Source organism: Gorilla gorilla, chromosome 16, assembly GCF_029281585.2.
Source record: "Gorilla gorilla gorilla isolate KB3781 chromosome 16, NHGRI_mGorGor1-v2.1_pri, whole genome shotgun sequence".
Classification (NCBI taxonomy): domain Eukaryota; kingdom Metazoa; phylum Chordata; class Mammalia; order Primates; family Hominidae; genus Gorilla; species Gorilla gorilla.
In genome coordinates, this window is record NC_073240.2 from 22,734,302 (window position 1) to 22,799,928 (window position 65,627).

Below are 65,627 nucleotides of genomic sequence, written 5' to 3' on the forward strand. Positions count from 1 at the left end.
TCTTATCTAGTTAAGTACTATTCTTTTCTAACAGGAATTTGCTATTTCAAATATATTTTCTGAGATGTCTATATATTTTGAGATGACATACAAACTTGAGTCAATGACATAGAATTTTACAAATCACACAGCTTATTCTGCGGCCATTTCTTTTGACATTTTCTCTAAACTACTAAAGAGGCATTAATGATCCATAAATTATATTACCTACATTTACAGCATTTAAAATGTGTTCGGCATGAAATATTAGCTACAGGGTAAGCTAAATAAATTAAACATGGAATAAAGATTTATCCTTAAATATAAATTACAAGAAAACTTTGATATTAGTTTTTCACAAGTGAAGCATTCTTATAAAATGTCATAACTTTTTTGGGGAAACTCTGGGAAAAATGGAGAAACTCTGAGGGGTTTTAAGTATCTTTCCTGAAGCTACAGACTCCATAACCTGTCTTTACAGGGAACTCCTGCAGCTCAGACAGAAATGAGTGGCTGAGATTCCTGGTTGCATAGCAGAGCTTCTCATCCAAACCCTTTCCCTTTTTAGTGTCTGTGTATCAGTATAAAAGTTCTATAAACTGTAGTTACTTATTTTAATCCCAAAGCACAGTAACAACATATTTCATCCAAGGGTTGGCAGTTTCTGTGAGTGTTTTGTCTAATTCTCCAAAACTCTATCTACAGGATTCCAAAGAGCCTAAAAAGTAAAATATTTTAAAAAGGGGAAAGGGAGAAAGGGAAAGAAAATAAAATTAATAGCCCATTCTGTCACTGTTATTAAACACCAGAATACCTTTCTGTTAATCTAATTAAAATTAGTGACATCATTTAACATTTATGTCTTCAACAAAAGTTTGGAATCCTGAAAAACACATTTAATTTCCTAATAAATATATTTGAATTGAATTGAAATCCTTACGTATTACTTTAAATAAAGAACACAAGATGATTTATGATGTAGAAAATTCTATCCCTCATTGTCCAAAATCTAACAGTTAAATTGAACTTGTTAAATAATATTTTTGGCCAGGCATGTGGCTTACACCTAGAATCCCAATACTTTGGGAGGCAAAGGCAGGTGGATTGCTTGAGCTCAGTAGTTGCAGACCAGGCTCGGCAACATGGTGAAACCCAATCTTTCCAAAAAAAAAAAAAAAAAAATTTAGCCAGGCGTAGTGGCTTGCCTGCCTGTAGTCCCAGCTACTCAGGAGGATGAGGTGGGAGGATCACCGGAGCCTGGGGAAGCTGGGGCTGCAGTGAGCCATGATTGTGCCACTGCACTCCAGCTTGGGCAACAGAATGAGACCCTGTCTCAAAGAAAGAAAGAAAGACAGATAAGAAAGAAAGAGAAAGAAAGAAGAAAGAAAGAAAGGAAGGAAAGAAAGAAAGAAAGAGAAAGAAAGAAAGAAAGAAAGAAAGAAAGAAAGAAAGAAAGAAAGAAAGAAAGAAAAAGAAAGGAAGGAAGGAAAATTAATAGTTTTGCTGCCAATAATCTTTATGGAATTTTGCTTTAATGAAATAGATTTAACTAAGTAGTGACATGATCTGCTTAAGTGTATTGACCCTAGCAATCAGAGGCCTCCGTATCCCCACAATGACTTAACAGTTACATTTGACAAGCCTTGATTCTCCTAACCTACACAGAGCATAGTCAGAATTTCAGAATTCCAGCTTTCCCTATGCTATTTGGGCACATTGCTTAACTTATCTAAGACTCGATATTTATACTCTTAAGATACTACTAATAATAATACCTAGTTTTTATGATATAATGTGCATCAAAAGCATTATACTTTCAGGCAGATGGCAATTTCTCAATAAAAATTTGCTAATGTTTTAGTACAAACAGGAAAATTGGATTATGATATTTATGACACTGTTGATTCTCCTTCTAGAAACATTTGTTTCTAAAACTTGTTTTCAAATTAAAGCACTATTTTGTATTCAGATTGAAAATACTATATGTTCAGATTTTTTAAAAAACAGTATTGCATGAATGTTTTCATTAAAATATTCCTAAATGAGCTTGAGCAAGGAGGACAGGGGAGATAAGTAAAATAAGGCTTTGTGGCATAGGAGACATTTGGTGGAAATCTTTCAGCTCAACTAAGATTTGAAAAAAAAGAGAATTTTTATAAAAAATGTAAAGGCAGGATTTACCCTGATGAGCTTGTGGAGAAAATACAGAGTCTAACATAATTCAAGAGACTAATTAGTCAAAGTAGTTTGGAAGGAATATCTTGAAGAGAGACAACATAAAATGAAGATCAGGTATGTAGTTATTTTAATAATCTATCCATGAGATAAAAAGCATTGGGTTTTATTTTATTTGTCAAAAAGGGACAATAGTTCCAAGAACCATTCTTTGTTCAGCCTAAAGAGGTTTTTACATTTTGAACCAGCGACATATTGTGCTAAGTAGAATAATATCCAAATTTGTGTCTATATCAACAATTTTGTTCTCAATTAGAAACACTTTATTCACACAACTGATGATTATCTGCATTTGATTTAGTGCTGAACTGTCAAAGGGGGACTAACAAAAACAAAATATTAGAGTTGCAAGCAGTGTAAGTGGAAAATAATGATCATATTGAATTCACCATTACTGAAATAAGAAAACAAAGCAAAAAATAAATAAGAAAAAAATTGACTACATGAACATTTGCTTCTCTCCTAAGAATCAAAACCCTTAATTTGCTGTGGCAAAAAAGCATCTGGGTCCATGAAACCATGCAAAAGTCTACTGTTTCTGGGAGATAAGAAGAAGCAAAACACATCAGCTTTCAGAGAAGGTTAAGAAACCTCTCATACCCTACCCTACCCCACCTGACACCAGGCAAAGGATCACTGCTTCTGGGAGAGGGATGCAAGAAAAATACTCCTCCATCAGGAGAGGAACAAGGATTGTTTTGGGGCCCAGGATTTTGCACTAATGCAGAGTAGTGCTACTGTGGTTAAGGTTTGGAAAGTCTCCATCCAGTGACCACAGACAAAGGTACATTGTTCCTATGGAAGGAGAAATAAAAGAGTTTGTTCTTATTGTGGGGTTGAAAACTTGCAATGATATAAATCAGAGGTTTTCTACTGCTGAGGTGGGAGGAGGGTAAGGTATTATTTCTTCTGCAAAAAACAACACAGGTAAGTGACAGTTTGACTCCCACTAGAATAAGAGTCAAGAAGTGCTAAAAATACCCCTCCTCTGAGTGTTCAATGATGAAACTGGCTCAAAAATAACATGAATCATCCCTCTGTCCCCAACCTGAATTTTTTGCCTAGTCACACACACACACACACACACACACACACACACACACACACACACACACACGCAAAATGATGTTCTACAGTTAGAGAGGAACAAGAAAGTGGAGAGAGACCCTCTCTATAACATAGGTTGTAAGGACTACCGAAAGCTAACTGTGGAACAGGATCACTGGCATATGCTCTCCAGAGTCTAAGGCCCCACACAAGGCACATCATATAGCAGCCTACTGCTGGAGAAATCTGAGTTACATTGGTCACTGAATGTTTCAGACACCGCAGCAAAAAGCAACCTTTGTTCCTGCCCACGCTAATAGCATGACATAAAAATGAAACAGAAATATAAAACAATCTCGACATAAATAATTATCTCATGATCTACTGTTTTTCTACATCAGATGATTTGCATTTTTTAGAAATTGGGAGACACATAAAAGCAAGTTAGAAATTTGAGTTACGAGTTATAATATTTTCAAAGGATAAAAAGTCAACAGAATCAAATTCAGAGATAATTCAGATGTTGGAACTAAATGCAAGTAATTTAAAATAATAATGATCAAAATGTTAAAGGATCTAGTTAAAAAAAGACAACATGTATGGAAAAATGAGGAATTTCAGCAAAGATGGGAACAGTATAAGGCAAAATCTAGAAATAAGTGAAAGCATGAGAACAGAGATGAAGAATTACATCAGCAAGCTGATTAGCAGACTGGTCATCAGAGTTAAAGAAAGAAGCAGTAAATTTTATACTAGGTCAATACAAATCATTTGAATGGTAGCACAAAGGGAGGAAAGAGAAAAACCAAATAAACCAATAAACCAAGCAAATAAAATACTCCAGTCAATCCAAGAATTCTCTGGTAATATGAAATTAACTAAAATACAATTAATTGGAATTACAGAAGGAGAGTAAAAACAGACTGTGAGAGAAGACAAATTTGAAAAAGATGACTAAGGCGACCAAATAACCTCAAAATATCCAAGAAAGATTAATACAAAATTTAAAGAACGCTAGAATAATCACACTAGTCAAACTGCTGAAAACCAATGATTAGCATAAATCTTGAATTCAGTCACAGAAAAAATAGGAACACTGTGTAGAGAGATAAACAGAAACAAACATTATAATGAACTGCTTGTCAGTAACTCTACAAGTCAGAAACAAATGATACAAAATTCTTAAATAACTGAAGAAAAGTCAACCCCCAATCTTATATCCATTAACTGTAATACAGCAAAAATAACAATTAAATGACATTTGCAGATTAACACTGGAAGAGTCCCTTGCTAACAGGTATGCACTAAAATAAATGTCAAAATCATTTCTTGAGGCAAAAGGAATACGGAAGCAGGTGAAAGTTGAAACTACAACAAATAAATAAATAATGCCAGAGAACATATAAGGATATATAACCCAATTATTTTACATTGCTCTAAAGATAATTGATTGTCTAATTTTTTAAAAAAAGAGTAACTTTATATTATGGAATTCATAATATTTGAGACTATAATGCATGACATAAATAGTATAAAGGAGAGAGGAAACAGAAATATACATTTTAAGGTTTTTATACCATAGTTGGTATAGTACAAATTATAGGTTACTGTAATAAGCTAGAATAGGTATTGAAATCTCTAGAGAAACCATGAACATTTTTTTAAAATGGTATGTGCATTAATGTTTTCATAGAACTTCCAGATTTTGTTTTTATTCATTTAATTTTATTTATTTATTTTTTTTGAGATGGAGTCTTGCCCTGTTGCCCAGGCTGCAGTGCAATGGTGTGATCTCAGCTCACTGCAACCACCTCCGCCTCCCAGGTTCCAATGATTCTCCTGCCTCAGCCTCCTGAGTAGCTGGGATTACAGGAGCCCACCACCATGCCCAGCTAATTTTTGTATTTTTAGTAGAGACGGGGTTTCACCATGTTGGCCAGGCTTGTCTCAAACTCCTGGCCTCATGATCGGCCCACCTCAGCTTCCCAAAGTGCTGGGATTACAGACTTGAGACACCGTGCCAGGCCCCAGCTTTTAGTTTTTAAGGTAGTTGTTGTGTTATTACATGTGAAGTAAGGTTATTCTTAAATATCCATGTTTTGAGAATTAATGATAATGACAAATTAATTTATCTCAATCTAAATGACATTTTAGTATTAAATGTTTAAATATTTTTATAATTTTTCCTTTTTAACAGAAGTCATTCTAACTGGTGTGAGATAGTATTTCACTGATGTTTTGTTTTGCATTTCTCTGATGATTAGTGATGGTATGCATGTGTTAATATGCTTGCTGGCCACATATGTGTTCTTCTGAAAACTGTCTGTTCACGTTCTTTGCCCATTTTTTAATGGGGTTATTTATTTTTTGCTCATTGATGTGCATAAGTCTCTTATGGCTTCTGGATAATAGGCCTTTGCTGTATGCATAGTGTGTGAATATTTTCTTCCATTCTGTAGGCTGTCTGTTCAATCCCTTGAGAGTTTCTCATGCTGTGCAGAAGAAGCTCTTTAGTTTAATTAAATCATATTTGTCAATTTTCATTTTTCTGGCAATTGCTTTTGAGGACTTACCCATAAATTCATTACCAAGTGCAATGTCCAGATGAATATTTCCTAGGTTTTCTTCCAGGATTTTTATAGGCAGAGGATGTAATCTCATGTCAATGGGTCTTAATAATTAAATGACTCCATACTGAGAATCATTACTGTAAAAAATCGATTTTGTTATAATGATGGAAATTTAAACATATAAAAGTAAAAACAGATGCCACCTCTTTGCTAGAACTCTACAAGGCAAATTACTATAACAGAGGCAGAGGAAACACGATATATATATATTTATATATATATATCCATATATATATATCTCTCCAAAATATAATTTGCAGTGAAATAAATGAAAGCACATTATAAATAAACTTACCTGATTTTACAAACTAACCTGTAAAGGGATTTGTACTAATTTTTCCATTGCCTGCATTGCCCTTTCTTCTAGATCCAATTTATACTTTTGTACTTCACCAATGTGTCTTCACCAATGTGTACTTTCCATACGTTTTTTAAGATTTAATATTACTTCTTCCAACATCTTTTTAGCCTCCTCTAGTTTTTTACATCCCTGTTGTATTTTTCATACATAACAACTCCTGTTGAATACCTTGATTGTTTTGAGTCAAACAGACATGTTTTGAAGATACAGCTTCCAGCTCTGCTGTAAGATCATCAAACTACATTAATAAAATAATATAGCTTGAAAATGAAGTAGGCTGAGAATAATCTCATACAAAACCAATAACAAATTTTGAAATACATTTACTTGCAATAAAATGTTATCTATAATGTAGATTCTTTAAATGTTAACCCTTAAATTACTCAGAAATTCAAGAACAAAGTAAAAGCCACCATAAGTCAGATATATTCTTTACTATCATCATCTTTGCCACAGAACTTTTGCACTTGATCTTTTATTTTTCTGATAAGTTGTGTCTGTTCCTCCTTAAATGGCTCTACGTTAACTCTTATTAGAAAGTTTCAAACCCCTTTCTCTCATCATCATGCCCCAAAATTTGTCAAAAAATGTTTCAGAGATATAATATTGAGTTATTTAGGCCAAAGTCAATAAATGGCTCTTAGAATAAGACTTTGAAAATAATGTAATACTCTATGCTAGGCATGGTGGCTCATGCCTGTAATCCCAGCACTATAGGAGGCTGTGGCAGAAAGATTACTTGAGGCCAGGAATTTGAAACCAGCCAGAGCAACATAGTGATAACATAATCTCGACAAAATTTTTTTTTTTTTTAATTAGCCAGGCATGGTGACTTATGCTTGTAGATCCAACTAGTTGGGAGACTAAGGCACAAGGATGGCTTGGACTCAGAGTTCAGGGCTGCAGTGAATTATGACCAAGCCACTCCACTTCTGCCTGGATGACAGACAGAGACCATATCTCAAAAAAACACAAAATAATCCTATAAATAAGGATTCTAATGTCATAAGCCTTTCCCTAGGCTGTAAATGTTTTATGCTAATTTGAATTGCATTTTTAAAAGTAATGACTCTTGGGGTAGAGGCCATAGAATACAGCACCCAGATATAAATCCACATATTTGCCTTACAAGAAATAAATCCACATTCTTGCCTTTCAAGAGCTCCTGAAGGAAGCACTAAACATGGAAAGGGACAAACAGTATGAGCCACTGCAAAAACATACCAAATTGTAACGACCATCGACACTATAAAGAAACTGCATTAACTAATGGAAAAAATAAACAGCTAACAACATCATGACAGGATAAATTTCACATGTAACAATATTAACCTTAAATGTAACTGGGCTAAATGCCCCAGTAAAAAGACACAGACTGGCAAGTTGGAAAAAGACTCAAGACCCATTGGTGTGCTGTATTCAGGAGACCCATCTCACATGCAAAGACACACACAGGCTCAAAATAAAGGGATAGAGGAATATTTACCAAGCAAATGAAAAGCAAAAAAAAAAAAAAAAAAAAAAAAAAAAAAAAAGCAGGGGTTGCAATCCTAGTCTCTGATAAAACAGACTTTAAATGGAAAAGATCAAAAGAGACAAAGAAGGGCATTACAAAGCAGTGCCATCTGCTTTTCCTCAGGACTCTGCTCCATCAGCCATCAGGTGGTAGCCATTCAGGCTGTTGGAACCTGGCCATCCATGCTTCTTTGAGTGGGTGAGGTTAAAGGCTGGTCCAACTGCACCAGGAGCATGCTTGCAGAGGTGGCTGCTTGCTCTTTGAGCCAGCTTGGCCTTGCCTGGCATGCACAGGCCCCAGCTACTGACATGCTGCTCTGAGTGAGCTTGTCCTGCCTGGGGCCAAATTCTAAGTCTGGCCAAGGCCACAGAAGGGCGAGTCCCCTGGGTGGTAATCCTTTTTTCTGCACTTGAACATAAAGTCCTCCTCAAGACGGCCTGTGGTCTGCCTCTTCGCAACCAAGAAGCCTGCAGTGCCATATAAGCTCAGAGGCATGGACTAGAGCCCCAAAGGCAGTGAACACCCTGCTCCTGAGCCTGCTGCTCATTTCCTCTGTGTGGCTCCATTTGTAGCACAGTTGTTGTACTGAGGCTTGTGTATGCTGGGCAAGGACAAGCTGGCTCAAAGAGCAACCAGCCACTTCTGCAAGGGTGTGCCAGGAGCAAGTAGACCAGCCACCAACCTCACTCGCTGCCTGCCAGACACGGCACATCAGTTCTTCTACCCTAGAGGTAGGGCCCCAGTGCCATCTGCTTTTGCTGAGGCCTCTGCTCCATCAGCCATCAGGAGACAGCCACATAGGCTGTGGGAACCTGCCTATCCTTGCTTCCTTGAGTAGCCGAGGTTGGTGGCTGCTCCACCTGCTCTCGGTGCACCCCTGCAAAGGTGGCTGGTTGCTCTTTGAGCCAGCTTGGCCTTGCCTGGCATGCAGAGGCCCCAGCTACTGACATGCTCCTCTGAGTGAGCTTGTCCTGCCTTGGCCCAAATTCTAAGTCTGCTCAGGTCCACAGAAGGCAGAGTCCCCTGGGTGGTAATGCTGGCTGCTTTCTGCATTTGAACACAAAGCCCTCCTCAAGATGACCTGTGGTCTGCCTCTTGGCAATGAAGAAGCCTGCAGTGCCCTATGAGCCCTGAGGCATGGACTGGAGCCCCAAGGGCAGTGCACACCGTGCTCCTGATCCTGCTGCTCATTTCCTCTCTGTGGCTCCATTTGTAGCACAGTTGTTGCACTGAGGCTTGTGCATGCCGAACAAAGCCAAGCTGGCTCAAAGAGGAACCAGCCATCTCCGCAAGGGTGTGCCAGGAGCCGGTGGAGCAGACACTAAACTCACTCGCTGCTGGTTGGGGCACATCAGTTCTTCTTCCATAGAGGTTAGGCCGCAGTGCCATCTTCTTTTCCTCAGGCCTCTGCTCCATCAGTCTCCAGGTGGCAGCCACTCAGACTGTTGGAACCTGGCCATCTGTGCTTCCTTGTGTGGGTCAGTTTGATGGCTGCTACATCTGCTCCAGGCACACCCCTGCAGAGGTGGCTGGTTGCTCTTTGAGACAGCTTGGCCTTGCCTGGCATGCACAGGCTCCAGCTACTGACACGCTGCTCTGAGTGAGCTTGTCCTGCATTAGGCCAAATTCTAAGTCCAGTCAGGGCCACAGAAGGCAGAGTCCCCTGGGTGGTAATCCTGGCTGCTTTCTGCACTTGAACATAAAGTCCTCCTCAAGATGGCCTGTGGTCTGCCTCTTTGCAACCAAGAAGCCCACAGAGCCATACTAGCCCTGAGGCATTGACTGGAGCCCTAAACGCAGCACACACCCTGCTCCTGAGCCTGCTGCTCTGTTTTCTCTGTGTGGCTCCATTTGTAGCACACTTGTTGTACTGAGGCTTGTGCATGCTGGGTAAGGCCAAGCTGGCTCAAAGAGCAACCAGCCACCTCTGCAAGGGTGTGCCAGGAGCAGGTGGACCAGCCACCAACCTCACTCACAGCCGGTCGGTGTACATCACTTCTTCTACCCAACAGGTAGAGCCCCAGTGCCATCTGCTTTTCCTCAGGCCTCTGCTCCATCAGCCATCAGGATGCAGCCATGCAGGCTGTGGGAACCTGGCCATACCTTCTTCCTTGAGTGGGTGAGGTTGGTGGCTGCTCCACCTGCTCCAGGTGCACCCTTGCAGAGGTGGCTGGTTGCTCTTTGAGCCACCTTGGTCTTGCCTGGCATGCACAGGCCCCAGCTACTGACACACTGCTCCGAGTGAGCTTGTCCTGCCTGGGGCCAAATTCTAGGTCTGGCCAGGGCCACAGAAGGCAGAGCCCCTGGGTGGTAATACTGGCTGCTTTCTGCATTTGAACATAAAGTCCTCCTCAAGATGGCCTGTGGTCTGCATCTTGGCAACGAAGAACCCCGCAGTGCCACACGAGCCCTGAGGCATGGACTGGAGCCCCAAAGGCAGTGCACACCCTGCTCCTGAGCCTGCTGCTCATTTCCTCTATGTGGCTCCATATGTAGCACAGTTGTCGCACTGAGGCTTGTGCATGCCGGGCAAGGCCAAGCTGGCTCAAAGAGTAACCAGCCACCTCTGCAAGGGTGTGCCAGGAGCAAGTGGACCAGCCACCAACTTCACTCGCTGCCAGTCAGAGTACATCACTTCTTCTACCCTAGATGTAGGGTCCCAGTGCCATCTGCTTTTCCTCAGGCCTCTGCTCCATCAGCCATCAGGAGGCAGCCACTCAGGTTGTTGGAATCTGGCCATCCCTGCTTCCTTGAGTGGGTGATGTTGGTGGCTGCTCCACCTGCTACAGGCACACCCTTGCAGAGGTGGCTGCTTGCTCTTTGAGCCAGCTTGGCCTTGTCTTTCATGCACAACCTCCAGCTACTGACATGCTGCTCCGAGTGAGCTTGTCCTGCGTTAGGCGAAATTCTAAATCCGGTCAGGGCCACAGAAGGCAGAGTCCCCTGGGTGATAATCCTGGCTGCTTTCTGCACTTGAACATAAAATCCTCCTGAAGATGTCCTGTGGTTTGCCTCTTTGCAATCAAGAAGCCCACAGTGCCAAATGAGCCCTGAGGCATGGACTGGAGCCCCAAAGGCAGTGCACACCCTGCTCCTGAGCCTGTTGCTCATTTCCTCTATATGGCTCCATTTGTGGGACCATTGTTGTACTGAGGCTTGTGCATGCTGGGCAAGGCCAAGCTGGCTCAAAGAGCAACCAGCCACCTCTGCAAGGGTGTGCCAGGAGCAGGTGGACCAGCCACCAACCTCACTCGCAGCCAGTCGGGGTACATCAGTTCTTCTACCCTAGAGGTAGAGCCCCAGTGCCATCTGCTTTTCCTCAGGCCTCTACTCCATCAGCCATCAGGAGGCAGCCACTTAGGCTGTGGGAATCTGGCCATCCCTGCTTCCCTCAAGTAGCTGAGGTTGCTGGCTGCTCCACCTGCTCCTGGAGCACCCTTGCAGAGGTGGCTGGTTGCTCTTTGAGACAGCTTGGCCACGCCTTTCATGCACAAGCTTCAGCTACTGACACGCTGCTCTGAGTGTGCTTGTCCTGAGTTAGGCCAAATTCTAAGTCCGGTCAGGGCCACAGAAGGCAGAGTCCCCTGGGTGGTAATCCTGGCTGCTTTCTGCACTTGAACATAAAGTCCTCCTCAAGATGGCCTGTGGTCTGCCTCTTTGCAACCAAGAAGCCCACAGAGCCATACTAGCCCTGAGGCATTGACTGGAGCCCCAAACGCAGCACACACCCTGCTCCTGAGCCTGCTGCTCTGTTTTCTCTGTGTGGCTCCATTTGTAGCACAGCTGTTGCACTGAGGCTTGTGCATGCTGGGTAAGGCCAAGCTGGCTCAAAGAGCAACCAGCCACCTCTGCAAGGGTGTGCCAGGAGCAGGTGGACCAGCCACCAACCTCACTCACAGCCGGTCAGTGTACATCACTTCTTCTACCCAACAGGTAGAGCCCCAGTGCCATCTGCTTTTCCTCAGGCCTCTGCTCCATCAGCCATCAGGATGCAGCCATGCAGGCTGTGGGAACCTGGCCATACCTTCTTCCTTGAGTGGGTGAGGTTGGTGGCTGCTCCACCTGCTCCAGGTGCACCCTTGCAGAGGTGGCTGGTTGCTCTTTGAGCCACCTTGGTCTTGCCTGGCATGCACAGGCCCCAGCTACTGACACACTGCTCCGAGTGAGTGTGTCATGCCTGGGGCCAAATTCTAAGTCTGGCCAGGGTCACAGAAGGCAGAGCCCCTGGGTGGTAATACTGGCTGCTTTCTGCATTTGAACATAAAGTCCTCCTCAAGATGGCCTGTGGTCTGCATCTTGGCAACGAAGAACCCCGCAGTGCCACACGAGCCCTGAGGCATGGACTGGAGCCCCAAAGGCAGCGCACACCCTGCTCCTGAGCCTGCTGCTCATTTCCTCTATGTGGCTCCATATGTAGCACAGTTGTCGCACTGAGGCTTGTGCATGCCGGGCAAGGCCAAGCTGGCTCAAAGAGTAACCAGCCACCTCTGCAAGGGTGTGCCAGGAGCAAGTGGACCAGCCACCAACCTCACTCGCTGCCAGTCAGGAGTACATCACTTCTTCTACCCTAGATGTAGGGTCCCAGTGCCATCTGCTTTTCCTCAGGCCTCTGCTCCATCAGCCATCAGGAGGCGGCCACTCAGGTTGTTGGAATCTGGCCATCCCTGCTTCCTTGAGTGGGTGATGTTGGTGGCTGCTCCACCTGCTACAGGCACACCCTTGCAGAGGTGGCTGCTTGCTCTTTGAGCCAGCTTGGCCTTGTCTTTCATGCACAACCTCCAGCTACTGACATGCTGCTCCGAGTGAGCTTGTCCTGCGTTAGGCGAAATTCTAAATCCGGTCAGGGCCACAGAAGGCAGAGTCCCCTGGGTGATAATCCTGGCTGCTTTCTGCACTTGAACATAAAATCCTCCTGAAGATGTCCTGTGGTTTGCCTCTTTGCAATCAAGAAGCCCACAGTGCCAAATGAGCCCTGAGGCATGGACTGGAGCCCCAAAGGCAGTGCACACCCTGCTCCTGAGCCTGTTGCTCATTTCCTCTATATGGCTCCATTTGTGGGACCATTGTTGTACTGAGGCTTGTGCATGCTGGGCAAGGCCAAGCTGGCTCAAAGAGCAACCAGCCACCTCTGCAAGGGTGTGCCAGGAGCAGGTGGACCAGCCACCAACCTCACTCGCAGCCAGTCGGGGTACATCAGTTCTTCTACCCTAGAGGTAGAGCCCCAGTGCCATCTGCTTTTCCTCAGGCCTCTACTCCATCAGCCATCAGGAGGCAGCCACTTAGGCTGTGGGAATCTGGCCATCCCTGCTTCCCTCAAGTAGCTGAGGTTGCTGGCTGCTCCACCTGCTCCTGGAGCACCCTTGCAGAGGTGGCTGGTTGCTCTTTGAGACAGCTTGGCCACGCCTTTCATGCACAAGCTTCAGCTACTGACACGCTGCTCTGAGTGTGCTTGTCCTGAGTTAGGCCAAATTCTAAGTCCGGTCAGGGCCACAGAAGGCAGAGTCCCCTGGGTGGTAATCCTGGCTGCTTTCTGCACTTGAACATAAAGTCCTCCTCAAGATGGCCTGTGGTCTGCCTCTTTGCAACCAAGAAGCCCACAGAGCCATACTAGCCCTGAGGCATTGACTGGAGCCCCAAACGCAGCACACACCCTGCTCCTGAGCCTGCTGCTCTGTTTTCTCTGTGTGGCTCCATTTGTAGCACAGCTGTTGCACTGAGGCTTGTGCATGCTGGGTAAGGCCAAGCTGGCTCAAAGAGCAACCAGCCGCCTCTGCAAGGGTGTGCCAGGAGCAGGTGGACCAGCCACCAACCTCACTCACAGCCGGTCGGTGTACATCACTTCTTCTACCCAACAGGTAGAGCCCCAGTGCCATCTGCTTTTCCTCAGGCCTCTGCTCCATCAGCCATCAGGATGCAGCCATGCAGGCTGTGGGAACCTGGCCATACCTTCTTCCTTGAGTGGGTGAGGTTGGTGGCTGCTCCACCTGCTCCAGGTGCACCCTTGCAGAGGTGGCTGGTTGCTCTTTGAGCCACCTTGGTCTTGCCTGGCATGCACAGGCCCCAGCTACTGACACACTGCTCCGAGTGAGTGTGTCATGCCTGGGGCCAAATTCTAAGTCTGGCCAGGGTCACAAAAGGCTGAGTCCCCTAGGTTGTAATCCTGGCTGCTTTCTGCACTTGAACATAAAGTCCTCCACAAGATGGCCTGTGATCTGCCTCTTGGCAACCAAGAAGCCCACAGTGCCATATGAGCCCTGAGGCATGGACTGGAGCCCCAAAGGCAGTGTACACCCTGCTCCTGAGCCTGCTGGTCATTTTCTGTGTGGCTCCATTTGTAGCACAGTTGTTGCACTGAGGCTTGTGAATGCCAAGCAAGGCCAAGCTGGCTCAAAGAGCAACCAGCCACCTCTGCAAGGATCCACCTGGAGCAGGTGGACCAGCCACCAACCTCACCCACTTAAGGAAGCAGGGAATGTGTGTTTGTACCATGCATTTCACTACAAGTACATTTCTCCTGAGTTTGGTGGCCTAGGTTTTCTTCTAGGTTTTTTATGGTTTTAGGTCTTTAGTTTAACTCTTCAATCCATCATAAGTTAATTTTTGTATAAAGTGTAAGGAAGTGGCCCAGTTTCAGTTTTCTGCATATGGCTAGCCAGTTTTCCTAACACCATTTATTGAATAAGGAATCCTTTCCCCATTGCTTGTTTTTGTCAGGTTTGTCAAAGATCAGATGGTTTTAGGTGTGTGGTGTCATTTCTGAGGCCTCTGTTCTGTTCCATTTGTCTATATATCTGGTTTGGTACCAGTACCATGCTGTTTTGGTTACTGTAGCCTTGTAGAATAGTTTGAAGTCAGGTACTGTGATGCCTCCAGCTTTGTTCTTTTTGCTTAGATTGTCTTGGCTACGCGAGCTCTTTTTTGGCTCCATATGAAATTTAAAGTAGTGTTTCTAATTGTGGGAAGAAAATCAATGGTAGCTTGATGGAGATAGCACTGATTCTATAAATTACTTTGGGAGATATGGCATTCAGGCACAGAAATGTCCTTGTGTTAGGCAATACCATTCAGGACATAGGCATAGGCGAAGACTTCATCACTAGAACACCAAAAGTGATGGCAACAAAAGCCAAAATTGACAAATGGGATCTAATTAAACTAAAGAGTGTCTGCACAGCAAAAGAAACTATCATCAGAGTGAACAGGCAACCCTCAGAATGGGAGAAAATTGTTGCAATCTATTCATCTGACAAAGGGCTAATATGCAGAATCTATAAAAACTTAAACAAATTTACAAGAAAAAAACAAACAACCCCATCAAAAAGTGGGCAAAGGATATGAACAGACACTTCCCAAAGGAGACATTTATGCAGCCAATGAACATGTGAAGCAAAGCACTGGTCATTAGAGAAATGGAATTCAAAACCATAATGAGATACAATCTTACACCACTTGGAATGGCCATCATTAAAAAATCAGGAAACAACAGAAGCTGGAGAGGATGTGGAGAAATAGGAATGCTTTTACACTGTTGGTGGGACTATAAATCAGTTCAACCATCGTGGAAGACAGTGTGATGATTCCTCAAGGATCTACAACTAGAAATACCATTTGACCCAGCAATCCCATTACAGTGTATATACTCAAAAAAATATAAATCATTCCAATATAAAGACACATGCACACGTATGCTTATTGCGGCAGTGTTCACAACAGGAAAGATTTGGAACCAACCCAAATGCCCACCAACGATAGACTGGATAAAGAAAATGTGGCATATATACACCATGGAATACTATGCAGTCATAAAAAAGGATGAGTTCATATCCTTTGCAGGGACATGGATGAAGCTGGAAACTGTCATTCTCAGCAAACTAACACAAGAACAGAAAACCAAACACCACATGATCTCACTCATAAGTAGGACCTGAACAATGAGAACACATGGACACAGGAAGGGAAACATCACACACAAGGGCCTGTCAGGGTGGGAGGCTAGAAAAGGGATGGCATTAGATCATGGGTTGGTGCATGCAGCAAGCCACCATAGCATGTGTATACGTATGTAACAAACCTGCATGTTCTGCACATGTACCCCAGAACTTAAAGTATAATTTAAAAAAAAGAAATTTGCTTTTAATTAAGCTTTTCAACATAGAACTTGTAAAGAAAATACTTCTGAATCTTTTACTACCACATCATAGCTGGGACAAACTGCTGATATTTTAAAAGTAACACAAATATCAAACAGAAAGAACTAGACTTAGGAACCAAACTCAGGTTTCTGTAGTGAACAGGGCAGAATCTTAACTTTGGGTCACCACCACTACTCCCTCAGTTTGGCCTTGGCTAGCAAAAGAGGCAACCACTTATGTAAAAAATAAAAATAAAAAAGTTAAAAAAAGTCATTTCTGCTAACTGGAATTTTTTTTTTTTTTTTTTTTTTTTTTTGCAGCCACATGAGTTTTAGCCAATTCAGAAGCCTTGTTCCCCACAATTTGGAGCATTCTTTGGATTTCACCAAGTCAGGAAGAGATGGGAGAAAAGTGAAACAACAACAACAAAACCCCAAACATAAACAAACAAAAAGAGTTAAGCAAACAAACAAATGCACAATTCATATGATTACTGAGTGTTCTAATGGTAACGAGAAATTAAAAGCAGCTGGTGAGTAATCTTAAATTTTAGTCATTAAGGAAAAATTTTAAGACAAAACTCTAATTCAGCTACTTACCTGGAAATAAGTCTCAGGCTGGTGATTGTTCTCTGCTATCTTAGAAGCTGGAAAAAACTTACACTCACCTTCCCTGTCAGAAGCAAGCTGAAACTCAAGAAAGGAGGTGCCTGCTCTCCATCATCATGGAAGCAGGAAAACTTGCCTTGTTGGAAATAAGTAAAACTTCAGAAAAGGAGTTGTATAGCAAAATCAACCTTAGATCTCAACCAAATTTTCGGAGATCAGGGATTCTCTGCAGGGTAGAAGCTCCCTAACCTCAGCACATTATCCTATTGGTTTGGGCAATAAAGATAGCCCAGGTTAGTATCAAGCAATAATGAGATTTATCAAAGGTCAGGACCACCTTTGCAATCTCCTTCTCTTTTTTTTTTTGAGACGGAGTCTCACTGTCTTGCCTGGGCTGCAGTGCAGCGGCACGATCTTGGCTCACTGCAAGCTCCACTTCCCAGGTTCACACCATTCTCCTGCCTCAGCCTCCCAAGTAGCTGGGACTACAGGCACCCGCCACCATGCCCAGCTAATTTTTTGTATTTTTCGTAGAGACGGTGTTTCACCGTGTTAGCCAGGATGGTCTCGATCTCCTGACCTTGTGATCCATCCGTCTCAGCCTCCGAAAGTGCTGGGATTACAGGCGTGAACCACCGCGCCCAGCCCTCTGTCTTTTTTTTTTTTCAATCTTTATTGGTATAGTCTGTTTTGTCAGAAACTAGGAGTGCAACACCTGCTTTTTTCTATTTTCCATTTCCTTGAAATATTTTTCTCCATTCCTTTATTTTGAGCCTATGTAGGGCACTGCATATGAGATGGGTTTCTTGAAGACGGCATACTCCAATGGGTCTTGGTTCTTTATCCAGCTTGCCCCGTGTCTTTCAGTTGGAGCATTTAGCCCATTTCCATTTAAGGTTAGTAATGGTATGTGTGGATTTGATCCTGTCGTCATGCTGTCAGCTGGCTTTTTTGCAGACTTATGTATGTGGTTGGTTTTTAGCATCACTTGTCTGTGTACTTCAGTGTGTTTTTGTAGTGGCTGGTGGTGGTCTTTTCTTTCCATATTTAGTGCTTCCTTCAGGAGCTCTTGTAAGGTAGGTCTGGTGATAATGAATTCCCTCAGCATTTGCTTATCTGAAAAGGATCTTGTTTCTCCTTCACTTATGATGCTTAATTTTGCTGGACATGAAATTCTGGGTTGAAATTTCTTTTCTTTAAGATGTTGAATATCTTTTCTGGCTTGTACAGTTTCAGTTGAGAGGTCTGCTAAGTCTGATGGAATTCCCTTTGCAGGTGATGTTGCCTTTCTCCCTAGCTGCCTTTAACATTTTTTCTTTTATTTTGACCTCAGAGAATCTGATGATTATGTGTCTTGGGGATGATCTTCTCATGGCATATCTTACTGAGGTTCTCTGGATTTCCTGAAGTTGAATGTTGGCCTGTCTGTCTAGGTTGGGGACATTCTCATGAATGATACTCTGAAATGTGTTTTCCAAGTTGGTTCCATTCTCCTCATCTCTTTCAGGTACATTAATCAGTCATAGATTTGGTCGTTTATATAATCCCATATTTCTCAGATGTTTTGTTCATTCCCTTTCATTCTTTTTTCCCCCATTCTTGTTTGCCTGTTTTATTTCAGAAAGCCAGTTTTCAAGCTCTGGGATTCTTTCCTCTTCTTGGTCTATTCTGTTGGATGGTCTTGCACATGAGATGGGGCTGGTCTGACCTCAGCCCTCCCTAGTCTGCTTGCCTCTCCCAGGACCCCAGCCTGGCCACACCTGCTTACAGGGCACTCTCAGGTGCCCACACATACTACAATAATTTTCATAATGCAATCACACACAATCACCATGTGACTGCATTATGAAAATTCTTCTAGTGTGATTTACAGCTCTGTCAGGTCTTCATACTCGCTATTTTGTCTGTTAGTTCCTGCAATGTTTTACAATGATTTTTAGCTTCCTTGTATTGGATTACAACATACTTCTTTCACTCAGGGAACTTTGTTCCTACCCATATCCTGAACTCCGCTTGTATCATTTCAGACATCTCAGCCTCAGCCCAGTTCTGAACACTTGCTGGAGAGTTGATGCAGTCATTTGGAGAAAAGAAAGCATGCTGAATTTTTGAGTTTTCAGTGTTCTTGCACAGAGTCTTTTTCTCATCTTTATGGGCTTATCCACCTTCAATCTTTGAGGTTGCTGACCTTTGGACAGGATATTTTTCCTTTATTATATCTGATGACCTTGAGGATTTGATTGTGGTGTAAGGTAGATTCAGCCAACAGGTTTTGTTTCTGGAGGATTTTAAGGGGCCAACATGCAGCTCCCAATTCTTGGACTGTGTGCTTTAACTCTGGGGAACTTGTATTGGGCCACAGCTTTGTTCTCTGGCTCCTCGAGGTTTGGAGTCCACTGCACTGAGGGGACCAAAGTGCGGCAGCTGTGGCAGAATGCTAGCAGATGCAAAAGTCCCTGCCTCCCTGTGGGCATTCACCTAGTGGTGGAGGCAAAACAGCTGGGGTGTGGGTCAGGGGGCCCCTGCTGACTGTGTGTGCTGTTGCACTGGAGGTAGTGCTGGTTTGGGGTGGGTGGCTGGCCAGTGAAGGTGCCTTCCCTGATCCCCCCCAAGCAACAGTGGTCACTCAGGGTATAAGAAGGTCCCTTTTCCTCTGCACAGCATTACCTCAAGGGTGAGATGCTAGCAGGGGTGGGGTTTTTGGTTCTGTGCGCACCATGGCTTCATCTTCAGTGGCAGTTGGTGTGGGTTGGGGTGTGTGCTGCATTCCCATATGCTGTTAGGGCAAGTACAACAAAACCCACCTGTGTAAACACACACAGCAAAGCGAGGTAGGAAGTTTCCATATAAAGGGCTGCAGTATGGAGAGGTAATGTGCAGGCTGGTACGTGGCTGTAGAGGTCACCTTGCTGCAGCTCTCCACTGATCAGCCACGGTCCGCTTGTACAGAAGCTATGGTGTGGGCACCAGAAAGTGCCCTCTAAGCAGGTGTGGCCTGGCTGGGGTCCTGGGAGAGGCAAGCAGACTAAGGGGTGCTGAGGTCAGACCAGCCCCATCTCATGTGCAAGACTGCCCAGCAGAGATCAGGTCTCAGAGGAGAACTCTCTCAAAAGTGAATCCTCAGCACAGCACAACTGCTCTATACAAACGTGGCCAGACTTCTTTTTTAAGCAAGTCCCCTTTTTTAGGAAGAGAACTCTTAGACCTGATCTGTGCTGGGCAATCTTGCACGTGAGATGGGGCTGGTCTGACCTCAGCACTCCTTAAGTGCTGGGATAAAGTGTCTCATAAGACCAAGTGGAGCCTAGAGACATAGATGTCCCTGCCCTCCGGGCTCCACATCAGCTGACTTGCTGCTCCACCACTTTCCTTGTCTCCTGGGGGCTCCACCCCAGAGAGGTGTAAGTCAGCAGTTACTTAATGTAATCACCCCAGGATGGAGGGTCTGTGCTGTGGGCCCAAGCCAGGGATCCTTGTCTGGTGATGAGCAGTAAGGGGTGTGTTGTACCCGTGGAAGATGGACTGACTTGTTCCTTGTGTCAACTGCAGCTTGTTGGAGGTGTCAATATGGCACTTAGGGTCTTTGCTCCCTTGATATTCTGAGGGTAGCAAGGGCAGTTCCACTGCAGAGGCAGTGGCAGAGAGTATTTCTGTTGCTCCTGAAAGCTCTGTCCAGGGAGTTGCTAGTTGCTACTGGCTTGAAAGCTCAAGTGGGGGGCTGGCTGGAGACCCAGGCCAGGAAGACCTGCACATCGAGGAGATATGGAAATGGGCACCTACATAACAGTCTGGCCACTTTTCTGTGGGGCTGCCGTGGTATGCTGGGGGTCCACTCCAGTCGCCAATTGCCTCGTATTTTCCAGTGGCTGAAGATATCAGCAGTGAAGCCTGTGAAAAAGCAAAGACGATAGCCTGCCCTTTCCTCTGGAAGCTCTGTACCTCTGAGGTATGAACCTGTTGCCAATCTGAACACACCTGTAGGATGTGACTGGAAGCAAGTTGAGAAGTCTTGCCTAGTAAGGAGGGAACAGGAATAGGGACTTGTTTAAAAAAGAAGTCTGGCCATGTTTTTGTAGAGTGGCTATGCTGTGCTGGGGGTTCACTTCAGCCCCTGGTCTCCTCAGACACTCTGAAACTCTAAGACTGAACTGGCTGAGTCATCCAAACAGCAAAGATGACAGTCTGGTCCTCCCCCTGGGAGCTCTGACTCAGGGAGGCCAGAAACCTCTGTCAGCCAGAGAACAGCAGTGAAGGTGGCTGGAGACCCTGGTTGAAAGGCCCCACCCAGTGATTAGAAATGTGGTTGGGGACTGGCTTAAACAAGAGTCTGGCCACGTTTTCGCAGGGTGGCTGTTCTGTGCTGAGGAACCACTTCCACCCCTGGTCAGCTTGGGCTCTCCAAAGCCCACAGGCCAGAAGGGTTAGTTGCCCAAACAACAAAGGTCATGGCCCACCCCTCTCTCTGGGAACTCTGTCCCAGGAAGGTTTCAAATCTCCATTGGCCAGGGAACACTGGTGGGTGTAGCTGGACACCTCAGGTGGGAGATCCTGTCCAGTGATGAGGAACAGGATCAGGGGCCTGCTTACAGAAGCATTCTGGCCATGATTTGGTAAAGCAGCTGTGCTATGCCACAGGATCTCTTCTGCCCCTGGTGAGTTTGTACTCTCCAAAGCCCGCATACTGGAATGACTAAGTTGCCCAAACAGGAAAGATGGTGGCCTGCCTCATCTTTTCTCTCAGAATTTATCCTGTGTGATGGAGCTTAATTTTTAGGTTGTTAATTTTACTGTCAGCGTTAGAGTTGTTCAGAAAGAATCTCACTGTTATCTTTTAGGTGAGATATATGATAATTCATTTTCTCCTGTAAATAAACCTGTTGATGTTTGTTCTCTGGAAAGAAGTCCCTTTCAGCTATCTGACTTTGATCACAATCATGTAGAGCAGTAGTCAGTCTACAATGACATGATTGAATTTCCATTTCCAGTGTTTCCTAGCTGTGTCTTACATTCTCCAGTTCAGAACTGAGCATTCTCAGTTGTCAAAATCCTAAGCTGTCCACTGTACTTAAATACTGGTTTTCGTTAATGCTTCTTCATTCAGTTGTATAGCCTTTAGAAGTTTATCAATCTGGCCGGGTGCGGTGGCTCACGCCTGTAATCCCAGCACTTTGGGAGGCCGAGGCGGGTGGATCACGAGGTCAGGAGATCGAGACCATCCTGGCTAACACAGTGAAACCCCGTCTCTACTAAAAATACTAAAAATTAGCCGGGCGTGGTGGCGGGCGCCTGTAGTCCCAGCTACCCAGGAGGCTGAGGCAGGAGAATGGCGTGAACCCAGGAGGCGGAGCTTGCAGTGAGCCGAGATCGCGCCACTGCACTCCAGCCTGGGCGACAGAGCGAGACTCCGTCTCAAAAAAAAATAAAAAATAAAAAAATAAAAAAAATAAAAAGAAGAAGTGTATCAATCTTTTCTTTTACACTTTCAATTTCCTCCAAAATTTTATTTTCCCTTAGCTGGTTCTGATGTTTTGTTTCATCTAGTTCCAGTCTTAGCATGGCAATTTCTTCCCGCAACATGCTGTTTTCACGCAAGAGATCTTCTTCTTTCTTATGACTAAGAGAAAGCTAAGTAAACAAAGGGAACTTTTAGTTAGCACTCAATAGAATGACATATCATGATTTCTTCTAAAATTGAAGAATGACATTTATATTTGTATAATGAAATAATTCCCATAGTGGATATTTAACTGGAAAAAAGTTGGACAAAACTTCAAATCTAAAAGAGTGTAAATTCCAAAAAGTTGAAATATTTATCTAAAGACCATGAAAAATAAATCACTAGAGGATTTTTAAGAATTTCAGAATTGGAAAAGCCTTTCTCTGAATTACAAAAAACCCAGAGGCATAAAATAGAAGATTAATACATTTGGCTACATTTTTTAAATTGGGTTTACACTCTGATATCTAACCTACAAACCACACCATCATAAGAGCCTTAGCTATGCATATATTAGGACAGAAGCAATTCCTCAAAGTTCTTTAAGTTCCTTTTTCTGAGGAATGTTTTATCAATATACTGCTTTCCTAATATTTTTACAGTCAGTTATAAGAATTACATTTATTCATAACTGTTAAATCTAAGCATTGTACCCTTCTACAATGTACACACCGGCATCTAAGCATTGCACTTCTACATACAACACTCAACTCATTTAAGATCACGATTCTTAAAAGGAGAGGTCAAAAAATATATGCAGCCAGGACCGGTGGCTCACACCTGTAATCCCAGCACTTCAGGAGGCTGAGGCAGGAGAATCGTGTGAACCTGGGAGGCAGAGGTTGCAGTGAACTGAGTTTGTGCCATTGCACTCCAGCGTGGGTGACAGTGCAAGACTCCATCTAGAATACACACACACACACACACACACACACACACACACACGTATATTTGCAACGTGCAAGATTTTTGCCAGGTCTTCTGATGCTACTGCTAGTGATCCTCCACAAAATCAGTTGCTTCTGTGGTGTAAATATATAAATACAAAAGAAGCCTTTTATTTCAAAATACAAATGGTAAATAAGATATAACTTACAAGGCTTTTCTTAGAAATCATGAGATTATTTGCCATTGCAATAACTTTTCTTTCCTCTTCATAATGTTTGAAACATTATAGTAGTAAGTGTGAAATATGGGAAACATACTGAACTATTCATCTGGGAACAAAATACTTATCAATAAATTATCACTAAATGTGTATCATGGCATGTCATTGTTTTCAAAGCTCTTTGCATTGAAATGAGAAACTACTTGGAGCAAACTGCTCCTCTCCTCAAAAGCAAGGATAATGACATCCACAATGTGGCCTCTGACCCAGCTGTACATTTCCTACCTTCCTATTAGTGAAAATAACAAACTGACTTCTCTATTAATATTTTAAAAAGAACTAATGTCCCAAAACTAGCAAATCTGTTGTTAGTAGCAAAACTTATTTTTGATATTGGAAAGATAATCAATTCTTATGAAAAATATCAAATGCTTTTCCTTTGGATTGAGGCCATTGTGAAGGTCACTACTCGACTGTTGCAGGCAAATGCAGTTGAATTAAGAACATGGCTTTACCCTGTGTGTACATATATAGATATATGACCAAGGATATACAGGGTGTGTGTGTGTGTGTGTGTGTGTGTGTGTATATATGATTTAAAAATCCTTTATACCTTCCAAAATAAAGCTTTTTAAAAATATATACACATATGAAAACATTTGATAATGACTAAAGAAAATACCTCAGAATTCATTTCCTTTTCAGCCACTTCTATCTGCTTTTGTTTATTAGTCAGAATCTCATCTTGTGATATTCCAGTGTTCTGTTCTTCAGAAAGTTGTTTCTGGGTATCATTTTGTTCGTCACTAGAAGAAATTTTAATTTTCATGAAATACTGGAGGTGTCCCTAAAATGATCTACAGGGCAAGATGGCACCATCAGATGTCATTCACACAATGTATATCTGCACATTAATCCAAGACAAGGCAAACGGGTCTCACATCTGTTAACCCTGCTCTCCCAGTCATGTTGGCACCAGGGACTAGTTTTGTGGAAGATAATTTTTCCATGGACCTGAGGTGGGGGATGGTTCCAGGATGATTCAAGCACATTACATACATTGTGCACTTCATTTCTATTATTACTAATATATAATGAAATAATTATATAACTCACCATCATGTAGAATCAGTGGGAGCCCTCAGCTTATTTTCCTGCAACTAGATGGTCTCATCTAGGGGTGACAGGAGATGGTGACAGATCATAAAGCATTAGATTCTCATAAGGAGTGAACAACCTAGATCCCATGCATGAGCAGCTTGCAATAGGGTTCAAGTCACACTCTTATGACAATCTAATGTCACCGCTGATCTGACAGGAGGAGGAGCTCAGGTGGTAACGTGACAGAGAGTGGCTGTAAACAGATGAAGCTTCACTTGCTCACCTACCACTAACCTCTTGCTGTGTGGCCCAGGTCCTAACAGGCCAGGGACTGGTACTGGTCTGTGGCCTGGGGATTGGAAACCCCTGTGTTAACCCAAACTTTTTGTGTTTATTTTTTGGAAACAGTTTCCACTTATATTCTTGATTCCTCTGTAATTTATAGACAACTTAGAAATTCCCTTTGGAACAAGACAGGGTCTAATATTGTGTTTTTAACATAGAACTTTGAATTAATTTTATCTGTGTATGAGAGAGAGATGTGAAATAAACTGATCATTAATTGCTTTCAATTTTATTTTTATTTCATGCATATTAAGAAGAAAACTGGGAAGCCCTAGGCAGAGCAATTGGGCAAGAGAAATAAAGGGCATCCAAATTGGAAAAGAGAAAGTCAAACTCTCTCTTCACCAATGATATGATCTTATGCCTAGAAAACCCTACAGACTCCTACAAAACACTCCTAGATTTGATAAATGAATTTAGTAAAGTCTCAGAGGTTACAAAATATACAAATACCAATGAATAGTACCACTATACACCAACTACAACCAAGCTGAGAGTCATATCAAGAATCCAATCCTTTTTACAATGGCTGCAAAATAGTAAAATACCTAGGAATATACTTAATGAAGGAGGTGAGTGGTCTATCAGAGGATAACTGGAAAACGCCACTGAAGAAAATCACAGATAATACAAATAAATGAACATACATTCTATGTTCCTGGACTGAAAGCATTGATATTGTGAAAATGCCATAGTGCCCAAAGTAGTCTACAGAGTCAATACAGTTTCTACCAAAGTACCAATGTCATTCTTCACAGAGTTATTTTAAAAAGCTGTCATTCATGTAGAACCACAAAAGAGCCTGAATAGCAACAGACATACCAAGCAAAAGGAACAAACATGTTGGCATCACATTACCTGACTTCAAATGATACTCTAAGGCCACAGTAACAAACATCATGGTAGTGGTATAAAAGTAGACACACAGATCAATGGAACAGAATAGACAACTCAGAAAAAAGGCCACTTACAACCAAATGATCTCTGAGAAAGGATACAAAAACATACACTGGAGAAAGTACACGTTATTCAACAAATGGTGCTGGGAAAAAAAGATAGTCACATATAGAAGAATAAAATTGGATCTCTATCTCTCACCATGTAAAAAAATTAATTCAAGATGGATTAATGGCCTAAACCTAAGACCTGAAGACATTAGCCTAGGCAAATAATTTATGATGAGGACCCTGAAAGCAAAAGCAACAAAAATAAAAATAAATAAATAAATAAATAAAGACCTAATTAAACTAAAAAGCTTCAGCACAGCAAAAGAAATAATCATCAAAGTGAGCCAACAACCTATACAATGGGGAAAATATGGGCAAATTATGAATCTAACAAAGGGTTAATGTCCATAACCTACCAGAAACTCAAACAAATCAGCAGGAAAAATACAAATAATTCCATTAAAAAGTGGGCACATGACATGAATAGACATTTCTCAAAAGAAGATGTACAAATGGTGAACAAGAATATAAAAACACGCTAAATATTACTAATCATCAGGGAAATGTACAATAAAACAACAGTGAGATATCACCTCACTTCAGCCAGAATGGTCACTACTAAAATAAAAAAAACAGCAGATGCTGGTGTGGATGTGGTGAAAAAAGAAGAGTTATACACTGCTGGTGGGGACAGCAATTAGTACAAATCTATGGAAAACATTATGGAGAGTTCTGTTAAAGTAGATCTTACCATTCTATCCAGCATTCTCATTTCTGGATACCTACCCAAAATAAAAGAAATCATACTCTCAAAAAGACACCTATATACATACATTTACTACAGCACAATTCACATATGCAAAGATATGTTATCAGCCAGTGTCCACCAACTGATGAGTGGAATAAATTATATATATATATATATATATATATATGTATATATATATATATATATGTATATATATATATATGTATGTATGTATGTATACCTGAGACTGGGTAATTCATAAAGGAAAGAGGCTTAATTGATTCACAGTTACACGTGGCTGGGAAGGCCTCAGGAAACTTACAATCATGGCAGAAGGTAAAGGGGAAGCAGGCAACTTCTTCAAAAGGTGGCAGGAGAGAGAGAAGTGAAAGGGAAAGAGCCCATTATAGAATTATCTGCTCTTGTGAGAACTCACTATCACGAGAACAGCATGGAGGAAACCGACCCCATGATCCAATACCTCCCAGCTGGTCTTTCTCTCAACACCTGGGAATTACAATTTGACATGAGATTTGGGTGGAAACACAAAGCCAAACTATTGAGGGGGGGGTGTATCCTTACTTTTAAAATATCAAAATGTCATTATTTATATTTCAAAAATAGCAATTTTTATTAGTAATGATTTTGTTTGAAAATAAAATGACCTGGTAAATTTTCTTCACTTTTAGCCTAGTATTTAGTCAAAATATAAAAAGCTGAATTTGCCAGCAGCAAATTGTAATTACTTTTAAATGAGGTAAAGATGTGTGAGAATATCACCGTTATTGTACTGAGAAGAAAGTGAACAAGAAAAGGAATTTAAAAAGAGAGTAGAGTATCACTACCATATACATACATGAACTGACAAAGAGACTAAAATCTCCTACTGGAGATTATGTTAGGACTTGAGCAAAAGCTTCTAAAAATACCAAAAACAGAAAGAAAATAATTAATTTTAAGGAATAAATTATACAGAGAAATATGTATTTTTTAAAAAAGAAAACAGATATTCCTGAGAGCTATTATTAACCAATTCATCTTGACCAAAATTTTAAAATGAAGTCTACAATTCTGGAATATAAAATAGTTTCATTTTGAACATAGTTAATTGAAGGCAACTTTTATACAGAAAATTTTCGGTTAAAGTTGACTCTAACTTATGAAAGAAATGACTTGTACCAATGGTAACAAGAAGCCACCCAAAGCCAGTTTGAAATCTAGTCAATCAATGACCACTGCTCTTGTTCACCAACCAATATCAATGTGAGCAGCTTGCTTCTGAAATACAGCCACACAGCAGCACCTGCTCCATCAGAATAGACAGTGCCTCACCAGTATTCCTCTTACAATAGGAAGCAAAAAATTCCAACTCTGTCTCTTTATTTCAAATACCAAAGGTTCATAATCCCTTGAAAAGAATTTGTAAGTCCATTAAATGTGCCACCGTAATTTTTTTTTAAATAAAATACTAGTGGCCAGGCGCAGTGGCTCATGCCTGTAATCCCAGCACTTTGAAAGGCTGAAGTGGGTGGATCACCTGAGGTACAGAGTTCGAGACCAGCCTGACCAACGGGATGAAACCCCATCTTTATTAAAAATACAAATATTAGCCGGGCGTGGTGGCATGCCCCCGTAATCCCAGCTCCTTGGGAGGCTGAGGGAGGAGAAGTGCATGAACCAGAAGGTGGAGGTTGCAGTGAACTGAGATCATACCACTGAACTCCAGCCTGGGGGATACAGCGAGACTCCATCTCAAAATAAAATAAAATACCAGTAAAGTTTGCAATTCCTCTGACTCAGTTTGCCATAACTACAATTATGATTACTAGTAAAAGAATAAATAGTGAATAACCACAATATTGGGCTTTTCTCTCTAAACAAAAAAATTAATATAAAGAATGTAGCTTATTATAAAAAGCCAAAACAATTTTAAAAATGCACGTAGTTACCGGGCAAAGCTGTTAGAATGAACCATGTCAAACATTTTTAAAGTGAGAATTAATCAAACAATATATGCAGGATAAACTCCATTCACTCATTTAATAAGTATTTATTAGGTAGCTTCATCCAATATGCTAGGCCTTTTTCTAGGCAGTGAGGATATGGTAGTGAAAAATAAAAACCCTATTCATGAGAGTGAGAAAAACACACAATAACAACAGACAGATAAGGCCAAATATACAGGATGTTACAGGAGAAAAACTAAAGCAGGAAAATGAAATGTTTATGTGTTTGACGGGGAGGGTGGTGGGAAAGTTGGGATGGTCAGAAAAGTCCCTGCTGAGAAAGGGGATTTTTTTTTTCTAATACAAAAATCCTTTTATTTGTATATCAAAGTCTCTAAGAAATGATGACATAAGGTTAACAGCGTTGATGTCAAGATACAAATGGGTTTGAAGTTAGAGATGATAAATCACTTTGTTTCACTGAACCTTCCCTTCGTTACGTTAGAGAGCATCCCTGGTAGGCACCCAATTGAACCTTAAGCATGACGCGTCTGGGTAGCACACCGTTCTTCCTCAGAAAGTGGTTGTTCCTTAATGTGTTTCTTTTTACCCTTTTTCCTCTTCTTCTTAGAAAGGGGGTTTTAAATAAAGAACTGAAGGAATGGAAAGAGAAAGCTAGGAGGATATCTGGGGAGAAAGCATTCCAGACACCGGGAACTGCGAATCACGGAGGTGTGCCTGGCATCTTTAAGCACTAGGGGTAGATAAGGGATGGCAAGAATTCAGTGTGGCTGAAGCAGAGCAAGGGAGATAATTAGGAGGAACTTTGACACGTACTCCGAGTGAAATGGGAGATAATGAGAAGGGCTGGGGCAGAGGAATGACACAATTTGACTTATGTTTTAAATACATCCACTGAGTTAAGAATGGATGAAAAGGGAAGTTTTTAAAAACCAGGACTATCAATTCCCAGTCTATGACACTCATCTAGACTGCAGATGAGGGTGGCTCAGATGTATGAGATATGACTGGCTTCTGGACATATTCTTCAGGTAGACCTGAGAAGATTTACTGAGAGATTAGATGTGAGGTGTCAGAGAGAGAGAGAGAGATGAGTCAAGAATGACACCGAGATTTTTGGCAGAGCAACTGGAAGAGTTGCCCTTAACCAAAGTAGGAAAGACTACATGAGGTGTAGATTTCAGGAAGGACATCAGTAGCCCAATTTTGGATCTGACAAGTGTGTGATACCCAATAACTAACCAAAGAGAGATGTCAAGTAGGCAGGCTGATATAGAAATCTGGAATTAAGGAGAGAGATTTGAGCTGGAGACATACATTTGGAAATCACTAGCATATACACAGTAGAAAAAGTCATGAGGGGCCAGGTGCAGTGGCTCACACCTGTAATCCCAACACTTTGTGAGGCCAAGGCAGACAGATCACCTGAGGTCAGGAGTTTGAGACCAGGCTGGCCAACATGGGGAAACGCGGTGTCTACTAAAAATACAAAAATCAGCTGGGCATGGTGGCATGCACCTGTAATGCCAGCTACTCAGGAGGCTGAAGCAGGAGAATTGCTTGAACCCGGGAGGCAGAGGCTGTAGTGAACCGAGATCACACCACTGAACTCCAGCCTGGGTGACAGAGCGAAACTCTGTCTCCAAAAAAGAAAAAGAAAAAGTCACAAGAAAGAAGATTGAGGAGTGAGCCCTGGGAAACAACAATGTCCAAAAGGAGAAAGATGAGGAGGAGCAAGCAAAACAGAACATGATGAATGGACTAGAAAGGCAGGAGGAAAAGCCTGAGGCAGTGAGGTCCTGAAAGCCAAGTGAAGACGCCGTTAGGGACGAGATGCCCTCCATTGCCTCAAATATTGCTGACAGATTAAATAAAATGAGGTGGAAGAAAAGTGCCTAGATTTATCACAGAAAACAATTAGTGATAATCTTGAGGAAAAACGTTGGAGGACTGCTGAGATTGAAGACTTACTGGCATGAGATCAAGAGTGAAGGAAAAGAAAATTTGAGTTCATGAGTGTAGACAGTTCTTTTAAGGACATCATACTTAGGAGTCATGGCTGAGAATGTTGTAATTTTCTTCCACAGTCATGGAAAAGTAATAGACAAATAGTTTCAAATTTTACATAACAGGTGTAGTTTTCAAATTTTATATAACAATTACATATTTTAAAGCTTATAAAAATTATACACATTTGGCATTAAAAATGCCAGACCAAGGTGTTAAATTCTTAAAACTATAGAACTAAAAGTTGCCTTGACCATTTCTAGATTACAGAAGCTGATTATTATTTTGTTCATGCTTATACATAAAGACCAAGAAAAACTAAAAGCTTCAAGGAGAGTATTTCTTGCTTGATAAAAATCAGCCAATTCTAGAACAGTTGATACTCATCAAATATACAAAGTAATTGATCACCATAAAATACTGAATTCTATTAACAGGAATAAAGTGGCAGAAATGCAGAAAATAATCTTATTTTACAAATGAAATTTTAAAAATTGTATGACATCACTGTGGAAAAATATGGTGAGGTGAATACTGAAATATATCCTTTTCTCAAAGGAAAGATAATGTCACACATGCAGGGCACTTTTACAAATAAGTGTTACTGCATTAGCAGCACCTTCCTTTTAGCACACCGGTCAGCAAATTAGCACCTGTGGGCCAAATCCAGCCCACTGCCTGTTTTTGTAAGTAAAGAATCTTGGAACACAGCCATGCTTATTCACTTTACAGTCCATAGAGTCAATTAGCTGGGTGTGATGTTGCACACTTGGGGTCCCAGCCAGTAGAAAGGCTGAGGTGGGAGGATTACTAGAGCCCAGAAAGTCAAGGCTGCAGTGAGCTGTGATCACACAATTGCACTCCAGCCTTGGCAACAGAGACCCTGTCTCAAAAAAAATAAATATATATAGTCCACAAAGCCTAAAATATTTACTAAATGGCTCTTTGCAGGAAAAGCTGGCCAGCTCCTAGTTTAGCAGATGAAAGATACTTTGATATATTTTAATAAAAGTTTTACCCAATATACTCAAATGTTTATATTAAATATAGATCCCCACGTACAATCCCTTGGCAATATTCAGATTGAAGGTCCAATATTTCGGCACTCAGGCACTGACAACAAAAATTTAATAACTAGCAATCTTGTTGCTAACAAGGTACAGTGTCAATGTAGCGTGTAGCTTCCATTTGCAACACAGCAGATATTCCAAGAATTCTAACAAAATTATCTTAAGATGTGTTACCAAACTAAATGCTTTAAATACATTGTAATTGCAAAATAACCAGTATACTCTAGATCTAACCTCATTTGTAAAAAATGGTTGCATACTGTATTATTTTCTGGGTATGAAAATTGAGCTATTTCCTATTGGTAAGGATTTACTTTTGATAATGATAAATTCCTATTGATAAGGATCCATCTTTTTGATATAATAATGCTGTAAGAAATGTCCTTTCACATAAGTATATATGTGACAAATCTATACAAATATCCTTAACATACCTATATATCCTTACTATGTTATATATATGTGTGTGTGAATATGCTACTAAATTAATGTTCAAAATGTATTTACCAACAGTGTATGAAATGCCATTTTCAATGAGACCATTTCCTTTGCAGCAACACACATGGAGCTGGAGGCCATTATCCTAAGCAAACTAATGCAGGAACAGAAAATCAAATGCCACATATTCTTACTCATTACTGGGAACTAAACAATGAGAACTCATGGACACAAAGAGGAGAATAACAGACACCAGGGTCTACTTGAGGGTGGAGTGTGGCAGGAGGGAGACGACCAAAAAACTACCTCTCGAGTATTTTGCTTATTATGTGGCTGATGAAATAATCTGTAGTCCAAACCTCCATGATACAGTTTACCTATATAATAAACCTGCACATGAACTTCTGAAGCTAAAATAAAAGTTCATTAAAAAGAAAAGAAAATGCCTTTTCCCTCACATTTGCCAATGCTGGTTATTTTTCAAATAAATTAATGACTGGAAAAAACGGTAACTCATTGTTTACTGATTTTCATTTTTCTGATTAACAGGCAAGGCTGAATATTCTAGTAAAAGTATAAAATTTGTTCATCATGAATATTAGCCCAAATTAGGATTAGTTTGACAGCATATAGTCATCTCCTATTAAATGTTGCCACAGGCTTACCTGTGATACTCTTCATTCTCAGTGTCAGGAAATTGCTGCTTTTCAGGTTTTCTGCTCTTCCTTTGTGGAATTAATCCATCATCACCATTGCCAGCACTGGCACCATTAGTCAGGTTTTCTGGTAATCCCACAGGATTACTTCCATGCTTCTTTATTTCTTCTTCAACCTTGAGTGGAAGTTTGATATTAAGGATGGTTATCACTTTATTGAATAAAAAGAACCTTTTTAATTGATTTTATCAATTGACTCAGTTTGCCATTATTTTAGTCATTAAAAATATCTCACACTTAAATTTGATCATATATACAGAACTATTACCGTATAATTTTAAGATGTAATTATCATGTCATTAGTATATCACTGAAATTTTTGTAAAGTTTGCTTGATTGCTGTTTGACTGAATAAAACAGAATTTTCCAAAATTCAAAAAGGGCCCTCCTTCATTTTGTGCTTTTATTCCCAAAAACTCTTCAGAATCTTATATATGAATTTACCCCATTTGACTCATGGGAACACAAAAATAAAACGACATAGACACAAAATGTGTCTTCTGTCTTTACCACCTAGATTTTACATTAAACACTCAGATGTAGAGGATGAGACACTGGGGGGCTTCAGGAATAGAAAGGAAGATGGTCCTTTTCTGCACTAAGATATTCTCCTCCCCCACTGCCTTTGATCGTTCTTTTTTCGTTTGGTTCCTGGATATCAAAAACATGATGGTGCTCACTGAAACATGAAAACCAAAGTTTGCCACAACACAAGGAGCAGAGTGAAACTGCTGAGGTGCAAGCGTGGAATTCCAGAAAATTAGATGCTCCCCAAATTTCACATTCAATAGCTATACAATTGTCCAGCTGGAAGTTACAAAGAATAAGTAATTATCTTCTTTAGCCACATTATCTAGTGATAATCAGATTAAAACCAAGAAAGATAAAATAATTGGTCCAAAGCTCCTGAAGTGGCATTACCTAGCATTTTATGGCACCACTCAGGGTTGTTCCATAATAATGAAAGAATCTCTCTAGGGTTTGTATCTCTTGAAAACTCAATGTACAGAATTCTTTCTGAGTTAAATATTAAATTTTTCACTGGTGATTTATGCTACTTACATGATAGGATCATGTATGCCTACACTTACTACACTTTGTTAAACGGCATAACATAAAAATCTAATTCAACAGAAACATTTGAACATAAAGGTATACCTCTCTGTCACAGTCCTTATTTATTTCTGGTTCTTGAGACATTTTCTGTAGATGCAAAAATAGAAGGTTAATTTGCTTGTTGTATTTCCGTGTATGTCTCCTCTTTTGGAATGCATGTTAAAATAATTTTATTCTTAAGTAATCAAGTATGGACATGAAAAATTAGAAAATAAAATAAAATTTAACTGTTAAAATAATTAAATAAATAAATAATTAAAATTAAGAATTAACTTTTTAATCTATGTTTAGCTACTGCCACATCATTGGCTTCTGAGTAACATGTGAAAAATAATTCACCTCAGACAAAGGGAGAATAAAAACATGAACCAGCAAACTTAACTTTGTTACCATTTGTTTGAACTAAACTTAATTTGTTATGTGTTAAATCTACCAAAAATGAATTAGCAGATGATTTGTAGTGTTCCAAAGGCTTCCTCACTTGAAAAGAGTATATCTCATGAAACCCTAACTAGTGAGCCCGTATAGCGCACTGAAGTGCTTTTTTAAAAGATTCCTAATTGGATTGTAGGCATGCTTCAAATTTTTAGGAGCTGAAATCAACACCAAACAGAAAGAAATGCAAATTCTTAAATTTTAATTGAAATTATATGCTGTAATATGATAGTGTTATGTATCTAGATGATCTGCTTAAGTCCAGTTCTAATATATTCTAAGGTGTACTAATTACAATGGATAAATTTTTTTTAATAATCTGTACTGATTTTCTGCAACTAAAATAAGGTAGAAGGTTATTGTGTTTGTGCACTAACACCAAATGTCCCATTCTGCAAGATATGATTCTTGTAATAGGCAGTTGGGTTGCTTTTATGACCTGGTTCCCTCCCTGAACAGAAATGCTGAAGTCAGTGAGAGACCACAAGGCAGAATATGTCTTTAACCTTGGTATCAGTGACTGAAAATATAAAACTGCAGATTCTCAATCACTGGCCGTGATTATTCTTTAACCATGAATCCAGCTCAGGGACCTTCAGTGTTACATTGTTCATAGTTCTATTGCTTAATAATATAATCCAATAATTGATGTTACTTTATCATGTTAGGGTGTTGTAAAAATAAAAGAACAAACAAAGGTCTGGAATATGTTTTTGCCTCTATTCCAAAAGGAAAGATTAGCTATAAGCTAATCAAAAAGGCAGATAAGAATATTTTAAATAAGAATACTGTAAAATAAGAGTATTTTAAATTTTATAGTGGTTATGTTTTTAAGCTAAATATCAAATGTTAAATTAGAATTTATTGATTCTTCTGTTAATGAGATTGCCGAATTTATTAAAATAAATTTTAAGAATCTTATTAAAAAATTCTTAAAAAAAGAATCTATTGATTCTTAAAACCTAGTCTGAAAGGTAATTTCATTTGGACTATCTAATATTGTTAAAGCAAAGAAAACAACATTAAATCAAAAATTTAAATTTAAAATTTTCCGTGCCTCTGGCTGGCTATTTTCACTGACTTTAAGCCTTTGTGACTCTTCCTCTGATGTCAGCTTTAAGTCTTGTTCTGTTGAGAAATCCATATATTCAGTTAAGATGAACCACTTAGAACAGTTAAAAACTATTGACTTTATAAAAATAGATTGAAGACAACATTTTATTTTATTTCATAAATTGAGTGTTTAGTCTTTCATGAAATAGTTACTTAGGAAATAATTCTCCAAAACTTCAACAAACCACTTGGGGAGACACCTGATGTGATTCACTCACAAATTCATCCACCCCACATAAATGAACAAAACCACCAGAAACACAACTTTAAAATACAGTAGAAACATATAAGGTAACTCAGTATGTTTGTTCACTTCCTAATAGTGAAGCAGTAAATGTAAAGAAAAGAAAATTTAGTTTTAAAGAGAAACAAATTTTCCTGCACTTAGCTACTCTGACTGTAAGGATAGTATCAGGCAGGGACCAGGAAAGGTTGTGGTGACCCTGTCTGAGAAGCCAGAGCCCACAGGTATGGGCTCCAGACATCCCAGAGAAAAGTTAAGAAAACAAATTCCTTTACCATCTCCCCTCCCCCTCAGCATTTATTCATAGCTATTTTTACAAATGCATATATTTTGCAAATTCTTGTTTTCCTTCAATGCAGCTGCAAGGTCTCAAGCTATGCAGTGGTTGCAAAACTGTCACTATACGATTGACTGCCTTTGTTCTGCTTCTGTAAGTTTGCCTATATAAGCCAAGCCCTGTCTTTGTTCAGGGCTCAGGTTTTTGATCAAATCCGCTGAGCTGGTGTGCACCTAAATAAAATCCTCTTGTTTGACCCACTGGGTCTCTCCTGCCTCTTGTTTTCTGCAAAAATAGTACCTTACAAATGATTTCCAAAATTACTACTGACACCTTTGTTAGTGTACAATGTCTTCTTAACATCTAAAATGTTTCCATCCACTATTATGACAAATTTATATTCATTTTTCTTTTTTTTTTGTTTTTTTGTTTGAGCCAGGGTCTTGCTCTGTCACCAGGCTGGAGTGCGGTGGAACAATCTCAGCTCACTGCAACATCTGACTCCCTGGTTCAAATGATTCTCCTGTCTCATTCTCCTGAGAAGCTGGGATTACAGGCACACACCATCATGCCCAGCTAATTTTTGTATTTTTAGTAGAGATGGGGTTTCACCATTGGCCAGGATGGTCCTGATCTTTTGACTTTGTGATCCACCTGCTCCAGCCTCCCAAAATGCTGCAATTACAGGTGTGAGCCACCACACCCAGCCTTATTTTCATCTTTTAAAACAATGCTATGGGAAGTCTTCCTTGATTCTGCAGATCTTTCCCCAGATAAACAGGTAACTCCTTCCTTGAGGTAGCCTTAGGACCTCACTGATTTTTCTACTGCACCTTTACCACCTGAACTGTACATTATTCCTCCACAGGTCTGTCCCCTCTACTCCAAGACTGCAGAGAACAGTCTTGCACATCATCTTTGTAAAAACAGTCTTTATTTTACTCAGAAATTTCTTATTGAGTCCTGCTACATACATGCTAGGTGTTAGGGTTTAAAAAGAATGCAAATAAAGCCTGTCAGGGATGGCTTTTCTAGAACACCTGCCCAAGCAGAGACTTAAATATTGAGGCTAGCTAGATTAAAAGTGGTAGAGGGCAAGAAAGGGTGACAGCATGCCACACAGCAGCAAGAGCAGGAGCGAGGCCTGAAAGAGTGAAAGTATTTGCCTGCAATAGAAGGAGGAGTGAGTAGGGCATTAAGAGCCACTCAGTAATGCCAGAGAAAGGGCACACAGGGAAAAGGGCTAAAGATGTAGAGTAGGGCAGAAGTCAGATTATGAAAGCCTTATGTGTACTCTTAAGATGCTTAGACATTAACGTTCAAGAGTGGTCCCTGGTCCTATCTGTATTTAGATGTAGATCATTTTAATGCCAAAACCAATATTCCTAGTGAGCCATTATTCATTAAGACAAGGTGACAGTTAGCTCATGTGGACACAGCTGAGATGATACTATGTAGCAAATTCTCAATAATTCTAATGAACGCTTGGAAAGTCAATTCTATAATAAGTCATAGAAATTATAATAAATCACTTAATATTTGGGAAGGTGCTTTATAAAGTTATAGTGTATATGAATGTAACTAATAGTTGTGAATTCAGAGTTGTGACAGTAAAGCAAAAAAAATCACACTGTGTTTGGGTCAGCAATCTTTAGATTTCTATCTAGTCTTCCTACCCAGTCCATAAATTCTAAGTATAATCCTAGTACTCGCTCTCAAGTTTAAGTTAAATGCTAGCCTATACAAAAAACACTCTTTCTCTTACTTCTTTTTTGTTAGTTATATGTTGCTTTGTTTAAAGGAAGAACACAAAAATGCCCTGCTAAAGGGATTCTGTTTGCCTGCAGGCTGCAAGAGGGGAAAAACACAAAGCACATTTTGCAGAAAATGATTTTTTAGAAGTCAGAACTATGACATGAAGTCAAGCAGGGCACTGTAGGACTGACTTTGCTGTGCTTCCTTAATATGCTCCTTGCTCTCTTTCTTTTCTGGAAGCTGTGACTCACACAGGTCATGGAGAAAATTTCCTACTCCTTCCTCATGTCCAGGTTAAATACTAGTGTACAACGTGGAAACCTGTAAATTATCTGACATTTCTCTCTGTCCCCCAAACCTTTCTCATCCAATTATCACTAAATCATATTGACTATACCTCTCTTCTTCCTCTGCTTTATATTACCACTGCCACTGAGAACCTAAACATTTACAAAATGGCTTTTATTACAAACAACCCTTCCAACTATTAGTTATTTCTTACATGAAAAAAATTAAGCAAAACAAATGAAAAAAGCATAACACCAAAAAAAGGCCAACACATTAAAATGAGTAACTGAGATTCCAAACTTTATTTTGCCACGGGCAGGTGAAAACCTTAGAATACATTGATACTAGTCCAAGGATGTGTGACATGGAAACTATAGCTGACTACTGCAAAAGCTTCCTTTGTCTCCTGGTTTCTTTACATGGTTATCTTCCATCAATCCCAGCAAACTACAGGCCACAGGCCAAATCCAATCTGCCTTTTGGCTTTGTAAATAAAGTTTTATAGGAGCTAAGTCATGCCTGTTTGCTTACATATAATCGTGGTGGCTTTCACACTACAACAACAGACAACAGCCTGGTTAAGTAGATATGACAGAGACCACATAGTCTAAAATATTTCCCACCTGGTCCTTTACAGAAAAAGCTTGCTAACCCATTTTACACCATAAGCAGAATATGCCTTAATATTCAAATTTAATCTTGTAACTCCCCTGCTCAAATTTCTCCAATGAGCCCCTGCAGCACACATTGTTGGCTCCTATCAATAGCCATTCCTTATTCTTTCTTGCAGAAGAAACACAAGTCTATTGGGATATTTATTATCCCAATCCCCCTCCTCAGCCTCAGAAAGAGAAATGTTTATTCTAAGCTAATCATGTATTTGCCATCCCATTGCCTGGTTTGGGAATGAGCATGTGGTGTCACCCAGCCAATGAAATGTTACAGGAAGCCCCTTGCATGCTTCTAAGTTTTCTCCCTGTTTAAAAGACACATGTGAAGAAAAGCAGCCCTTGAAATGTTGTGTTGTGAGAACAAGATGTTTGGAGCTGCTGCGGATTAGCCAACCATCAAAGGAGACATGAAGAAAACACTGCCAACAGCACAGCTGAAAGAGGGACAAGTGGGATCCTAGGATATCACTGAACAACCAAAACAACTCTGGTTCCTACTGTTTTAGCCACTGCTCATCTAGTATTTACAGTCCAAAGCATTCTACCTGGTAAATTTCCCATGGCCCACAGGGTAAGACCTACTCATTTCTATAGTATTAAAAAAGTCTATCATAAACTTGCCTTAGCTAAGTATTCACCTCATTCCCAACCTCTGGTGTCTCACACTTTTGGTACTAGCAAAAGTGAACTGCTCAGAAACCCTGCAAAGTTCACTCGGCATCTTGTCTTTTGCACTTGTTGCTCTTCCTGCCAAACAGGCAATCTCATTAGATGTTCTCCTGGCAAACACACAAACTTGTTGCATGTTCCTTCTGCCAAAAATTATTCTTCTGCTTCTTTACCTAGAAAAATTCTTCTCACTCTGCATGCTTACTTTGAATCATACCTACTTTTTTTCAAAACTTTCATTCCTCATCACGTATGTCTGGCACATAATTAATACATCATAAATCATAATTATAAGCTTCCGGTTGGCATCTAGCACACAGTAAGCACTGAATAAAGTAGTAAAATAATAAAAATGACAATGATGATAACAAGCTCCTGTCTGTATTTTTAATTGTGTGTGTTCTGTAGCATTAGAAAAATGATTAGTATCTAAAAGACATTTGATAGTTATTTGTTAAGTGGACAAGTGAAAACATAGAAATGTTTTCTTTGTAAATTCTGTTGAAAAAGCACAGAAATGAAATAGAGACACCTCTATTATGAGCACCTTAAAGATCAAAACTACATCTATTCCATCTTTGTCTTCTGCAACTTATAAAACCTAACTTACGGAAGCTTTTTGATAAATAGATGGCTAAATTAAAGGTGTCCTCATCCAGTTTGGATTATACAATGTATTAGGTGTCCACAACCAGGTGGCATACTAGTATTTTTGTTAATGTGAAACATTTTTCTACTTTTATTATAATCTGCTGAGCCTAGAGTTGGGCAATTTGTATATTTATTATGACAATCTTTTGGTAAATGGTAGCAGAGAATCTTGTTCTAACAAAATTACTGTTATCAAGACAATTGACCAGCAGGTAGAGAACACATCTTGTTCCAACAAAGTAAATGTATCTCCTTCCAACTTCAAATGAGGAGGAATGAAGTCAGTAAGAGTGAGACCTTGTTGGGACAAGGATATGTAACATGACTTGTGCTTTGGCGTTCTTTTGTGATCAAAAATTTCTTACTTTTATTTTTTTATCTACGGTAGGACCACCCAGAGCAGGGGTCCACAACTCCCAGGTCACAGACTGGTACCAGTCCATGGACTATTATGAACCACACCACACAGGAGGAGGTGAGCAGCAGGCAAACCAGGGAAACTTCACCTGTACTTACAGCCACACCCCATGGCTCATATTACCACCTGAACTCTGCCTCCAGTCAGATCAGTGATAGCACTAGATACTCATTGGAGCACGAACCCTATTGTGAACTGCTCATCTGAGGGATCTAGGTTGTGTGCTTCATATGATGATCTAATGCCTGATGATCTGTCACTGTCTCACTTTGCCCCCAGATGAGACCACCTAGTTGCAGAAAAATAAGCTCAGAGTTTCCACGGATTCTACATTATGGTAAGTTGTATAATTATTTCATTATATATTACAATGTAATAATAATATAAAGTAGCACAATAAATGAAACATGACTGAATAATCCTGAAACCATCCCCACCTTCCCCCAGCCCATGGAAAGACTGTCTTCCACAAAACAGGTCCCTGCTGCCAAAAACATTGTGGACAACTGACCTAAAGTAATTCATTATCACAAGTCTTACCTGGATTGCTGTTTTCAGAAGAGATTTTTAGCATCTGTTTTTCTTTATAGTCAGAAAGTAATTCACAAATTCTATGTATAAAAATGTAAGAAACCAAATTACTATTTTAATACTGATATAAAAAATACTTACCAAATGTAAAATTCTTAGAGTATTTCAAACAATATCATAATATCAGAATTTAACAGTATTATCCCATACACTTATGAGTACATTCTACAAACTTTTCTTTAAGCTTCTAATTAAAGAAGAAAAAAGATTAGGTGAAATGCTCATAAATCAAGGGCACTGTGACCCAGTAAATCAGCATGCATTAGCATGACATAATAGAAAGTGTCCCAACTCTGCATAAGTCCTAGCTCCATAATGAACAGCTATTTGTTCTTGGACAACTTTCTTCTCTTAGGCTCAATGTCTTCTTCTACAAAGTGAGGACTTTGCTGCCTTATTTCACTAGGTTGTTATAAAGATTTAACAAGGTAACATTTTTTAAACGCTCAGAGAAATAGTAAAGCAATGGAATAATCTGTTCCTAAACTTTATGACTAAAATTATCTTGGAATCCCAGATAAAACCCCATGTGTATTTTGTTCATAGGTTCTAATATGCAAATACTGTAGTTTTCAGAAAATGTTATTAAGTCCTAATTTTGCTTCTTAGTTGTCCTACTCCTTATGGCTTATAATTCAGGGCATCTCAACTGTGTCATAGTTTGTAACTAAATTTTTTCATAAATCTCTCATTAAAGTAGATAATGTGATTGTCCACTATTACGGAGTTGACCAATTTGTTGTGCTAAGGGCAGAAAAACTAATGGATGTTAAGACCTGGCTTGGAGCAATGATCCTTCTCTACAGACTCAAACTCTGAGCCAGCAGATGTTTGTTAGGATAATGCTTTATATTGATGTTCAATTCCAGCTGACATGGGAGACCAAAACTCTACTTTTATTTTTTTTCAGTTTTCATGAAGAAGCTGCAAATTGACATTCTCTAATTTTTGACGTACATACTTATAATATATTTTGCACTGAACACATTGTTCAGCTCTAAATCATCTCACAGACCATCTTCCATGACTATTTTTGCAGCACAAATCACATTTCGATATTTTGGTGGCACCCATTTTGCTTTGATTCACACTGTTTCTTTAGAGCTAGTCAGCAAATACTGAAATGATCTTCCAGTGACTGCACAAAATATGGAATGCTTCAAAGAGTTGTGCTGCCTCCTTATGCAGAAGCCATGCTAACTTTCTCTGTATTGTTCCAATTTTAGGATATGTGCCGCCAAAGCCGGCACAAAGCCCTACTTTTACATGTGATTTGTGATGAGTCATGGACAAGGCTTGGCTCTTGTCCATGACTCATCACTACTTACTTAACCTACTTGAGATTCTGAGTATTCTCTTCAATGGCTTCCTGTGAGGTACAATTTGAAAATATTTTAAAATCTTGAGCTAGAGATGGAAGTAGCTTGGACGATTTTCATTATCATGTAAATCAGATCACTCAAGGGGCCAACCACAGCTGGGAGCCACTGCTTGGGGAAGGCTCATATGGGACTTTCTACTGCCTAAGGTTCTACACAGGATATAAAGGTGCCTCACAGTGTAGATCTGGTAGCAAAGAAGAAGAAACAAACACTGATCTCTTTCTGCCACATTATTTGAACCCCTCTGACCCTTTATAACAAGCCCACTTAATATCTGCTAGAGAAAAGACCAACAACGGCCTGAAAGGATCTCTTACCATGAAGGTCTCAGCTAATTCTTGGCTAAGATGTGGGTTCCACATTAGGTTCTGAATAGAGGAGGAAGGGTCAATTTGCTCACTTTGTGTGCGGATAAAGTCAGGATGCCCAGCGGCCAGAGCAGGGTGCTGGTGCTTTGGGAACAATGGCTGAGCATATAAGCATAGGTAAGGGAACTAAAAAATGTTGTAACTTCAAAGTCACTGTATGAATCCCCATGAAGACTTGAGGGATCTGAATCAGTAAGGGCATCTCGGTGTCAAAGGTCAACAATTACCAGGCAGCAGAACCAGTTTGAGTGGCAACAATGCAGCAACAGAAACAATGGAAACAACAGAATGATTGGAATGCCCTTTTTTTTCTCCTCCTTCTGACTTGATAAAAGGGACTGTCTTCCTTGGATTTAGTGAACCCCTTTGGTTCTTGAAAAATTCAAGGAGTATGTAGGAGATAGTCCCCAGGAGACAGTACAAGACTTTCTGCTAAACTGGGCATTTCAAGATCCAAATAACTAATCAGAAAAATCAAAGATGTGATACTCTTTTTTATCCCATGCATAGGTGTTATACTTGGATGAAATGAACAATATTGGGATCTCTAAGGATAAAGGTCTTAAAAGTCCTGAGGTAAAGAATCCTGCACCCATTGGTACTTCTAACTTGTCTTGCTTTTTGTCTGATTTCTGGCTGATGCAGGGGACTAACTCACTGCCACTCTAAAACTACCTGAACCAAACTATGACATCTCACCTGATATGTAAGATGCAATTGTTATAATTATTTTAAACCTCAATTTAGCATTAACTAGCCTTTTCATGTAAACACTTACACATGATGATGACTAGAAACAGCATACTCTCTGGCTGTCTGTCCAGATAGATCTTGAGAAGATACATCAACATTTTGCTCAAGTAGAAGATTGACTATACTTGCTGATCCACAACATACAGCAAGTATGAGGGCAGTTCTAAAATTACAGAGATAATTTCTCCTTTAGGAACTGTAATAAAGTTATTTTAAAAGCTAATTTGATATACTTTACCAATTTAACATCTTGCCTGTCCATGCAGAATCAAACATTTACATGCGTTAAAAGACATAAGCATCTTGGGTGCTCGAGAGTTCATCTTTGTAAAATACCACCAAGGTTAAAAGGAAGGGACAAAAAGGAAACCTCTTATCTCAGCGGGGTATTGCATAGCAGAAGCTACTAATTTAAAGTCCTTTGATGGGCAAGAAACAATGCTAGGGCCACTTATCTGAAGTGGACAAAGATTTAAGTGAAGATTTTGTCACAGCTTCCCTAGACTGATATGCTGTAATAGAAAATTAGCCAGGGGCTAAGATAAATAAGAGCTCTCTGCATGCTGAAAGCAGTAATATTAATAATAATGGTAAGAATAGTAGTCACAGGAGTTTCAGCTAATGATGCCAATAAGCATGTGCTACACACTGAATTAAATGCCACATATATCTTTCTTGCTTATGCACAGCCAACTTTGAAGGATATATTCTCCTACTTTTCACATATGACAACATATTGGGTGGTAAATCACATTCCCAATGTCACACACGTAGCAAGTAAGAAAGTTAGGAATTAAACCCAGTCTTGTGTGAATCCAAAGCCTAGCTCTTTTCTCTTTAATCACCCACCTACAGCTTGCCTTCATTAAAGGAAAAGTGTATCCACTTAAAACTATCTTCACTCCCTCTCTCCATACCAACTAAAAATAAAAACATCAAAATACACTGGAAATAAAAAAGGAAAAAAGCTGTTGAACCCACAGTATGTGGGAATAGCAATTAATTGTCATGTAGGGATAAGCTAACATTAATATTCTTCAAAGAAAGCAACTTAAAGCAGAGTCATTGAAAAGATAAAAGGATTTTCAACTCCTATTTATGTTTAATACAGCATATTTAGTGGAAAAGCATATAAGATACAGAGGTTAAAACCTACTAGAAAGGGTTAAGAAGTTCAATACTGAGTCATAAAGTAAACTGAAAGTTAAAGTTCAAACTTCATAAAATTAATATGAAATCCCTTTAGCTAACATAAGATCATGTAACCAAAAACATCATACAACAAATAACATCAGTCAATATAATAAGAGAAGATGAATCCTACTAAAACAGTTCTTTATGTTGCCCAGTCCAAATAATTGCTTTTCTACTTGACTGATTTGTGTTGATACTGATCACTATGTCCCAATAAGTATAATTTAATCTCATTAATTTATTATTTATGACTTGAGTGACTGCTATCAATCTAGAACAACACACAGATTAAAAGAAATAACCATACCTTCCATATCTATCACGTGCATTTAAATTAGCTTTTTTCTTGATTAAAAATTTCACCACTTGCTGTTTTTGTTCATGTACGCCAAGCAAAAGTGGTGTGAGGCCACACTGTAAAACAATATAAAACAAAAACAATATGTAATTCAAAAAATTATGTATCTCTCAACTGAACTGGAAGCTTATGGACTTACACTCACAGAAAGTAAATAAAATTTGGTCGCTTCCTTCTCACTCTTCTGTACTTTCCCACATGCCACTCCTTCCCTTGGAAACATCCCTTCTCTGCCTCACCACATTAAATCTGATCATCTCAAAAACTCACTTTAAACATTTACTGTTTCCAAGACTCTTTGTTTCTAAATGAGCATTTGGCATGGTACTTTTGGATGATTTTTTTTTTCATTTAAACAAAAAGCTTCTTGAGGGCAGGGGCTGTATCTTTTATCTCTATATTATCCAACCCTAAGACAAAATTGTTGTGTATAAAGCAAGAATTTGAATGTAAAATATTTCTTTAGTTTCACATGTTTTACCAAAGTTCAAGCTCCAACGTGCAATAAATATTGCTATTAGTACTCACACTGCCCATTTCAAGAATTTTTCCAACATTTATTCATTTAAAATCTATTTGTATTTAATTTTTCCAGATTGTTAACTAGATAGATAATCAGTTCATAGGATTACTGAAACTAAGAGATTTCCTATCTGTATTCTTAATAACTCCATGGTTTTTAGTGTTTAAACCTGCCATCCTGATTAAGCCAAAGCTCTACAAACTTAAGAGACATACTGGATAGCCCATAATACAGCTTCAATTGACAAAAAAGGTTTAGAATTTGCTACAATTCTGAGAAAACTCTGCTCTTAAAAACGACTTACTGACCTAAGCACTTGAATGATTGAACAAAGGGACACAAAGTCCTGAGAGAGCCATCCTCTACTTATTGGAAGACTACTCACTGCAAATTTCTAAAGACCTTCTGAATGGCAGTGAATAACTGATGGTAGAAAGGAAAAGGTATTATTCTGTAAGCTGATAGATAGTGCCAATAATATTCATTTTAATGTCCCAATGACAGAGATAAGTCAGACTAGGCCAGGAATGGTGGCTCACACCTGTAATCTTAGCATTTTGGGAGCCTGAGGTGGGTGATTCACTTGAGCCCAGCAGTTCAAGATCAGCCTGAGAAACATGGCAAAAACCTCATCTCTACTAAAAAAAAAAAAAATACAAAAACAGATTGGAGGACCACCAGAGCTTAGGGACGTCAAGGCTGTGGTGATCTGTGACCGCATCACTGCACTCCAGCCTGGGGAACAGAGTGAGACCCCATCTCAAAAACAAACAAACAAAAATTTAGATTAATGTTATTGGAAAGGAAAGATTTAAAGGAATTAGCACATATCCAACTCCAACTCTTCTAGAAATATCTGAAGTTTCTGAGATATAAGAATTTACATATTACACTTATGTATTCAGTGGTTAAGCAGGAGTGTATCCGGATTTTGAGAAATTTGTTGTTGTTGTTGTTAGAGACAGGGTCTCATTATGTTGACCAGGCTAGACTAGAACTCCTAAGCTCAAGCAATCCTCCCACCTCAGCCTCCCTAGCAGCTGGGACTACAGCCATGCACCACCATGCCTGGCTTCAAGGAAACATTTTTAAACATACATATCCAGGCTTTATTAGACTTACTCTATCAAAATCTTCAGGGGAAAACCTAGACTTGAAGATTATTTAAGAATTTTCCTGAGGTAACCGGAATGCACAACTCTAGCTGGAAGCTAGTGCAATAGACAATTATTTCAGTCTCATCTCTCATCACATAAACAATTCCCTTTATCATTTGAGGATTTGGCCAAAAAGAGGAAAGAGTAGGAGAGAGACTCATTTGCTGAAAACACCACAAAATTTTCCCCGGTAAGAGTAGAACAAGGTCTAGTAAACTCAAAATCCAACCTGATCTTTTTACTTATAAGCCCCTTATCTCCCACCTTCCCATCAAGACATTCTAGAATTGAAAGCAGAGTTGAGACTCTAATTGGCCATTTCTACCAGAATAGGATACTAAGTTGGTTAATTACTTGTTATTCCTTCTACTCAAGGGTTTCCCACTACATTACCACATATTCACTGCCAATCTGGTTCCTCAGAGGCCTCCTAAAATTGATCTCTAGGCAGTTTACAACCCACTAACTCCCTCTCCCAAACTGAAAACTGTCATTCTCTAAAATGGAAAAGAACCCTGTCTCACCATATAAAGGAAACGAATGAACAACAATAACAACACACACACACACACACACACACACACACACACACACACACACACAAACAAAAACAAAAACAAAAAAAAACCTCTTCATGGTCTTTTCCCCCATTACCTAATTTCCAAGTTGGCCTTGATATTTCTGATTGCTGCATTTTTCCCTTTCCACTTCTGCCTCATGAGCAATCAGAAGTATCTTAAGCCTTGCCACTGAGAGATACATCACCTCATATCTATTAGTGTTTTTTTAGGAATTTGCCAAAGTAGCAGGATTACTATTCACTGAAACATGCTTAAGTTTTATTGGAGTTTTAATGTAAAACCTATTTCCAGGGCAAATTTTGTCATTTTACATTTGTTAGGGAAAAAAAAACTTGGCAGGGAAAAATTGAAAAAAAAAAGTATTACCTTTTACAAATTCAGTGTTTTTTTTTTTAAAAAGCATTAACCACAAGTGCACTGAAAAAACTGTACCCTCTAATGCTTCTTTAAAAGTAACAATATTTAAAATAAAGTCTTAGATAATTAAGTCATTTCAAAATATTTTCATTCAGGTTATGCTTGGGCTTCCAAATATGGAAAACTGGCCCTTACACAGGTCAATGTTAACACGAATGCATTTCAGTATTTTGAAGATAAAATTGGTAGATCTATACCTTGTTTCTTGATTCAATATCAGCACCATATAAGAGCAGTGCTTTGGCCATTAATTTATCTTCATTGTAGACAGCATAGTGTAGAGCGGTATTTCCATACTCATCTTGAATATTTCGATCAGCGCCAAGTTCCAGCAACATTAACACACATTCATCCTCCTGGCATTGTACGGCCTGTCAGTATTAGACCAAAAACAAATTATAAGTCCTAGGAATTCAAAATAACATTCCACAGCTTTCACCAACTAGTTATATTTAAATGAGAAAACTCATTTTTATGCTATCTATTGAAATCAAACCCATCTCACACTGATATAGTTGACTACTGCATACCTTTATGAGAGCTGTCCTTTTTTTGTTGTCAAGGACATTAAGTTGACATCGTCTGTCCAGCAGGAGTTGTACTACTTCTGAATTTCCATTGGCAGAGGCCAAATGTAGAGCAGTCCTATGAGAGTGAGAAGACTTCAGGAAATTGTAGTGCACTAGCTAATGCCACATTAATGATTCACGTAGTTGCAAACACTGAATAGCCTATTACTCTGCCTTCAAAACAAACTCAATTTTCCTTTGAAGAAAGCACACTACCTATTACCTCTCATTAGTCACTGTATTAATGAAAGAGCAGCCTATTTGAATAGAAAGAGCATAGCTCTTGGATGACATTCAACTTGGGCTGGAATCCTACTTGAAGCTCTGTCGCTTCCTAGCTGTTGCTTAGCCTTTTTGTGTCTCAATTTCCTCATCAATAAAATGGGAATGAAAATAGTCAGTTTCTCAGAGGAAACCACTGTAATGCTTAAATAAGACTCTACACAAAATATAGAATAGTTCCTAACACAAATAACAGCTCAAAAATTGTAAGATATTATAATTTTTACTAATACCACTAAAGACAACATTTGAATTAAGTGAAACGATACAATTATACCTACACTTTCAGGTACATTTTAAAGATTACAGGTAGCGTTGTACTGTATTTTATTGAGTCTAAGATGATCATTGTCTGCATGTTTTAACATTTCTTACACTGAAATACCACTTATAATTCATGATTTACTATAATTATAATTGGCAACATTTAAATAATTTTCTTAGTGAGACATAACATAATGGGGCATCATACAATCCCTGGTGCCTTACATTAAGTAGAATATGTTATAATATAACAGGTCTGGGGCAGTTCCAGTCAGATGACTAGCATTTAGATAAATTTTAGTTCTTAAAAGAACTATGGAATAAGAGGGCTGAGGTGAAAACAAAAACAATTTTCTAAAATAATCTATTTCTTACTTTGGTTTTCAAAAACTTTAAGCCAAAGAAAACTTGAAATTCAAATGAATAGCATGGGCTCATTTTTTTCAATACTTAGATTTATACAATGTACGTACATCAGATATTTCCAATCATTCATATTAGGATTTAAGACTGTTATAAATTTTCTCTTTTTAAAATGGATTTATGAAACTATTTGTGGAGCTTTTTTCAACTTTTACATTTGGGGATACAGGTGCAGGATGTGCAGGTTGGTTAACATAGGTAAACGTGTGCCAAGGGGGTTGGTTGTACAGATTATTTCATTACCCAGGTGTTAAGCCTAGTACCCGTTAGTTCTATTTCCTGCTTCTTTCCTTCCTCCCACCCTCCACACTCTGATAGGCCCCAGTGTGTGTTGCTTCCCTCTAGGTGTCTGTGTGTTCTCCTCATTTAGCTCCCACCTATAAGTGAGACCATGCAGTATTTGGTTTTCTCTTCCTATGTTAGTTTGCTAAGGATAATGGCCTTCAACACCATCCATGTCCCTGCAAAGGACAGGCTCTTGTTCTTTCTTTTATGGCTACATAGTATTCCATGCTGTTTATGTACCACATTTAAGTTCTTAAAACAGCTAAAACAGTCTTTACCCAAGTCTTATAAATTTTCAAAAGGGCAGTTAAGGGTTATCTTTTACTATTTTCCACCTTCAGAAGTGCTTTTGTTTGAAAGGAGGGAGGAAAAGCTTCAATTGAGATTAAGTCCTAATGCCCCAATTTTGATTCTCTCAGCTTGCTCAGGCGCAGCAGGTAAACATGAAGTTTTCAAAGGTGGAAGGATCCTGAGAGATAGCAGAATATGCCTGCCATATAATAGGTGTCTGGCTTATGTTTGATGACTAAACGGATTGAAAGAATGGATAAACATGGGTTGGAAGTTCAATATTTTTAAAAGAAAACTCCTGTTGAGTAGAGCAATACATTTGCGATAGTAACGATCATTTATATTTGCTATTTTAGTTTTCATAAATATATAACTAAACTAAAATAATTAATCCATACTATTTACACGTTAATCTATATATAATAAAATGTATATACAATAAAATCTACCAGAAGAGGTAAACAGAAGCCCTCTACTTCTGAAGAGGGTAAAAGTTCACAGAAGATAGCCATCCACAGATATAAAAATAAATAATAGAATGTGAGAAATTATTTGTATCTATGCAAGTAGCATATTCCTTCTCTTCCCAAGGATTATTTCATTACTAATGAAACTTAACTAAAACTTTTCAGATGTTCATTGCAGAAATCACAGATAAGAGAAAGGGAAAAACTTCACTTACAAATCCCCAGAAATAAGTTTGATTATATTTTCCACATATTTCCAGCTAACACAAGAGCAGATTCTGTTTGTGTATATGTATAACAAACTGATTTTTTCTCACTTGATATAGCAAAGTACATCTTTGCATGCCGACATATCTCTGTATCTACTGACACCTTCAATGGTTACATATTATTCCATCCTATGGATGCACTGAAATTTGTTCATAAAATCTTTATGGGTTCTTCTCAATACATGGCTATTTTAAGCAATACTAAGAAAAACAGCTGTGTCTGTTTCATATAGATATTTCAGTATAATGGAATAGATGGGTAAAAGGCATACACATTTTAAAAATGTGGTTCTTACCATCAGTGTCTATTTGAAAAGTCGCAGCAACTTAAACTTTCAGCATGTATATAAGTACCACTGTTCTTCACCCTCACAAACTTTGTGGACAGAAAACAGTATTTCATTCCTTTATATTTATTTATTTATTTTTATTTATTTATTTTTTTGAGATGGAGTCTCACTCCATCACACAGGCTGGAGTGTAGTGGTGCAATCTCAGCTCACTGCAACCTCCGTCTCCCTGGTTCAAGCAATTCTCCTGCCTCAGCCTCCTGAGTAGCTAGGATTACAGGTGCATGCCACCATGCCCAGCTAATTCTTTGTATTTTTAGTAGAAACGGGTTTCACCATGCTGGCCAGGCTAGTATCAAACTCCTGACCTCGTGATCCACCTGCCTTGGCCTCCCAAAGTGCTGGGATTACAGGCATGAGCCACCATGGCTGGCCTTTCATTCCTCTTCTAACTTAAACAGAAAATAGTCTTTCATTCCTCTTCTAACTTAAATTCCTTCTCTTAGCAGGAATGCTATGTTTTCCTATGTGCACAGGTCACTGGTAGACATGCAAAAAAGTACCTTGCCCAATTTTAAATTGAGCTTATTTTATTATATCTGCATATATATGCCGGTTTCAGTGGCTCACGACTGTAATCTCAGCACTTTGGGAGGCTGAGGTGGGTGGATCACAAGGACAGGAGTTCAAGACCAGCCTGGCAAAGATGGTGAAATCCCGTCTTGATTAAGAACACAAAAAATTAGCCAGGCATGGTGGTGGGTGCCTGTAATCCCAGCTACTTGGTAGGCTGAGGCAGAGAATTACTTGAACCAGGAACCAGAGGTTGTAGTGAGCTGATATTGCACCACTGCACTCCAGCCTGGGCTATGGAGTGAGAGTCTGTCTCAGAAAAATAAATAAATATTTGCACATATAAATAGGCATTTGTGTTTTCTTCTGGTACTTTTCTCCTTTTGTATCTTTAAAATTGTTAATCTATACTCCAGGAACTTATTTTTGTGACATAAAAATCTAGGTAGTTTTCTCCAAACAGCATGCATTTAATTTATGAATAATTCACCTTGTTTTACCAATATGAAACATCACCATTATCAAGTGCTAAATTCTTACATATATTTGGGTATTTCTGGATTTCCTATTCTGTTCTGTTCATTTATGTCTTTTCAGCTGTTAGCAAACAATTTGTGGAAATAACACACGCACATTTTGATATCTGGAAAAGCAAGTCTTTTTCCATTCTGTTACAAAAAATCAATTTATCACAATGATAAAATACATCATGTGCAATTTAAAGACACTAAGACTTTGCTATTTTTATTTGGCTTATGTAAAAGTGATAAACACAGAAAAAGCTCACATCTTAAGAAAAACGAACCTTCCTATTCAAAGATACGAACCATACTTCCCATTTCAGTTTCCTTTTAAGGTTACTCAGTAAAGAATGTATTTACATAGGGTACATCGATATAAAATCCATATTGGATTTTATTTGAAAAATATTTAGCCCAGAAGTTGATATATTATGGGACTTAGTTCTCAATATACACCTTTCTTTAATGTATAGAACATTGTTTTAAAATGTGTACATTAAAAATAATCTGCTGCATCGACTTAATTTTGCGAGTTAAATCACTTTAAAACAGTCTATTAGTGTTCTATAAGGGAAATTATAATTGGATTGGAAATCAGCTAAAGTTTTGTTTTTGTGTTGCTGTTTATAAAGGGACCTGGGCCCTGACCTCTCTGAGGTTTCCACACCCAGGGTGGTGTGGGGCCTGCGGAGGAAGAGAAAGCCTGGCTCCTCCCTCCCTGCGCCAGGAGGGTATGTCCCCATCATCCCCCCATGTCCCGCCTCCTCCCATCCTAGGCCCGGTTACCTCTCTTGCTTGTCCCTCTTGTTCATGTCAGTGTCCCTGAGCATGACGATGAGATCCTTTCTGGGGACTTTACCCCACCAGGCAGCTCTGTGGAGCTTGTCCAGATCTTCTCGACGGACGTGGTACCTCGGCTCCATGAAGGCGCTGTCGTCGTAGTCTCCCCAAGCGCCCACGTTGCTCTTGCCGCTCCCCCTGCAGCAGGGGAAGCAGTGACAGCACCACTTGCCCATCTTGCTCCTGAGTGTCTTCATAAAGGAGCTGTCATGGTCTCCAGAAGTGCCCACATTGCTCGTGCCGCTCCCCCTGCAGCAGGGGAAGCAGTGGTGGCAACACTTGCCCATCTTGCTCCTGAGCATCTTCATAAAGGAGTCGCCGTGGTCTCCAGAAGTGCCCATGTTGCTCTTGCCACTCCCCCTGCAGCAGGGGAAGCGGTGGTGGCACCACTTGCCCATCTTGCTCCTGAGATCAAATGGCTTCTTCACAGCAGAGGCCGCGGGCATTGAACAAACCTCAGCCACCATCTGCTTTTAACAGCCAGGGGAGGCCGGTAGTAGCGAACAGATCGCGTCTACCAACCAGTTTCACCAACTAGCAGGAAACCCTGGGTTTCCAATCTGTTTGAAGAGAAAGGTCAATCCCAGCCAAAACTTGCCAACCCCAGCAAGGGAGCCCAGCCCACCCCACCCAGGGAAAACCCACACCCACCCGGGGAAAGCCCACGCCCACCAGGGGGACCCCACGCCCACCCCAGGAAAGGCCAAGCCCCCCCGCCCCAAGGAAACACCCAGCCCAGTCAAGGGAATGCCAAACCCAGCAGAGAAAAGGTCAAGCCCAGCAAAGGAATGCGAGGGAGGAAACGCCAATCCAAGCAAGAAACACCAGGCAAAGCGACTAACAGCCAAGCCAAGCTAGGAACGCAAGGCCAAGCGAGGAACGCGAAGCGAAGCGTGCCCTTTACAGGTAAGCCAAGCCGTTATGCGCGTGCGGGGCGCGCGTGCGGGGCGCGCGTGCGGGGCGCGCGTGCGGGGCGCGCGTGCGGGGCGCGCGTGCGGGGCGCGCGTGCGGGGCGCGCGTGCGGGGCGCGCGCCTCAGACGTTATGCGGCGTGCGCGTGAGGCGTGCGCGTGTCATTGCACGTGGTGCAGGAAGTGGCCGATGTGTGCAATCCACGTGCGCAAGTCTTGGCGCCACGAATGTCAGTGACAGCCTTGCGTTACTGGCGAGCACAAGACGCCCACGGAGCCCAGGGCCTGCCTGAGGCGCCTTCCACACCTGCTCCTCCTTGGTCCGCACCCAGAACACAGGGCCATCAGGAACGGGGCACTCGGGGCCACAGAATCGGGGCTGGGCTGCTAGCTCCTGCTGTGGTGCCCCCTGCCTGGTGTCCAAACCAGGGCCAACAGCTGTGGGGCTTCTGGCCCGGGGTGCTTCACTTCACTGGCATGCAGTAGGGTTGAGGTGCAGGCTGCTGTCTCCAGGCCTGCAAGAGGGGGCTGGGAGGAGCACCTACCACTGATGGGGGGATGCAGGAAGGCACCCCCACGTGCAGATCCTGGGAACAGGACACTGCCAGCACCAGGGAGCCAGATCAGAGTCTCCCTGGCAGCCTATGAGCTGGACCCAGGCAGTGGCACCTCGACCCTCCTGCTGGGACCCTCCTGCTGTGCAGGCTTATGCAGCCAGGCTCCAGGCTGGTGCCTGGAGGTGCTTTGGTGTGGGAGGAAAAATGCATTCTGGCCAGGCACTGTGGCTCACGCCTGTAATCCCAGCACTTTGGGAGGCTGAGGCGGGCGGATCATAAGATCAGGAGATAAAGACCATCCTGGCTAACACGGTGAAACCTCATCTCTACTAAAAATACAAAATGCTAGCGGGCATGGTGGTGGGCGCCTGTAGTCCCAGCTACTCGGGAGGCAGGAGAATGGCCTGAACCCGGGAGGCGGAGCTTGCAGTGAGCCGAGATCGCATCACTGCAACCTGGGCGACAAAGCAAGACTCTGTCAAAAAAAGAAAGAGAGAGAGAGAGAGACAGAGACAAAGACAGAGACGGAGACAGAGAGACAGACGGAGAGAGAAAAAAATGGATTCTAAGCCTGGGACACCGACCTGCTCTTGCCAACAAAAGCAGAGGGTAAGCCAATTACAAGTGCAGAAAAAAAGTTTTTATTTCAGTGGGATGAATGTCTAGGTGTGCAGTCACTGGAGTAAACGTCACTGGGACATGCTGTGTAATTCTTTGTGTACATTGCTGAGTTCTACTGCTAATGTTAGCCCATTTCATTCATGAAATTGGTAATTTATGACATCCCTTTTTTCTTTATCATTATTAGTTAAGGTTTGTCAATTTTATAGATATTTTCAAAGAACCAGCTTTATTTCTTTGCTTTTCTTTGTTGTTTTCTTTTGGCTGTTTCATTTATTTCTGCTCTTATCCTTATTATATTCTTATATTTGTTTTGATTTTATTTTGCTACTATTTTCTACTTTCTTGATGTGATAGCTTGAATTTTTATTTGAGAGATTTCTACTTTTCTATTATATATATTTAGTGAAATACATTTTCCTCTCAGCACTGACGTCAACTGTGTTAAATCAAGTTTGATATGTTGTATTTTTATTTTTATTCAGTTTAATATATTTAATTGTTTCCCTTGAGACGTTCTCCTTAGAAGTGTGCTTGCTGTTTAGCACTATTCACAATAGCAAAGACATGGAATCAACCTAAATGTCCATCGGTAATAGACTGGATGAAGAAAATGCAGTACCCATACAACATGGAATACTATGCAGCCATAAAAATGAAGGAGATCATGTCCATTGCAGGGACATGGATGGAACAGGAAGCCATTATCCTCAGGAAACTAATGCAGAAACAGAAAGCCAAACATCTAATGTTCTCACTTATAAGTAGGAGCTGAACAATGAGAACACATGGACACACGGAAGTAAGCAACACACACTGGGGCCTGTGGATGGGGGAGGGAGAGGGAGAGCATTGGGAAAAATCTCTAATGCATGCTGGGCTTAAACCGAGGTGGTGGGTTGATAGGTAGGGAAAACCACCATGGCACGAATTTACCTATGTAACAAACCTGCACATCCTTCACACCTACCCCAGAACTTAAAATAAATAAAAATGTAAAAAAAAAAGAACTAAAAAAGTATGCTGTTTATTTTTCAAGTATTTAAGATTCTGCTGTTATTTTACTTTTTTATTTTTAATTTGATGCCATTTTGGCTGGAGGATACATTCTACAGGATTTCAGTTTTTAAAAAATTCTTAATGTTTGTTAAAATCCAGGATACAGTCCATTTTGATTTATGTTCTGTGGGTACCTAAATGTTCTGCTGTATTCTGCTGCTAGGGGGTGGAGCCTGTTTTTTTCTTCTTTTTTTTATCTCCAGGTACAATTTGCCCTATGAGACACCTGATATAGTAAGTAGCCCATCAGGTATCCAGCAGTAAAAACTAAATTAGTGGAAGGAAGTCCTGTCCCAACTGGTTTGACATATTGTGGCTGAATTTTTAGGTTTTAGTGAAAATAATAATGATGGCTTGATCTTCAAAGTTTTTTTTTTTTTTTTTTACCATTTCCCAAATAGCTGGGGATTATTGTAGTGTAACCACTTAAAACTCTGATGAAATGTGGAAAGAATTTCTTTTTCTAATTGATACTTTGTGAGTGCAACTACTTTGCATTGTGCAGAGAGAAAAAAATATATTCCAGGCATTCGCCAAATCAAAAGTGCATGAACAAGTCCCTAAATTTCTTCCTGTCCTCAGATTTCCACCATAAAGTTTCAGACCAAATAAAAAATTGTTTTTTCACTAATTTTCTTTGAGGAAATGTAAGAGAAAAAAAAGAAAGAAAGAAGTGTTTTGAAGGGTAGAATTTTGGCAATTATATGAGATTGTAAAATCCGAATGTGGATTAGCTTCAACCCATCAAAGATTCAAGAACAGCTACAGTTCTAAGAATGAGCCAAAAAAAATGGGTATGCATTGAGGGGAGGGAATTAGGAAGGGAATTTATAGCCATTCGGACATTTCCCAACATTAAGCCTTCATGAATTTTGCATTGGAAAGAAATATTTATAAATTAAGAAACTCAGTATCCAGTCCACCCTGTGATAAATACTGCAATGTGCCCAAGCATTCCAATTTGAGCATGGCTTTGTGCTTTGCCAATCATAACAATGGGAGATAGAAGTAATAAGAGCCTGCATGAAGCACTGTGCTAATGATAATTTTCCCAGTAAGAACAAAAGAGAGGCCATTCCTTTTAAACATCATTGAATATAATCAAACACTGGGTAGGCTTGTCTGTATTTAGTTTTTATAACTCTACGGTTATAGCTATAAAGTAAAAAAGACATATTATAAAATTTCTGTCATTAAGAAAACTATTTATTATTACAAATGTGAATTTCTCTAGACGGTAAATTCTTTGGAATTAGTTGACTTCATGTAAGTTGATTTGTTCAGTAACACAGAGTAGACTTCTTGTAAATAGGAACAAGTGTGCATCTGATCAAGATCCACTATTTTCTTATATGTATATCCCTTTTCTGCCTTCCCTCAGAATACTATCTTTCACAAAACAACACACATCTCTTCCACCAACTTCTCCCCAGAATACTGCATATTCGATCAGTGTCCACAAATGTTAGATACAGAATGTTAAATTACTATTAGGTTCGCGCAAATGTAGTTGTGATTAATGGCAAAAATCGCAATTATTTTTGCACCAACCTAATAGTAACATTGAAACACAATATTAGTTATTCAACATCAGAAAGATCTTCCAGAACAGTCATCACCACAGATGGGCCAAACTATTATTTGTAGGGCACTGCAGTAAGTTAGACTTTTATCAAATTCATAAATTAATGGATATTTTGTTAAGGGATAGGAACAGCCTGTAGTATAAATTTGAGCTACACATTGTTGGGAGAACAAAATAATAAAACGATATAATAGTAGCAATCACGTGGTGACCTTTCTGTCACACTTACAATTTTCAATGCACTTGTCTACTTATTATTTCATGTGTGGATGGGTTAGCTGAGTGGCGGGGCCATCAGATGTCATATATACAGATGACTCCCTTTTATACACCATTCTGCCATTAGTTGATGTATATTTTACTTTTGCTTTTCCCTTCCCATTTCACTACTAGTTAAAAATCCTAATCTTGAGTTCTAAATCACACCTAGTTTTACTCATGTGTAGTTGTACCTGACAAAGAATTACACTACATAAATTCCATCCATTAGAAGTGTGGCCGAATGGACAGAAAACCATTAACATTGATTACTTCAGTGCATGTGGGATTGCAAATGCAGATGAGAAGGAGAAGATTTTTATTTTTTCTTTATATAAGTTTACCTTATCTATTCTAATAGAAGGCTCAAGTATCATTTATAGTGAAACATTAAAACTTTCTTAAAAGTTCATGTCCTTAATGTTCTGTAAAGGGAGCATAAACTCATTTATTGCAACAAATGCAACAATTTATTTCATTCCTCAGATTATTGATCCTAATATAAATAAAACTGTTCTGAACTTGCACAGAGATATTTAAACAAACAAGCAAAAACCAGAGAAGAAGTGAAAAGAAAGAATGCTTTTTAAATTACTTAATCATTGTTGATGGACTGAAAACATCCAACTTACATCTCCTGAATTAAATCTGATATTTTCCTGGAGAGCAGTGAGGAGTAGTTGAGGGTAGATAGAAAACAGAGTGTATTTTGAAAAATGTAAAATTTAGAGAAGCTTAATTTAAACACCCCCTATGTGTCAAAGAGCTATTAAATAAAATTTTCATGATTTTAATGTAAGTCAATCTGAACTAGCATATGGTCTAAATTTCTCTTAGGTTGCACATGGATTTAAAATGTAGGTGGAAAAGATCACTTGGCAAATACGCTTTTGGTTTTGAAAACCTTCCAAATGTTTAAAAAGTACTTTTCAAATCAACCATAGCCACATGCATCCAGGTTTTCTCATTCTCACCACTGAAGGATAAAAAGAGCTAGAATTAAGGCAAAATGGATGGAGAGGTCATACATATGCTGTAAAACTAAAAATCAGTTGATTCTTTAGGGAATTGGTTAAAAAAATAAATTCAGTCCTTATGGCAATTTAACCCAAAGAATCTAACACTTATTCTTAGTGACTTAGGATCATGGATGATATTAATCTGTCACAAAATGATTCTATGACTATTTCCAGAAGTGGAAAAGTGCAGAAATAGAAAATGCATATGATATTGCTATTTTATTTTGTTCCAAGTCTTGTTACTATTGGTGGAAAACAGTGTTCCAAAGGAATGAACATTTAGATAAATTATGGCATGAAGAATCATTTTCAATCCTTTATGCATAGATGCATTGATAATAACTGAACATCTTTGGCATCTGGCTTCCAGATACAGTGACGATTCCTTCAAGACATCTAGAAATTAAATAGATGTGCATGAACACTTTAAAAAATGTAAATACATTAAATGTCAGTTATTTTGAAATAAGTTATTTTTTTAAACAGGAAGCATTTTTAATTAAAAATTTGAAAATAGCTATATTTGGACAATTAGTTACTCAATGTTTTTTCCAAATAACAGATGAAATATACTTTGATGTTTTTTGTTTTAAATAAATGCAAATATATGGATGCAAAACAAACCAAACATTGCTACAAATGAAATATGTGTGCTGTCAGTAATTCTCAAACATTGAATAATATTCAGTGAACTTCAACACATGCCTTTGGTGGCCCATTAAAATTCATTATAATGAATTTTGAATTAGATTCCAAAATGAACACACTATTTCCTTAGCTTTTAGCGTCTGTCGGTTTTTTCTATTTTCATTTTTCTTTTTTTTTTTGACTGAGGTGGCGTCTCACTCTGTCACCCAGGCTGGAGTGCAGTAGCGCAATCTCGGCTTACTGCAAGCACCGCCTCCCAGGTTCAAGAGAGTCTCTTACCTCAGCTTCTCAAGTAGCTGGTTACAGGTGCGTGCCACCACGCCCAGCTAATTTTTGTATTGTTGGTAGAGATGAGGTTTCACCATGTTGGCCAGGCTGGTCTCGAACTCCCGACCTCAGGCGATCCACCCACCTTGGCCTCCCAGAGTGCTGGGATTACAGGCGTGAGCCACTGCACCTGGCTGGTTTTTTTTTTCTATTTTCATTACTAAGACTAAACAATAGTTATGTGATTGAGTACAGCTGATCATTTTACCAACTCCTTTCAGCAAATTCATTTTGTCATTTTAATGAAGTTCAAATTTAAGAAGTGAATAAATATAGATACTATAGCACATATATTTCCCAAAACATAATATAATGTGTGTGTGTGTGTGTGTGTGTGTGTGTGTGTGTGTGTGTGTGTGTGTGTGTGCATTTGGGAAATAAAAGGGTATTATATTTTACTCAAACAACATCAAACATGCGGTCAGGTAAGTTTGATGAAGAAGATAATATTTTAGCCTAAGAATGAGAATTCTGCAAGACAATGTGTTACTTTATAGTATCAGTTATGTGACCCTTCCACACTGATATTTTGGGTGCAATTGCACCCTCTTTGCCATATACTCTTGGGAGAATAGAAGGTTCTTCACATTTTTCCATTCATTGTAACTTCTCCTGTAGGACAGCCCACAGATACATTTCCTGGACTATATTAAGGAAACAAAAGCAAACAAATATGAGAAAATAATAAAGGTAAGTGTCTGGGAGGGTGAGAAATCAAATTCAGTGGGGTTTAAACTATATCTCATACAAGTGCCCCAAAGTTGTGCTTTTGGAGAAATTCACCTTGGATAGAGACATGGTCAAGTGACCATGTCTCTTTACCTTTACCTTTTTTAAAAAACAATACATAGCTGTATCCTTGGAAGAGAGGCAAGGAGTGCTGTAGGGTGAATATCTTTGATTTCTGTTGTGGTTCAGAGGAAGTGTAACTTTCTTAAAAGATACCTTGACTTTTGTCACATTTAGCTATTCGTTCCTTTTTATTTAGGAAAAAAAGGCTGAGCCTGCTGTGGCTTGGGCTCTTATTATCTTTTCTTGGTCTTCTTGGATCTCATAAATGATAACTCTACTTTTATTGTTGCCTTCTCCAAAGGAACCTGAATACCAGCATCACCTTCATTTACCCTAAAGCATGATTCTCTGCCTAAGAAAACCCCTATGGTTGACATTTACATTTACTTTATACCTCTCTTAATCTTTTGAGGAATGCCTCTCTACCTATTCTGCATGGTAAAGTTCTAATTAATTACAACTATGAAACAGATATTTCCTTCTTTTCTTATGTTTCATATATTGAATTACTTTATTATTGTCAAGCACAATCTGCTTTGCTAAATTATTCAATATAAGCTTGCTTCTTCCATTAGACTTTGGAATTCCTGGGATAAGAAATTACGCTTTATTCTGAAAGTGTGCTTAAATCAATGGAAAGTTGGTTTGTCCAAACTGGATATAGAGGAATAGAGTTATTCTGTACACAGCCACCTTTAGTTGCAAGAGCAGCTAGAAATAGGAGTTATGCTACCTTTTCAAAGACATGTCCTCAGCCAGGTGCAGTGGCTAGTGCCTGTAATCCCAGCAATTTGGGAGGCTGAGGCGGGTGGATCATGAGGTCAGGAGATCGAGACCATCCTGGCTAACACGGTGAAACCCAACTCTACTAAAAATTAAAATTAAAATAAAATAAAATAAATTAGCTGGGCATGGTGGTGAGTGCCTGTAGTCCCAGCTACTGGGGAGGCTGAGGGGGAGAATGGTTTGAACTCAGCAGGCGGAGCTTGCAGTGAGCCGAGATCGCACCACTGCACTCCAGCCTGGGTGACAGAGCAAGACTCTTTCTCAAAAATAAATAAATAAATAAATAAACAAACAAAATAAAGGTAGGCTATACTAAGTTAAAGATGCTGGCTGTAACCCTAGAGCCATCACAAAATAAAATAAGGTAAAATACAGATACAGTAAATAAGCCACTAGCGAAGACAAAATAGATACAATGAAATTAGAAAAAAATTAAAATCCTTTAAAAAGCCCCATTTGCCTCGATTTTCCTAATTACACAAAGGAGGCAAAGTGTGAAAAAGGATAGATCATATTCCTCTAAGGACCCATGTCAGGTATCTGTGGAATGCAGGCGGTGCAGGAGGGTGGGAATGGGTGGGTGCCCAGCATTGCTAAAGCTATGGAGTGTCTTCCCATTTTTAAAGAAATCCAGAAGTGCAGATCTATTCATTCAACCATTCATTGATGTAAAATCTGGTTTCTAAGGTGTTCAGTTTGATGACTAATATATGTATACTTTGCCGTCAAAATCAAACTCATTCACATTCCCATCACCTCGCAGAGCTGCCCTCTTTCATGTGTGTTGAGAACAATAAGATCTACCTCCTCAGCAAATGTCAAGTATACATCGCAGTGTTGTTAGCTATATTCACAATGTTGAACAGTAGATCTCCAGAACTTATTCATCTTGCATAACTGAAATTTTATACCCTTTGACCAACATCTGCCCATCTCTCCTTCCCCCAGCCCCTGGCAACCACTCTATACCCAGCAATCCCATTTCTTTGGGGATATAGCCAAAGGAAATAAAATCAATATCTGGAAAAGATACCTGCACTGTTATGTCCATTTGGGCATTTTTAACAATAGCCAAGTAATAGAAACAACCTAAATGTCTGTCAATGGATAAATGGATAAAGAAATGAAAATACACACACACACACACACACACACACACACACACACACACACAGTGGGATATTATTTAGCATTAATGAATTAAAAAATCCTGCCATTTTTGACAGCATGGATGGACTTGGAGAACATGCTTGGTGAAATAAGCCAAGCACAGAAAGACGAATAACACATGGTCTCACTTATAGGATGACACTGCATTCACGTTTCAGCCACCTCTGCCACACCCACCCATGCAAACACACCCACCCATCTCAGTTCCTGCCCCTGACTGGGGGACAGGGTGGGCGCTCTCTGGCACATGTTCCACTCATGCTTCACCTCCAGCTATTTTAGGCTCTGACACTGAAAATGAAATTCTTACCAAGATGATATGTGTTGTGTTGACATAAAACTGATAGAAAGTGTACCAAAAAACATGGAAATTTTAAACATAATCCACCAAAAGAACATACTCACAGTCGACGTTTTTTTCATTATTAAGAATGAATGTCCATAACCCTCACTAAGACAAAAGTCATCCCATTTGTCTACATTTTTTTCTTTGCAAACACACACTGAATGACTTTGTGTGACAAGCTGTGAAGTTTTACCAATTCTTCAAACTCTTTGATTTGCATTATGCTGTTTAATCCTGAGAGACGAGCAGCTGTCACTGGTAATTCTAAGCCTAGAATTCCACCACCTAATAGGTGAAAATTATAGTAGGCTGATCATAAAACCATGTTGTTAACTTTTTAAAATTTAATGACTACCAAGGAATTTCACCTTAGTGATACATCTTTTGAGAGATTAGAAAATGAAGAAATGCATGTGTTCAATGATCCATTTTAGAATTTAAAAAGTCTTTCAAATGAGCATCTTATTCATATATTGTGAAGAACCACTGGAAACAGTTATTTAATAATGTGGCTAAACGCGTATTCAGAGTAATGCTTCCTTATATTTGCACATTTATACACTTATGTCCTGCTCCTGGAATAGACTTACCAGTTTCCTTTTCAGAAAATTTCAGAATTTCTGGAATGCGCCGAAGTACTAGTGGGTAACTTAGATTTGGAATACACTGTATTAGGTGTAACTGGAAAACTGAGAGGCTTCCTACGCTGGAAGGTCAAAGATCTTTCCTGGAGGAGAGTTAAGAATTTGCCTTTTCTTACCATGACTCTGTTAAAAGAGAATATAAACAATGCAGTTTCACAAAAGGAAGGGGACAGTGGTGTAAATAAACCTCCCCATCATGTTCTGGTGGCTTTCCTGTAAGTCTTGAACGTTTTCCACTGGGTGTTACAGTCGAGAGGCCCCCACCTCCTGAGGAAGCAAGACCCCAAACCCCGAGACGATGGGCTGTGCTGTTTTGGCCCCATCTTGCTTGTGTTGTTTGAAGGGGCCCTGCTGCCACCCAGCTGTCATTAACGCCACCCTCACCTCCCAGGAACTGCATCACTCGGACGGACAAGACACCTATGTAATGACCATAGTAAGACCCCATGTGCGCGGCTAATGAGGCAGTGCCCGACGTGGCGTGGAAGCCCTGCTAGGGAAATCCCGCCCCGCCACCCCAGATGCGCCACCCCAGACCTGCTCTCGGACCTGCGGCCCCTGGACCCTGGCCCTTTCCCGTTGTCACCGAGGCTTCTTGCTAAGAAATGGAACTTCAGAAAACCCCCAAATATATACTGCATTAGGTAAGGGTTTCATTCTAATGGAGTCCCATGTGACCCTGGCTTTCCGTCCGGCAGCAATGCACTCCTGTCTATGAATGAGATGAAAAGAGTGCCCACAACAAGCCAATTTCTTTCAGGAGCGACTAAGACATGCGCATGTCCGGGGGTGCCTCAGAGCACCCGGGAGGGACCCAGGCCTGGGCAGGGAGGCGGGGCCGGCCCTAGGGGAGCAAAGCTCTTAAAACTGGCCTCTGTTGCCGGGCTCCTGACCCTGCCCTCCCATCCCTGCACTACAAGAGGACAGCGGCGACTGCAGGAGGCGCCGAAGACGCTGCTGAAGGCCCTAAAGAAACTTCAGCAGAACCGGAACTCCCCTTGCAGGTCCAGCCGCGGGCCCTGCGCCCTCCCGCTCAGCCGAGCGGGGCCAAGGGCGCGTTTGCTGAGTGTCTGATGGCCTCTACCCAAGCGCCTCTTCAGAGGGCTGTTCCTGCGGCCCAGAGACTGCTTGAGGCGCTCGGGGAAGGGAAAGCAGGCGCTGGTGCGCCGGGGGCTCTGCGGGGGACGGCGCGGAGCTGACTGAAGGGCCGCTGCGGTAGCGCAGGGCGCAGGAGCTGCTCCGCCCGGGAGCGCCGGGAAGGTTGGCGCTGGCAGCCTCCAGCGCCTGCCAGCCGGGCGAGAGCAGGCGGAGAAGGAGGATGCACCGTCACCTATGGCTCGCCTCCACCGGCCGGCAGGCAAGGTGAGCTCTGCGTGCGCCTGGCGGGACAGTGAGGTAAAAGGGCGGGAGCGCGGGAGAGGACTCGTGGCCCCGGCTCAGCCCGCACCCCTCTCCTCTGGGATCCCGAATCGCGGGCTGCGTGGTGGGCCAGGAGAGGTGCAGAGCAGGCGGGGCGCCGCGGCCAGTCCGGAGCGCAAACTTTCCCTGGCGACTGCAGCGCTGAATCTGGGCGCAGGAGAGCGCGGGGTCCGGGCTGCTCAGCCCTGCCCGGCGGGGTACCTGGGCGCAGCGCACATGGGTCAGCCGGTAGGAATTGCGGGATGGGGGACACCCAGCGCCACCGTCGGGAGCCGTAGGAGCGAGATGGACCACCTGGAAGGGCCGGCTCAGCCCTTGGGCTCTGAGGCACGCGGCGTCCCGGCGCTGGTGGCAGGGTGGACTCGGATCCCGCGAGGGTGTCGCGCTAGTCGCGGGGGCTGCTTGAGGCCGGGGGACTTCGAGCCGCCGCTGCACCACTCGCTCCCAGCCCAGGAGGAAGGCGCCGGCTGGCGTTGCGCTCTGCTCGGACTCAGGGCAGGAGCGGGGGAGGTCTGCGAAAGCCGGGAGCGAGCCGGGGAGGGCCCGCGAACTGGAGAGGCTCGGCGCGCCGCTGCGGACGCGGCGGATGGCCGACCAAGGGTGCCAGGGGAGGCCCAGGCTGCGGCGCCGCAGGGCAGCCCCTGCGCCCACCTGCCCCTGCGCGCCGGCCCTGGCGAGCCTCTGTGGAGGTCAGGGGACCGTAGCCTCTCCTGGGGTTCCTGCCTAGCGACTGAGGGGCGGCAGGAGGCGCAGCTCCGGTTTCCCGCATGCAGCGCCGCGTGCTCGCCACCTGGTTTTGTCCGGGTCAGGCAGACCAGCCCCAGGACGCGCCCAGGCGACCCACGCATGGCAACCTGCCCTTCTTGGCAGGAGTCGCAGAGGGCCTTGGCTTCTGAGGTGGAAGTACCTGTTGTGTCTCCTAATTCCGGAGTTTGCGGGGGTTTGGGCTGGCGGGGGGCTCCTTGGGAAAATGCTTTTCAAAGCATTCTGTTTGGCTGC

At 40.6% G+C, this 65,627-nt stretch overlaps 1 protein-coding gene and 1 non-coding gene across 2 annotated transcripts; both read right to left on the reverse strand.

Annotated features, from left to right (window-relative positions):
* Positions 1–21,988: 21,988 nt before the first annotated feature.
* LOC134757302 (POTE ankyrin domain family member B3-like) lies at positions 21,989–53,057 on the reverse strand. The gene is given in 12 exon segments (XM_063698907.1): positions 21,989–22,058; positions 22,060–22,133; positions 23,796–23,919; positions 32,402–32,568; positions 33,611–33,655; positions 35,061–35,131; positions 40,630–40,700; positions 43,209–43,346; positions 44,685–44,791; positions 47,611–47,784; positions 47,944–48,058; positions 52,434–53,057. Coding segments are annotated over 12 exon segments (1,620 nt in total). The 5' UTR covers positions 52,955–53,057; the 3' UTR covers positions 21,989–22,045.
* Positions 41,824–41,930, reverse strand: LOC134757361 (U6 spliceosomal RNA). The gene has a single exon (XR_010131211.1). It is a non-coding gene; the product is annotated as a U6 spliceosomal RNA (small nuclear RNA).
* Positions 53,058–65,627: the final 12,570 nt, after the last annotated feature.